At 45.4% G+C, this 63,388-nt stretch overlaps 5 protein-coding genes across 10 annotated transcripts; 2 read left to right on the top strand and 3 right to left on the bottom strand.

Moving 5' to 3' along the window:
* Positions 1–12,189: 12,189 nt before the first annotated feature.
* LOC136453212 (uncharacterized) lies at positions 12,190–16,577 on the top strand. 3 transcript variants are annotated; one of them, XM_066453794.1, is made up of 4 exons: positions 12,190–12,314; positions 14,393–14,563; positions 15,806–15,869; positions 15,968–16,577. In XM_066453794.1, the coding sequence occupies exons 1-4, from the start codon at positions 12,232–12,234 to the stop codon at positions 16,151–16,153; spliced, it is 504 nt and encodes a 167-aa protein (XP_066309891.1). In that variant the 5' UTR covers positions 12,190–12,231; the 3' UTR covers positions 16,154–16,577. The 3 variants fall into 3 exon arrangements, 2 of the variants coding, with proteins under 2 accessions (XP_066309891.1, XP_066309892.1); XR_010758972.1 differs by lacking the exons at positions 15,806–15,869; positions 15,968–16,577 and adding an exon at positions 14,222–14,293 and having other exon boundaries at positions 12,194–12,314; positions 14,393–15,097; XM_066453795.1 differs by lacking the exon at positions 14,393–14,563 and having other exon boundaries at positions 12,209–12,314.
* Positions 16,578–35,805: 19,228 nt separating this feature from the next.
* On the top strand, positions 35,806–42,491 carry LOC136450561 (hexokinase-6). Its single transcript, XM_066451052.1, has 9 exons — positions 35,806–36,298; positions 37,318–37,468; positions 38,734–38,916; positions 39,285–39,359; positions 39,572–39,727; positions 40,046–40,144; positions 40,489–40,619; positions 41,639–41,720; positions 41,816–42,491. Exons 1-9 carry the CDS (start codon positions 36,000–36,002, stop codon positions 42,158–42,160), a joined length of 1,521 nt encoding a protein of 506 aa, XP_066307149.1. The 5' UTR covers positions 35,806–35,999; the 3' UTR covers positions 42,161–42,491.
* Positions 42,492–42,656: 165 nt separating this feature from the next.
* LOC136450560 (receptor-like protein kinase HSL1) lies at positions 42,657–46,248 on the bottom strand. The gene is made up of 2 exons (XM_066451051.1): positions 43,334–46,248; positions 42,657–43,230 (listed from the first exon to the last, which is right to left on the bottom strand). Exons 1-2 carry the CDS (start codon positions 45,999–46,001, stop codon positions 42,773–42,775), a joined length of 3,126 nt encoding a protein of 1,041 aa, XP_066307148.1. The 5' UTR covers positions 46,002–46,248; the 3' UTR covers positions 42,657–42,772.
* Positions 46,249–53,091: 6,843 nt separating this feature from the next.
* LOC136453211 (receptor-like protein kinase HSL1) lies at positions 53,092–57,732 on the bottom strand. Of its 4 annotated transcripts, XR_010758971.1 has the most exons (4): positions 54,774–57,732; positions 54,135–54,624; positions 53,842–53,916; positions 53,092–53,409 (listed from the first exon to the last, which is right to left on the bottom strand). XR_010758971.1 is itself a non-coding variant. In XM_066453793.1 (3 exons), exons 1-2 carry the CDS (start codon positions 57,412–57,414, stop codon positions 54,167–54,169), a joined length of 3,099 nt encoding a protein of 1,032 aa, XP_066309890.1. In that variant the 5' UTR covers positions 57,415–57,732; the 3' UTR covers positions 53,092–53,409; positions 54,135–54,166. The 4 variants fall into 4 exon arrangements, 3 of the variants coding, with proteins under 3 accessions (XP_066309890.1, XP_066309889.1, XP_066309888.1); XM_066453793.1 differs by lacking the exon at positions 53,842–53,916; XM_066453792.1 differs by lacking the exon at positions 53,842–53,916 and having other exon boundaries at positions 54,139–54,624.
* A 2,233-nt stretch (positions 57,733–59,965) lies between these two features.
* On the bottom strand, positions 59,966–61,923 carry LOC136455192 (26S proteasome non-ATPase regulatory subunit 2 homolog A-like). Its single transcript, XM_066455325.1, has 5 exons — positions 61,793–61,923; positions 61,426–61,579; positions 61,124–61,191; positions 60,760–60,849; positions 59,966–60,017 (listed from the first exon to the last, which is right to left on the bottom strand). The coding sequence occupies exons 1-5, from the start codon at positions 61,849–61,851 to the stop codon at positions 59,966–59,968; spliced, it is 423 nt and encodes a 140-aa protein (XP_066311422.1). The 5' UTR covers positions 61,852–61,923.
* Positions 61,924–63,388: the final 1,465 nt, after the last annotated feature.

Raw genomic sequence — 63,388 nt, 5'->3', positions numbered from 1 at the left:
GCTTCTTCCAACATCTGGTCTAGCGTCCGGTTGCCTCTGCGAGCTCGTTTCTTCGTGATCTTACGTACGGCTTGGTTTCTATCTTCATGCTTGGACTTTGCTTGATATCTTGAGTCTTCTCTTGTGCTCCTAAGGTCTTGGTTATGATGTTGATCATTAGATCATCACGTCGCCTTCGTCCAAGTCACGTCTTGCACCCTATTGAACTACAAAACAAACACTTGCAAATTCATTAGTCTAATTTGGTTGTGTTGGTCATCAAACACCAAAATCCAAAGTAAATGGGCCTAGGGTCCATTTTCCTTACAATCTCCCCCTTTTTGGTGATTGATGACAACATGACCAAAGCAAACAAATAATAGAATTTTTGAAATTTAAAAACTACCTACTTGCTAGGATGCAATGCAAGGGGCAAGATTATATGATGCAAAAAGATACTACTTGTAAGACTATATAGAAACTTATCTTGCCCTTGCAAATGTCCCCATGTGGTAATATGGATTTAAGCCTTGCTTCCTACAAATTATCCCCATTACTTAGGCTAATCCATAATCCACTATCCTCCCTTTCTCGGACCATTACTATAAATTAATGCTTGATTTTGGTCCTCTAAATTCTCCCCCTTTGGAATCAAACACCGAAAAGGAAGACATTAGTAGCACAAAGGAGGGTCAAACTTTATGATCCTTTATGTGTAGAGTGGAATAGATCACAAAATTTGACTCTCACATTATATAGACAATGCTCCCCCTAAATATATGCATACATATGATAGAAGGCAAAGCATATGCATAATTGGTAAATTTTTGCTCACGGGAATTTAATCTATATAATGCATGGAGAAAGCATATAAATATCAAAATGAAATCAACATGATGATATTGGTTTAGAAATACCACATGTAGAAACCAATTTGATTTCTACCACTTGAAACCGGTGGTGGATCTTTAAAGTATGATGCTTAACTCCGGGGACTTCATTTTCCTTGCAATGAGACTACTACACACATGATAAGCTTGAAAAGGTGTTAGTCTCAAAGCATCCAACTTGTAGAGTAACCTCCCCCTAAATTTGTGCACACAAGTATGGAATACTTATTGGAAACATGCACATTGATTTTAGAATAAAAATACCACTTGAAAGATGACATCTCATGAATGTGAGAATCATTTTCGAAGATGATATTTGGGAGAAATTATCTATAATTTAGACTTTGGCACATATTAGATGAACAATTGAAAGACAAGCTATGTGCCGTGCTCCTAAACAATTTTAAACCATGTAGGATTGCTCCAAGGAATAAGAATGAAACCGAGCAAGCCTACCATATGAAATACCTAGTGTATGCATGACAAAAGATATAAGCATGCAAATGCAAATCTAGGCATCAATAGTAACTAGATGCTAAAAGATACCAATTGTAGGAAAATTTAAATCTAATGCTAATTGAAGCAAATAGAATCTTGTTACCTAACATGGGAAGGGGAATTTGGGTCCATAGTATTTACTAACCCACTTGGCAATGATTTTGTCCATCATGATGCACCCCATGAAATGCATCCATACTTTGCCAACTCTCCAAATTCCCCGAAGTCCATTGGACTTCACTTTCCTTTCGGGATCCAAACCTTCTTGGTGCTCTTCATGTTAGAGATGATTTCCTTTGGCACCCAAAAGCGTTTGACCCATTGTTGGCTTGCTTGTTCACCTTGATGGCCACCACCTTGTCATTTTTCTTCTTCTTCAAGAGATAAGGTGTGGAGGCCTTCTTGTCCACCTTGTTGGTGTAGGTGTTGGAGAGCTTGCTTGTTTGCTTTTTCTCCTTCTTCTTTCTCCTCCCCCATTCTTCACCTTGCACTCATAGGACTTGTGACCTTCCTTATGGCACACGTAGCAAACCATGGTTTGTCCTTCATCAAGCTTCTTCACTCCCTTAACGGTGTTATCTTGATGAAGTTGGGCTTGCTTCGCTTTGCCTTTCACTTGAGTCAAGTCCTTGGTGAGGCGAGCTACTTCTTGCTTGAGTTGCTCATTTTCCTTTGCAACCTCTTGTGTGCATGTATCTACAACAACTTTCTCAATAAAAACTTGGTTGCACAAAGGTGAGTCTAAACATAAATCATTACAAGAAGTAGAGGCATCCTTTTTAGGCATGTTAAAGATAGAACTTTTCTTTTTAGATGCCTTGGTGGGGGTTGTACTAACGGCTTCAAGATTAGCAACTTTATTAGTTAGCTCATCACAATGTTTGCACATGGTTTCCATTTTTGCAAGCAAACTTTTATAAGCATCTTTTGAGCTAGCTAACTTTTTCTTTAGTTTTTCATTTTTCTTTACAAGTTGCTCATCATTGATTGTGCATTCATTTGTTGTTGCACTAGCCTTAAGTTGCTCAATTTTAGTAGATAGTTCAACATTAAGATTAGCAAAGTTCTCATATTGTTCAAGCAAAGTTTTGTATGCTTCTTGTGAACTATCTAGCTTTTCTTTTAAACTTTTGAGCTTCTTTTGTTGACTAGTGCAAACTTTAGCATATTTAAGATTTTGTTGCACAATTTTATCATAAGAAGGCAAATCATCATCACTATCACTCTCACTAGAGGATGAGCTTTTGTTACCTCGTGCCATAAGGCACACACGTGAAGAGCTTGATGATGAGTGCTTGCGGCCTCACCTCTTGTGATGGTGTTCTTCTTCACTTGAAGAATCATCCCATGATTTATTGAGGTGAGGACTTGGTTCTTACATGCCTTCTTCTTTGTCTTGGGTGTGGGCTTGTTTGGACAAACTTCCACAAAGTGCCCCAACTCGCCGCATCCATATCATCCTCTCTTTCTTTGCTCATTTCTTTGATTGGTGAAAAGGAGATCTTGAATTTGGATGGGCACACCCTTGACATTGAGCCTTTGGATCATCTTCTCCACCTTGTTGATTAATTTGATTGATTCTTTATCAAGGTCGGAGGTGGAGGAGGAAGATTGATCATCATCACTTGAATCTTCATCATCATCATCATCCTCATCATCTTCTTCTTCTTCACTTAAGGAGCTTGAGCTTGAGCTTGTCTCAACTTGCTTCCCCTTCATCTTCTTTTTCTCGCTACATGCGAGAGCTTTGCCTTTGCTTGATGAAGAAGCTTCTTCTTGACCTATCTTACGTGATATTTCAAATGCCACTAACTTGCCAATAACTATGCCCGGGGTTATAGTGCTCAAGTCCTCCATGTTGTGAAGGATGGTGATAATGCTTGTATATTTCTTTTGTGGTAGCACAGAGATGATCTTCCTCACGATGTCCGCATCATCTAGCTTTATTAATCCTATTGAATCGAGCTCATTGATAATTAGATTCAAACAAGAATACATATCATGAACAAGCTCATCATCATTCATTGTAAAGGAATCATAATTTTGTTTAGCTAGACAATGTTTTTGCTCACGGACATTACTTGTGCCGTTATGGAGCTCTTGAAGTTTTAACCAAATTTCATATGCCGTATTTAAAGTGAATACTTGGTTAAACACATCCATGCTAAATGATTCAAACAAGCAATTCTTAGCTCTAGCATTGAAACTGCATTTCTTTTTCATCACTCTTTGTGGGTTTTTCGGGATTCTTGATGGGTTTCATCCCGTCACGAGTGACTCTCCATACACCCAAATCAACCGCCTCAAGGTGGCAAGCCATTCTAGCCTTATAATAAGGGAAGTTAGTGCCATCAAAGTGCGGAGGCCTAGAGGTATCCATCCCAACCACTCTAAATGGCGTCAGCTCAATGGCGGTTAAGCCAATGGTCCAAATTGAGCCAACCGGCTCTGATACCAATTGAAGGGGTACCGTGACGCCTAAGAGGGGGGGTGAATTATGCAACTTAAAATTCTAACTCTAAACTATGGCCTCTTTTACTAAACCTAGCAAAACCTATGCAAAAGATAAACTATCTAAATGTGCAACTACGGTTTTGCTAGTGTGTTGCTATCTCTACCATAAAAGGAGTAATACAATCAATATAAATGCGGAAGCTAAAGAGCAAGGTAGAGATATGCAAACTCCCATCGATGACTCCGGTATTTTTACCGAGGTATCGAGAAGCACGTAAGCTTCCCCCTAGTCCTCGTTGGAGCCCCTCGCAAGGAATCTCTCGCAAGGGCCAAGCTCCTGGTTAGGTAACTCCGTGGATAGCCTCGGACTTTCCCCACATGCAAGTGGGTCTCCGACGTGCCTTCTGGCAAGCCTCTCCCGGATGCTCCCCGCCTTCTTCACTATCAAGCTTCCGACCGAACCACCACGGGCTTTGTTCCCTCCGGTACATGGTGGCGGCCACACCACAAACGCGGTTGGTGTGATCTCGCAAGACTACAAGCCCCTTCGATGTACAACAATGGTGCACGCAAGCACCGAGTGGTAAGAGGTATGCAAACCTCACTAAACACTAGGCCTAAACCTAGAGCAAGCGGATGAGCGGTGGTCTAATCAACCTAAGCACTTCGCAAAGCACCTACGCTAATCACCTAATGAATCACTAAGCTCTATGCAAGTGGAGATCACTAAAATGGTGTATCAACACCCTTGGTATGTTTCCTCAGCTCCACTCTTCTCAAATGGCTGGTTGGGGTTGTATTTATAAGCCCCACTGAGAAAGTAGCCGCTGGGGACGAAATCCTGCTTTTTTGCTATTGATCGAACGCTGAACTCGTCCTGACCGTTGGAGCCACGAACACTTGATCGAACGCTGCCAGCGTCCGGTCACCTGCCACCGGACATGTTCGGTCGCAGTTTCGTCGCTCTGGAACCTCTCTGTACTCGATCGGACGTTGTTGCCCTACGTCTGGTCGGTTGTCGCCAGCGTCCGGTCGCTGCTGATGATGCCTGTCTGTCGAGCCTCCAGTCCAGCGTCCGGTCGCTTCTTCCAGCGTCCAGTCACCTCTGCGAGCTCGTTTCTTTATGATCTTGCGTATAGCTTGGTTCCTATCTTCATGCTTGGACTTTGCTTGATATCTTGAGTCTTCTCTTGTGCTCCTAAGGTCTTGGTTATGATGTTGATCATCGGATCATCACGTCGTCTCCTTCCAAGTCACATCTTGCGCCCTATTAAACTACAAAATAAACACTTGCAAATTCATTAGTCCAATTTGGTTGTGTTGGTCATCAAACACCAAAATCCAAAGTAAATGGGCCTAGGGTCCATTTTCCTTACACCCGACACCTTTGTTACTTCTTTAGGATCTTTATAAGGTGCTTGTGAACTTAGATAGAGGGGTGTAGTCTTGGCTAAACAGATAGTTTTGATTCCACATTTATTTTGGTTAGCCGACGTGATTAAGTTTTAGAAAGGACTATTCACCCTCCTCTAGTCCACCATCTCGACCCTATAGATACCCACCCTCTGTCGGCGCTCGGCTGGCATTAAGGGCGTGTTTGGTATGTTGGCCAGGCTACCGTGGTGCTTTTCCACCTTCTCAGCCTGTCTCTAGAGAAATGACTCCCTTCTCCGTTTTTCTAGGGCTCGGGCACGCGATAGTCCTCGCTGGCGATTTTGGGTGATTTGGGGGTGGCGGTGGGTGGCTCTCGTGGGCTCGCGTGTGAACGGTGAAGCCTCCCCATGCGTGTAACATCCTGGCCCAGGGCTTAACAGGATTAATAGGATACTCGTACCAATAAGTTGCAACTTCTTTTCCGGAAGCCCATCTGCAAATAACTCCGAGGTTAAGCGTGCTTGGCCTGGAGCAATGGGTGACCGACCGGGAAGTTCTTCCCGGGTGCGCACGAGTGAGGACAAAGTGCGTAGAAAAGACCTGTGTTGGTTTGTGAGGGCAGTCTATATCCTAGAGAAGCTGTCAGATGTAAGCGGGCCCGGCCTCGGAGAGGCGAGACGTTACAATGCGCTCCCGCCTCCGGTGAAATCCGCTGCCTTTATAAGTGGCCCCTCCGACGTAGCTCTCCCTTCCTTCTTCTCGCTTGCTTCTCCACCCACTCCCATGAGAGACCAGTGGTGGTGCTATGGTGTGGTGTCCAGCGAGGCTGCTCTTCTTCCCCGGTGGCTTCCTCTCCGTTCTCCCATACCAGATCTGCTTTGATGCGGCGCCTCACCATCCACTTTGCTGGGACTCAGGCAGGTGGGTGTCTTCTTCCTTTGTCTTCCTTGGGTCGGGTGGTGTGGACCAGATCTGCATCCCCTCCATCTAGATCTGCTTCCACTCCCTTGCCTCGGCTTCTTCTTCTTCTCCATTTTGCGCTCCTTGGTTCCTCTGACGACCACCTCTAGGTGAAATCGATCCCTGAAAGTGCATCTAGCCCTTTAGTGGGTTTTGGATGATTAAATGACAACATGATTAAAGGTCTAACCCATTTGCTATGTGTGGACAGGTAATAGGTTATCTCACCGGTACTTAATGAAAGCCAAAATGATGTGTTGTTGTATAAACAATCTAGTTCAAGCATAAGACAACAATGCAAATGGAATTCATACAAAGGATTATTTATTGTGGGATTTCCATGTACTATGTGAAAGCAAGCTCGTAAGAATTAATTAATGAGACATGAGGGACTGTATATAGAATAATCTCATATTTGAAGCTTGCTAAATTGAAATGAAAAAGATAACAATACAAATGAATGGATGATTCAACACAAGATGTGACTTGATGGCTTGAGATGGTGAAGATAGCAAGGAAAGGCTTCGAGGTACTAAGCAAGAGTGAAGGGCAAGCGATGGCTTGGTGGCCGAAGAACCTAGCTAGGGTGAAGAAGGAAGTACTTGCATTTAGTTGATGTACTAATCAAGCTATGATGGTCATGTTTATGTGGAAGATCAAATCACTATTAGAGTGTTTGATGGAAGTGACTTGATACATTTGGGATTATTCAAGTTTGATGAATGGAATCAAGTCACATGCTCAAGATGGCTATGCTCAAGTGAAAAGATCAATATCAACATGTTGGCACCCTCACTTGATGAAGATTGGAATACACGGCTTCAGTTGAAAGAGATCGACTCAAAAGGTTTAAATTCGTTATACTCTTTAAATTTGAGTTAATAGGAATGCCGTACTATTAAGAGGGATGCATCATGTTGATAGATAATTATTCATAAGTGCTCATGCCAACCCATATGAGATTTGAGTGTTTGAGAGACAAAAGAGCTAACCTATTTTTGCTGGTACCGGACGTGTCCGGTATTTGCTCAGCAATGGTAATATTGTTGATCTCGGGTTGGTTCATCGGAAGTTCCAACGGTCGGGAGTTCCGACGTCTCGCGCTTAACTAACTTGGGGAGTTCACTGTGGTGGTTATACCGTATGGACGACCATAGGCCAATGGCTAGTTTTCAAATGCCTTGAGGGTCGGGAGTTCCGACGTGAGTCAGGAGTTCCGACGGTCGAAAGTTCCAGTATGTGTCGGGAGTTCCGACACCTTACATACTTTAACTCAGTTACGATAGTTTTCAAATAGGCTGAGGGTCGAGAGTTCCGACGTGAGTCGGGGGTTCCGACGGTCGAAAGTTCCGGCATGCGTCGGGAGTTTCGACACCTCACAATGTTATTGTAACTCTATTACCGTTGGCGCAGGTATGTCCGATATGGCAACGACTATAAAACAGCTAGTTTTTCAAGGGGGCTATAAATACCCCAAGCCTCCACCTTAGGAGGCTACTGATTCTACTGATACACATACACGTGTTTGAGCCTTGCCAACTCTCCCAAACCCTCTCTTAGTGAGTGTGTGATCCAAATCGCAAAATCCATTTGTGGGTTAAGAGAGAATTTGAAAAAGAGAGCAAGCCATCACTTGAGGACTTGTGCATATTGTCAATCTTATGATGTGTATTTGTTACTCTTGGACTCTTCGGTCCTAGACGGCTAGGTGTCGCCGGAGAGCACCCGAGAGATTGTGGTGTGCCTCGGAAAGTTTGTAACGGTCGATTCCGCCGCTTTGGAATCAACTAGTGGAAGGAGGAAAAGGAGTTGAAAAAGACTTCGGCTAGAGTGACCTTCATGGTACCCTCTAGGGCTGACCTTCGCTGGGTCGCCCGCAGCCCCCTCAACAGAGAGTAGGACTCGAACGAGTCCGAACTTCGGTAAAACAAATATCGTGTCTCAATTTGCATTTCATTTGATATTTGTATTGCTCCAGCTCTTGTGCAGGTTCTCTGTGTATATTGTCATCTCTAGCAGGTACCTACAGTTTAGCTTGAAGATAGAAATCGATAGGAGCAAGTTTGGGGCTGCTCTGCAGAAATCATGTATACCGGACACGTCCAGTATTTCCTAACTTTGTGTTGAATATATTCATTCTCTGTTCTAACTTTGTGTTGCAGGATTGTAGCTTCTAGATATATTCTTTATACCTTATTTACTCTGTGGCTAACTTGTGAGGGATGGTATTACTCTTAATTTGGAGTTTCCATTTTGGAAACTCCCTTTACTAATCATTTCCATATTTAAAGGTGTTAATTTTCAGAAACGCCTATTCACCCCTCTCTAGGCGGCATCCTAGGTCCTTTCAATCCCTAATCCCTGTATTCTTTGATTTGGTTGATGCTAGGGTTAGGGTTTACTTGTTCATCTTGCTGGTTTATGGGAGTACTTGCTATTGTTCGATTTCGGGTTTCACTTGCTCGCTGCCTTTGTTGCTTTTGTCAGTACTAGTTCATGTCGGATTTTTTGTTTATATTGCTCTGTGGCTACGCTGTAAATGTTCCATGATGATGTCCAACGCGCTGGGAGGCATGTTCATGTCGGATTTTTTGTTTATATTGCTGTGTGGCTATGCTGTGAATGGTCGATGATGATGTCCAATGCACTAGGAGGCATGTTCAAGCATGTGGCCGTGCTTGCTATCTCTTTTTAATTGCTTACACATTCATGTTGAGGCTAGCCAGGGTCTTATGAATTGAGTTCTGTCTTGATTGTTCAACCATGTGTGTGAGGAGAAAAACCCCACTAAGGTTGGTGAGGGCAGCAAGGCCACAGAGCTGCTCTCATCTCAGCTGGGTGGCAAGAGGAAGACGGGCAACTTCACTGAGGATGAGATGCTCATGCTCACAAACATGTCAGATGCTGTTAACAATGTTGCCAATGCACTTGGGAAGACTGGACTAGCCCATGTTGATCCAGACCTCTACCTTGCTGTTATGGAGATGCCTAGATTTTCTGAGGAGGCCCAAGGGGCGTTGTTGGCATGAGTGACAACCACAGGACCCTTTGTCTTAGGACCTACCTAGCCAAGAACTACTACATGTAGTTCAACTACATGCTGGTCTGCATGGACAAAAAGGGGTTGATTGTTGAGATATATAGTTCCTCCACTTCTCTCCTTCACTCTCTCTTCTTTTGACTACAGTTGGATACACTTTACTGTAGGTTTTTGTGCAGGTAGAATGGCTAACTCACACTTGTTTTTTTGGGTTTGTTTATTGGGAGGGTGGCTAACTATTTGTGCCAGATGGCACCATGGACACCATTTAAGCCCTGACCTGTTGGGCTGAACTTATTATTGTAATGCACAATTTTGCAGCCTCTGTTGGCTGTTTTATTTGAGGTCTATGCCAAGTTCCTGTTCTGCCTTCGGCTCCTTCTTGCTTTGTTGTTTTATCTGATTTGTGTCTTAGTGGCAACTGTGGGAAACTTATATGGCCAGTGATGCAACAAGTAGAATGAGGTGGTTGTCTTTATTGTCAATTGTTGCTGCTGTTTTCTCATATCTGTCATCAAACCCATCTGAACCATCCATTCTCTAGCAATAATCGGGTTAAATCCAAGGTGATGGCAGAGAATGGATGGTCAATAGGGTTCCATGCCAGCCATGACTTTGGTTTTTACTTGCTTGCCTATTCTATTTGTTCTTTTCATTTGGATGGCAGCCACCAATGACTTGCTTAGATGAATGAAACCACCAAATTCATAAGTTGAGGCCACTCTTATTCTTCTTATTGCCTATGATGTCACATATGTTGTTTATAACTTGCTGAAGTTTGTCATTGGCGAGGAATTTGAGATCAACGATTTGGTTAAACCCAAACCGTAGATCTTCAAGTTCCGCACTCATGCCTATCTTCATTGCTTGCATTTGACTGAAGCTAAATCACTATTTCATTTAACAGAGATGGGCACTTGCTATGTTGTTTTCAATGGGGAGAAACCTAGGATTTACATGACATGGCATGAGTGCAGTCAACGTGTGCTTGGCTACAAGAATGCCATATACAAGAAGTACTCTAACTATGACCATGCTGTTAGAGATTTCAATGCCTCTCTTGTTCCACTGACAGCTCCCCCTATTGATCTCCATGATGGTTGTCAGCTGCTGCCTCCCCCTGTTGATGGTAAGTATGATTCTTGGAAGAATGTGGCCATTGTCGGCCTTATGGTGCTTGTATGTGGTCTTTGGTTGAGGCCGTTGGTGTGTAGCCAGTGCAAGTGCACTTCTTAGGCTGATGATGACAACAGAGATGAAGGATGAGCTAGTTAGGTGTTTTCCTATTTTCTGTGATGCATTTCTGTTTCCTCTATCTGCTGGTTGGCCTACTTCTGCTTCTGTTCTCATTTGCTTAAATCTGGGTTACCTCTGATTAGTACCTGCTATGATTCTATGATTAATTAGTGATAGTGTCTGAGGCTTGTAAGTTGAAACTGCAAAATTTGTATGCTGACAGCTCTATTTTATTGTAATGGAACTCCTTCAAACTCTATTGTATACCTCTGTGTTCCTTCGTTGCGATCTCTGTTTTATTGCTCTGTGTTCTTCTCTGATGCCGATTTAGGGTCTGGCCGCGTGCCAAACAGGATCTCAAAGTGGCGGTTGGAGTTAGTTGGCCTTCGACCACCAGATATGCTATCAAATACAATCTCATATGGATCTAGTCCATTTGGTACAAACAGCCAAACAAGGCCGCTTGCACCGTGTTGGACCGGCTATGACTGGCATTGGCATGGCCGCTAGGCCGGGTTGGCTTGAGCCCGCGTACCAAACACGCCCTAACGAGCTCCTACAGTACGATGCACGATACTGTAGACAGAAATCTCTGATCCACCTGGTCGCTGCTCGTTCTATCAAGGCTGACGAAGCAGAGCTGCAGAGGGAACGAAAACACAAAAATGGAAGCAGCAACAGTAACGCGACTGAAAGATGCAATTAATCAAGCCATCACGGTCACGGCCTCGAGACTTCGAGAGAGGCTCTCTCGCGTCCTTGTCTCTGCTAGTACGTAGGAGTATGCGACGTGCGCGCGTCATGTACGTAGGAGTACGTGCGTGCGCAGTGCGCTAGGACGCCGAAGCAGCAGCGGACAGGCACGCCGCAGGCGGCGCGACGCGCGACGTGCTCGGTGCTCCATGTGCCCACGCCCTGGCCGGGTGCCGCTTGGCGTCCCGCGGCTGCGCTTCATCGGTTAGCTCTGGCAGCGCGAGCTGCTTCTGATCGACGGGCGGTCGTACCATTAGAAAGGTACTTAAAAGGTTGGACGAGGTTATAAAAAAAAGGTTGGACGAGCGCAGGACGGGTCGTCGTCAGAAAGCGTAAGAACTTGTGTAAACTGCACGAAATTGAACCCTGGAACCGAAGCCAGCGCATGCATGATTCTTGCCTGTCAGTTCTCAGGGCGTACGTTAGATTGTCGAATGGATTATGGACTGATCAATGCTCTGGTTGAGCTGAAGCGATCAGCGATGCATCGTTACGATAAACAGGTTGGGGATCGGTACCAGAAAGGCGACCGTTCATCTGATTACGAAACGACAAAGGTGTAATGTGTACACCTGACAAGGCATTCAGGACATCGACAACTGTGCACGGTGCACAGAGAACGACGCCCCCCCCCCCCCCCCCCCCCCCCCCCCCCACCACCAAAGAGCAAAGATGTCGATACAACGTCGTACGCCAATAAGACGCTCATAATTTCGTGCTTCCCGGACATAATGGCACGGTGAGCACATGATTTTGGAAAATAAAGACTCCCTACGCATTCCCTGGTCAAATCCCACTCTCTGGAGTTGGAAATGCGACGAGCCCTCCGCTGCTTCCTTGAATTTGCTGGGCCAAAATGGCAAAATTCCGCAACAAACTGAAAACTTTAGGAAACTTTATGATGGGTTTATCCTGGGCTCGGAAAGGTCTCCCCTTTCAGCCCAATTGTACTACCAAGCACGGAAAAAGAACTGGGCTTAGCCCTGCGAGCACCCGGGGCCGGGAACCGAGGGAGGGAGGAGTCGTGTGTGTCTGTGCGGCTGTGCCATGGCGGCCGGGTCAGATCCTGCCTCCCCGGCGTCGGTGCCGCCGCCGCCACCGAAGCAGCGAAAGATCGACCCGCCTAGGAGGTACTAGTTTTGATCACCCTCCCAAGTTCTCGCGAGATTCCTAGCTATATTTGTTGCGACTGCTACGTGCTCCCAAGTCCCAACGCTCTGATTTAGTGGACGCCTATGCCTGATTTCGTCCGAACGAGCTGCGCTGCCCCTTCTAGTTTCGACGAGTGGACTGGAGAGGCTCCGTCCTAGCTAGTGGAGTGGGCAGATGGCTACAAGTGTAGGTTTCTTTTAGGCAAGAGATTCCGGACTAGGCATCCCGTGGGCATCCTCATACGTTAGGTTTTGGTGTTCTTCAAAAGGGGCTTTGGAGTGTGGCAATGTGCGTGTGATCTTCCGTATTTCGGCAAAAAGTCCCAATATTCGTGTGGAACCTTCCTTTTGCATTTCTGCCAATATGCCTGCACCTGCTAGGGCATCGGCCATAGCTGAGTAGCATAGGTGGTATTGGGTGATTTGTGGGCACAGGTATGAAGAAGAACAGTGCATTTCCCCCCGAGGGGTCCTAGTGATTTTCTTTTTCAGACTCGCATGATCCTGAACCTGAAGAGTCAAGCAGGCTGTGTATGTATTGTCTAATACTCTGCTTGATTACTTGTGCAACGCTATTTGTTGCCAGGAAAGGGAAAAGTAACTCTACCTTTTGTTTCGTCCATTCTTACGTTCCTCTGTTAACTCAACTCCAATTGTGGATTGTACTCTGTAGACTATAGTATAGCATATAAACTCAAAAACATAGAACATTCAATTTTGTCTCCTCTAGACATAGATCATTAAGAATTGCTGTGCAAGTCAAATATGTTTCTGCTTCTTCTAGTCATTATCCTCATTAATCCATTGAACCAGAACCATCTATCCTGTCAGTTAACTTTCCATTGTGTGTTGTAAATTTAAGTATCAGTATTAGGTTATCTGGAGGGCGTATCTTAATATAGCCTAAAATAACAAAAGGAAAAATTTCATGCTCTGTAGTTCCTTCTCAGGTAGCTATGCCAAGCCAAATAGGTTTGTGCTTCTCAGTCAAGACAAAACACGTTATTATGTTATTGAACATCACATGAAATGTCTTTTTTTATCATTGTTACTGTTAATACGTTAAGGCCTTGTTTAGTTCCTCCCCTAAAGTTTACTTCATATCCCATCGAATGTTTGGACACATGCATGTAGTATTAAATATAGACTAAGGCTCCGTTCGGTTACAGCGCTACGACACGAGGAACAGTTCCGGCCCTGAAAAGCTAATATAAATGAAACTACCGATCCGGCCTGGAATTGTTCCCGGAGGTCATTCCCCGGGAACTGAACAGGGCCTAAAGAATAACTAATTGCATAATTTATGACTAATTTGCGAGATGTATCGATTTGACAATGTGGTGCTACAGTAACACATGCGCTAATGACTTATTAATTAGGCTTAGTAAATTCATCTCGCGGATTACCGACGGATTCTGTAATTTATTTTTTTATTAGTATTCGAATACCCTATAAGACAATCAGGTGACATCCGATGTGACACCTAAAACTTTACACCCTGGATTTAAACAAGGTCTACCTACTCGAGTGGGCTACAAATGGCACTCATGATTTACGCCCTGTTCGCTCGACTTATAAACCGTATTTTTTCAGCCAACAAACAATATTTTTCTCTCACAATAAATCAGTCAACAGTACTTTCAGCCACGCTTTATCAGCCAAGCGAACAGGGCATTAGTTGATGATTTGACGCCGTGATAGTACCAGTCAAATCTATTCTATCTTCTATCATTTTTTAACAGTTACCAATTCACAAGCCGCAAAACTATACTGAACTATAATTGTTGTGAGAGAAAAACACGGTTCCGGTTGAAAAAAGAAGCCGAGATATGGGGTAAGCCGAACGGGGCCTGTGTTGCCTGTTGCATAATTTATCTTGTTCTCAGGAACACAGGGCCAGGCCTTCTCAAGTTACCCTAGGTAAGGGCAAGTCGGTAGCATCTTCCAACTCATCGTCGGTATGCCCTGACACGTCCATTGGCAATGGCCGCTTTCTCTCCTGTTTCTTGATATTCCCTCCTAACATCCTTTCTTGATGTGAACAACAACTTTTGCAGATTCCGGGTTCGCTGCCAGCGAGAGTTGATCTCAACAAACTTAGAGACGCAAAGCGATTTGCTGTCCTTCAAGCGCAGCATGAGGGGTGCCTTGGAAGCTATGAAAGCTTCGATTCCCTCTTTGGGAATTACCTTGTTCCTGTCATCCCAACGAACGACTTCTTTGATCAGGTCGGGACCAAACCATGAACAAGAATGGCAATTTTGTAGAGCTAGCTGTGAATACCCAACAGGATGACCCTCCTAATTTTTGCAACAACTTCCTTTAAAAGTGCGACCTGATGCCGCATACTAATAGGATCCAAACAGGAGGCTAAAAGTGAGCAAATGGCTAAAAATTGAGCTAAAATCTTTTGCTCCCAATGAGGCCTAAAACTGGGTTAAACTCTCTCGGGGCGAGCGCTGGACGCCTAATACCCCATGCCGCTCGCATGCATGGCGAACCATCTATCCTGTCAGTTAACTTTCCATTGTGTGTTGTAAATTTAAGTATCAGTATTAGGTTATCTGGAGGGCGTATCTTAATATAGCCTAAAATAACAAAAGGAAAAATTTCATGCTCTGTAGTTCCTTCTCAGGTAGCTATGCCAAGCCAAATAGGTTTGTGCTTCTCAGTTAAGACAAGACAAAACACGTTATTATGTTATTGAACATCACATGAAATGTCTTTTTTGATCATTGTTACTGTTAATACGTTAAGGCCTTGTTTAGTTCCTCCCTTAAAATTTACTTCATATCCCATTGAATGTTTGGACGCATGCATGAAGTATTAAATATAGACTAAAAAATAACTAATTGCATAATTTACAACTAATTTGCGAGACTATCTTTTAATCCTAATTAGTTCATGATTTGACAATGTGGTGCTACACTAACACATGCGTTAATGGCTTATTAATTAGACTTAATAAATTCATCTCGCGGATTAACGACGGATTCTGTAATTTCTTTTTTTATTAGTATTCGAATACCCTATGTGACAACCAAGTGACTTCTGATGTGACATCCTAAAACTTTACATCCTGGATTTAAACAAGGTCTACCTACTTGAGTGGGCTACAAATGGCACTCATGATTTACGCCCTGTTCGCTCGGCTTATAAACCGTATTTTTCGGCCAACGAACAGTATTTTTCTCTCACAATAAATCGGTCAACAGTACTTTCAGCCACGCCTTATCAGCCAAACAAACAGGGCATTAGTTGATGATTTGACGCCGTGATAGTACCAGTCAAATCTATTCTATCTTTTGTCATTTTTTTTAACAGTTACCAATTCACAAGAAGCAAAATTGTACTGAACTAGAATTGTTGTGAGAGAAAAACACGGTTCTGATTGAAAAAAGAAGCCGAAGGGTAAGCCGAATGGACCTGTGTTGTCTGTTGCATAATTTATCTTGTTCTCGGGAACACAGGGCCAGGCCTTCTCAAGTTACCCTAGATAAGGACAAGTCGGTAGCATCTTCCAACTCATCGTCGGTATGCCCTGACACGTCCATTGGCAATGGCCGCTTTCTCTCCTGTTTCTTGATATTCCCTCCTAACATCCTTTCTTGATGTGAACAACACTTTTGCAGATTCCGGGTTCCCTGCCAGCGAGAGTTGATCTCAACAAACTTAGAGAGGCAAAGCGATTTGCTGTCCTTCAAGCGCAGCATGAGGGGTGCCGAAGCTATGAAAGCTTCGATTCCCTCTTTGGGAATTACCTTGTTCCTGTCATCCCAACGAACGACTTCTTTGATCAGGTCGGGACCAAACCATGAACAAGAATGGCAATTTTGTAGGGCTAGCTGTGAATACCCAACAGGATGACCCTCCTAATTTTTGCAACAACTTCCTTTAAGAGCACGACCTGACGCCGCATACTAATAGGATCCAATCAGGGAGGCTAAAAGTGAGCAAATGGTTAAAAATTGAGCTAAAATCTTTTACTCCTAAGGCCCTGTTTGGTTGAGCTGTGGCTGTGGAAAAAAGCTGCTGTGGGCTGTGAGTTGTGGAAAAGCTGCTGTGGGCTGTGAGCTGTAGAAAAGCTGAAAGCTGTTTGGTTAAACAAGTATAAAATATACCTTTTATCTTTATCTCTCTTGAAACAACTATGGAAGAGCTTTTTATTCCACCAATTTCGAAAAGCAGAAAGCCAAAAGCCAAAAGCAGGGTCAAACCAGCTTTCAAAAATGAACTACGGAAAAGCAGCTGCTTCTAAAAAAGCACCCTCCAAAAGCAGCCACTTTGGTTGGGCTTTTGACTTTTGGGGCGAAAAGCCAAAGCCAAAAGCCCAACCAAACAGGGCCTAAAGAGGCCTAAAACTGGGCTAAACTTCCTCGGAGCGAGCGCTGGACGCCCAATACCCCATGCCACTCGTATGCATAACTGGTGCATGAATAATTAAATAAGGACAAATCAGTTATCGTAAATTAGAAGACTAAAGTTTAGTCTATGGATTCAAAGAGCCCGAAAGGACTAAAGTTTATGGACATCACATTTCATCGATAGATAACACGAAGTTACTGTCAGCTCAGAGTTAAGTAATACCAAGCTGCATGTGACGTTGTACGTATGCCCCCAACTTGCAAGATCTCGACAGCGACAAAAGGTAAAGATTTTCCTGCACAGCTGAGCTGCAGATCTAAGCGGTGAAAAAGGTTTGCATTGTGGCGAGCATATGTTAGTGTGTTAGCTTTCTTTTTTCTAGTGGGAATTTGTATCCGGTCCTTGCTATCACCCCACCCGGGCTCTGAGGAATGCACATCTGGATTCAATCATTTTATTCTTGTATTCCTCTCTCGTCACTAAAACCTCCTCTTCAATTATTGATGTTTTTTTCCCCAGCCCTTTTGTCTTATACACACCACTAGTTAGCATGCTCGTGCGTTGCTATGAGTCAACTAAATCTTTTGTACTAAAAATACACGGATTACACGATAAGATAACAATACTATTAAATTAAATACCGACGTCAAAGTGACATTTAATTCAAAAGGCAAAGTTCGTGAAATTAACATAGTCACGGAGAGCGCGACATCGTAGGCTCATAAACTCTACTGTATAGACTTTTTTCGTGATACGGCTAAGATAATATTTTATATCGGCAGAAAGAATTCTACGATATCCATTTCTTTCATACGTCAATAAATCTATGAATAAATTCCACTGCATCTCCATATAATCATGTACACACAGGTTCAAGTATATATGTAAATAGGTTCATGCCCGTGCGTTTCTACGGGACAGCTAAACTTTTGTACTAAAAACACACGGATCGCATGATAAGATAACAATACTGTAAAAGTATATGGCCTGAAAGGATCAAGATGCCCAAGAGGGGGTGAATTGGGCTAATTCTAAATTTTCTTGCAATAATTAAATCCTACGGTTAGCTCAATTAACCTCTTGTGCCTAGAAAAGTGTTTCTAATAATCTAACGCACAAAGGACTTACAATCTATGTTCCAAACTTACTCTAGCATGGCAATTCTATGAATGTAAGAACAAGTATTGAATTGCTCAAAGTAAATGCTCAAAGTAAATTGAGAGAGAGGAAAGCGGCGATGTTTTGCCGAGGTATCGGAGAGTCGCCACTCCGCACTAGTCCTTGTTGGAGCACCCGCGCAAGGGTGTAGCCCTCCCCTTGATCCGCGCAAGGATCAAGTGCTCTCTACGGGTTGATTCTTCGACACTCCGTCACGGTGAATCACCCACAACAGCTCACAACTTGAGTTGGGTCACCCACAAGCTCCGCCGAGTGATCACCAAGCTCTCAATCACCACCAAGCCGTCTAGGTGATGCGATCACCAAGAGTAACAAACACAAACTCTCACATGACCACGCGAAGCCTAATAAGAACGGTGGATGCACACTTTGCTACTCTTGATTCACTAATGAGGCTACTCTCTTAGATTCTCAAATCTCAATCACCTCACTAGGACCTTGCTCTTCTTGGCACTCACAAACGTGTTTCTCAGCTGTTGGAATGAGCAAAAGTAACTCCACACACGAGTGGAGCTTCTATTTATAAGACAGCCTGAAAAATGAACCGTTATGTGCCTCTACGGGGTGACCGGACACTCCGGTCATGTTGACCGGACGCTCCGATCAGTTCAACCCATACACCAGTGTTTAAGTGTTGACCGGACGCTGGCAGAGTCCGATCACCACTGTCCGGACGCGTCCGGTCGCATTAAACCCTCACTGGAACCTTACTGTACTCGACCGAACGCTGAACCCTCAGGGTCCGGTCAGTACTGACCGGACACGTCCGGTCGCAGATTTTCTCCTCTGGAACCTTACTGGAGTCGACCGGATGCTGGTCCTCAGCGTCCGGTCACTCGACCACTCAGCGTCCGGTCGCACCGAACGCAATCTCCTTGATCAAATGAACTGACCGGACCCTACGGCCAGCGTCCGGTCGCACCGGAGCCAGCGTCCGGTCAGTACTTAACCCTCCATTCACTTCCAACTCTCGATCATATGTGAATAAAGTTTGCTCCATTGGATCTTAGGCATATGTAGGAGCTACCTAGTGCTAGTTTTAACAAGTGTGCACCACACCTAACTCACTAGACTCATCTAGGTCAAGCTAACCGTCCATACCCCCTTAATAGTACGGCCAAAGGAAAAACAAAGTCCTAAACTACTCTAAGTGTCTCTCCAACTCTAATCGATACTTAGAACTAGTCATCCTTAACCTTGTCGTCCAACCTTTGAAAACCGAAACAATTTCCATCGTAGGGGCATGACCACCTCGATTGCCCAATTGATCAACATTACCATGACCTAACTTAATTGTCTCTGCAAAACACACGTTAGTCATAGTAATCTTGTATTGTCATTAATCACCGAAACCTAACTAGGGGCCTAGATGCTTTTAATCTCCTCCTTTTTGGTGATTGATGACAATACCACCTCGAGTATGTGAAAGAGTGAGGTTTTTGAAATGCTTGGCTCATATAAGCTTTTGTCAATAAGAACAAAATAGTTAGTCAAGCTTATATGACCCAAGCCAACATAATGTACTCAAAGGATATGAAATAAGCATGAGTACAAGTAATAAAGCTCATTTGCATCGGAGTATAAACGTGGAAGCAAGGCAAATGAGCATAACACAAGTGATATGACATATAAAGGAATTCAAAGTAGAGAGCAAAGTAGAGAGCACATATGTCATATATCACAATCACGTAGATATCACTATCACATAGATATAATAGTATGCATGAAAGTAAACACACGAATGCATAATAGTAATAGTGTATCACACAAATAAAACTCCAAATGTATATAATAGACTAATAGCAAACTAGGCTCCCCATAAAAGTCGCTCCCCTGAGTCTACATACTCGAACCCTCTCCCCCTTTGGCGTCAAACACCAAAACCTAAGGGTCGGTCGGCGGGGCTGCAGCGGACGAGCCGAGCGCTGAGGTACGAGGAGCAAGCTAAAACTAGGTGCCATCATCATCTGACCCTGAGCTCTGCATTGACTGACCCTCTGTGGCTGGAAGCGTCGCTGAAGTGGTCTGGGTCTGAGCTAGGGCAGGTGCTGCCTGTGATGCTGCTAGTATGTCTGTCGTAGGATCTAAAGATGCGACAGAAGAAGAGAGCCTCTAAGTAGTCACGACGATGGGAGCTGCTGTAGAAGGACCTGGGGCATGCATATGTGGCAGTGTAGGCATCCCTGTCAACTCGCTAAAGGATGCTCTAAGACTCCTAGAGACTGACGTGTCAGGCACAAATAACGAGGGTGACTGGTCCGGTGTGAAGCCCGTCTGAAGTGGTGTGAACTGCGGGGCTACCACTGGCAAGGATAACCACTAGGACACCTATACTATGGGAGAAGCAAACGGAGCTGGAGGCTATCCCTGACTCTGAAGCCCACTGGGCTGTACTGCTGGAGTCATCATAGTGGTAGTAGGCTGACTAATCTGGGGCAAAGGCTATGGTTGTGGGGCCCCAATGGCTGTCACTACATGCTGCATGAATCCCAAAAGCTACTGCTAGAGGGCCTGCTGTTGTCACTAGAACTCGCCCTGATGAGCCTAAAACTGTGCAAAGTTGGCAGCGGTCTCCTAAGCCTATCTAGCCTGATCCTTCTACATCCGCTCAAGGATAGCAATCAAAGCGGGGTCCGTCTGCGGTGCAGGTGGAGCTGAGCTAGAACTGCCGGCCTCTGCATCATGTCTGCATGGAGGCATCTGAGGAATAGGAAGGTAGTCGTCATCCGAACTATCACTAGACTCGCTCCTCTCCTCCTAAGCCTCAAGCTGCTCCTCCTCAGTAGCGGCTATGCCTCTGATAATCTTGTCCTGCTGAGCTGTGGACTCTGGTACATTTGGACGACGGCGAGGCTGAGTGGGTGCCTGTGGTGTGTTATGCCCGATCCTCTGTGCCATGTTATAAGCTGGAAACTCTATGGTGGCACCTCTATACTCTGCAACCATCTCTGGTGTCCTAACTTGCACAGCCTTAAGAATAAGGAATGTGATCCAATGTGCATATGGAAGTTGTCTGTGACCCTTGAAGCCCTCAGCTATAGTATCCTCCATCTCTGATAGAAGGAGGTCCTAAATATCAAACACAGTCTGCTGCATCAGGACGTTGAGGAGCCAAAGCTGGAGGCGAGTCAAACCCTCTCTGTATCCTATCCTGGGAAGTAGTGTCCTCCTTATGATAGCCTCTAGCACTCTAGCTATAGGAGTAAGATCACTGGGGTTCCTCCTCGACCCCTCACCAAAGGGCTTCTTGAAGCAATGGCGCACAAGATCTGTAGGGGGCACCAAACCACCATGAGGACGCCTGGGAGGCTCTTGCTGTCCATAACATACCTCATATAACTTGATAGGCTGCTCCATAGCCGTAGTATCTCCCTGGCCCTATGACTCATCATCATGTAGTCTCTGCCTCTGAATACAAAGTGTATAAAGTTATGATGCGGGTTAATGTAGAGCGAAGCATAGAACTGCTGAACCCAAGATGGTACATACAATCATGTCCAGCCAATCAGATCTGTCAGCCCCGGTAGATATGCAAGGTAGGGGCGAATGTGCTCTTTAGCTGCTGCGACTATAGCCTCTATGCTGCAGACTCTCTGAGATTTGAAGACTGCTCCACTGTTCAGATAGGCATTATAGAAATCCTCCTGCAGTGGCGTGTAGAAACCCTCTGCTGCTCTCTCATCCCTCCTAGGTGGAAACCACACATCAAACTCCATAAAGCGAAGCTGCTGAACCTGCTTGGCCGTGGCGGCCCTCAAGTCAAGGTGGGTCACTGGAGGCGAACCCTGTGGTCGAGGCGGTGGACGAGATCCCCTCCGCTGTGTCGGTGGCCTCGGTGAGACTGGAACACAAGTACGACCAGAGCGGCGTAGCTGGGGCTATGGTGCCTGCTCGGTCTCCTCTGCCTGCTCTCCCTCCTGAGGCTACTCTGTCGGCTCTGCTGGTGGGGGTTGCTGTTGTGGCTCCTGCTGGGACTCCCCCTGAGGCTGAGGCTCCTCAATAGCCATACGTCGTCCTGCCATCATGACAGTCCTAGGTGGACCACCATAAAGATGCTCAATATGCTCCAGTCGGCCCTGCGCCTCTGGTGACAGATGATCTGTTATAACAACTCCACTGCGGGCACCTCCTCTCTCGGCACGCTCTACGGCCTCTACAACAGCTACTGCTCTGGTTGTCTCTACATCAGGGTACTTGTGCTTCTTGGATGCAATATTCTTCATCGCCTTGCCTTTAGGATCTGTAGGCAGGCGAGGCGGAGGCCTCCGATCATCATCTCCTAGACCACCACCAACATTCTTGGTGTGAGCCATCTGATCTGACTAGAACCACTACCGCTGACAAGATCAACTTTCCACTAACACTTTCGAGGCTTGGCCTCGATCCGTACTCACGAGCTTGGCTCTGAGTTGACTGACAACTGCCACACGATCTCAATGGCACCGACTCGCTGCACGATGGAATAGATAGATATACAATAAATACAATATACCTCATAGATGCGAAATCTTATGAGAGCAAGCAATTTAGGTACGAAATTGAGATGACTGGCTTGCTACCTGACAAAACGATGATCCGATAAAAAGAGAAGTGACACGCGGGGAACCACCAAATCTAGTGTTAGGGTTGGCGGTGAGCAGTGAATTGATGGCCCAGCGTTGGACGGCAGAGGGTCGGCTTTGGACCACGGCGACGCAGGCCATGGCTTGGGAGAAGCACAGCGCAGGTTAGGGCGAGACCTCGATGGTGCTGGAACGGAGGCGCGTGGGTGGAGCTTGCACTGGCATGGAGAGGAGCTATGTAGGCGCGGCGAGCACCGGCGGCGGCGGCGAGGGCAGAGGCGAGCGCAGGTGAGCGGTGAATGCGGTGGTGAATCCGGCGGCTCGGCGATGCTGCGGCGCTGCGTGAAGGCGAGATGCGGTTTAGGTCAAAATGCAATTGATTTTATGGTGGCCCCCAACGCGACGGGAAAGGAAAGGAGAAAAAAATTGAAAGCCACACGAGATCTAATGACCGGACGCTACCACCCAGCGTCCAGTCGATTCCAGAGAGGTCCAATTCCTCTGGAATCGTGACCGGATGCGTCCGGTGGACATCGACCGGACGCAACTAGAGTTCGGTCACCTAGCCTTGATGTCTTCATGATTGACCGAACGCTGAGACGACTTCTGATCAGACGCAGAAAGGCAGAGTCCGGTCACTCCTTCACAGCAAGTTCACCTCCTGTGAACTGACCGGACGCTGGACATCAGAGTCCGGTGCAGCGTTCGGTCACTCTTTTTTCAGCAAATCTTCAAAGATCCTTCACACTGCATGTTCCCAATCAAGTCCCAACTTGAATAAGATCCAAATAAACATCAATTGGGACTAATGTGAGTGATCTCTCTCAAACCCTCAAGTTTTTCAAAATATTTTGCCTTAGGCTATAATTCTTTTTATGAAAATAGGCAATAAAAGGGCAAATGGAATAAAATGACAAAACAACATTCATGCATATGCAATACTTGTAAGTAAATCTAGTTGCTTATCAAGTTTGATCCAAGGTTAAGCTTCTTCACACGCTTTATGGCGGTTATCTTAACCATGTTAGACAAGCCCTAAATGCATTGCCATACAGTAAACATGTAATATATTACAATATAATGCAAGGGACAACACAAGCTCATCTTTTAGTGAAGTTACCAAAATCAAGAACATTGAGCTCATTCCGCAATCTACAAAATGTTGCCTCATCTAGCGGCTTAGTGAAGATATCCGCTAACTGATCTTCGGTTCTTACACCTTCTAGTGATATATCATTTTTAGCAACATGATCTCTTAGAAAGTGATGGCGGATATCTATGTGCTTGGTGTGAGAGTGTTGAACCGAATTATTTGTAAGTTTTACCGCACTTTCATTGTCGTACAAAAGAGGTACCTTTTCTAGAACTACACCATAGTCTAGCAAAGTTTGTTTCATGTATAATATTTGTGCACAACAAGCACCCGCGGCAATGTATTCCGCTTCGGCAGTGGACAAAGCCACACTATTTTGTTTCTTAGAGGACCAAGACACAAGTGATCTACCAAGCAAATGGCACCCTCCAGATGTGCTTTTTCTATCAACTTTGCAACCGGCATAATCCAAATCGAAATAGCCAACTAATTTAAATATAGCTCCTTTGGGATAACATAGGCCAATGCTTGGTGTGTGCTTAAGATACATAAGGATTCTTTTTACAGCAATTAAATGTGTTACTTTAGGATTAGCTTGAAATCTAGCACACATACACACACTTAATATGATGTCGGGCCTAGATGCGGTCAAATATAACAAGCTACCAATCATAGAACGATAGAGAGTTTGATCAACCATGTTACCTCCCTCATCTAGGTCGAGATGTCCAATGGTAGGCATTGGTGTCTTGATTGGCTTACATTTATCCATCTTGAATCTCTTGAGAAGATCTTTTGTGTATTTCTCTTGAGAGATGAAGATGCCTTCTTTCATTTGCTTGACTTGAAAACCAAGAAAGAATGTAAGCTCACCAATCATTGACATCTCAAACTCCTTTAACATCAATTCACCAAATTCTTTGCAAGAGTCTTCATTTGATGATCCAAAGATGATATCATCAATATATACTTGACAAATGAAGATATGCCCATCAAGCTTCTTGGTGAATAGTATAGTGTCGACCTTTCCAATGGTGAAGCCCTTCTCAATGAGGAAGTCCCGAAGGCACTCATACCAAGCTCTTAGGGCTTGCTTAAGCCCATATAATGCCTTGGACAACCTATAAACATGATTAGGATATCTAGGGTCTTCAAACCCGGGAGGTTGATCAACATAGACTAGTTGATTAATAAAGCCAATTAAAAATACACTTTTCACATCAATTTAATATAATTTTATTTCATGATGCGATGCATATGCAAGAATGATACGAATGTCTTCTAGCCTTACAACCGGTGCAAAGGTCTCTCTAAAATCCAAACCTTTAACTTGAGAGAACCCCTTTGCAACTAGTCTTACCTTGTTCCTCACAACAATACCTTGATCATCTTGCTTATTTTGGAACACCCACTTTGTTCCAATGACTCTTGCACTTTTTGGCCGCTCTTCAAGAGTTCAAACTTCATTGCGAGTGAAGTTCAACTCTTCATGCATGGCATTGATCCAATCCGGATCTTTAATAGCTTCTTCTATCTTGGTAGGCTCATAGTAAGAGACAAAAGAGTGATGAGCAATAAATGAAGCAAGTTTTTGAGATCGAGTCATTACACCTTTTGATGGACTCCCTACGATGAGATCTTGTGGATGATCTTGTTCGAGAGGTGTATTTCTTCTATTGACCACTTGAGGAGAAGGTTATGAAGCATCAACATCTTGTGCTTGTACCACCATTTGCCCATGGGAGACATGAGTATCTTCATTTTCTATTCTCCCATCTTTTTCACCATCTTGTGGCACACTTGATGAAGAAGGTTGATCAATGGCTTGTATATCATCTTCATCATCCTTTGGCTTGATGTCTCCCACCAGAATATTCTTCATAGCCTCCCTCAATGGTTCATCACCTACATCATCAAGATTCTCATGTGCTCTTTGGGAGCCGTTAGATTCATCAAATTCCATATCATATGTTTCTTCATGTTTGATTCCAACTTCATCACAATAAGCTTATATGTTTGTGTTGTCAAATTCTTTCCCATTGTCACTTCTTATCTTCTTGAGCTTCACTTCAAATTCATTTTGTGCTCTCTTGGCAAATTTCTTGAAGCAAGATGCAACTTTGGATTTGTCATGAAGAAAGAATACCCATGTATACCTTGAATAATTATCAACAATCACAAGATAATAAAGATTTCCTCCCAAACTCTTGTATGTTGTTGGTCCAAATAAATCCATGTGAAGGAGTTCTAGCACTCTTGTGGTTGACATGAAAGCTTTGGTTGGATGAGTATTTATAACTTGCTTGCCAGCTTGACATGCACTACAAAGCTTGTCCTTCTCAAACTTCATATCCTTCAACCCTCTCACCAACTCATTCTTCATTAGCTTCTTGAGTGAGCTCATCCCAACATGAGCAAGTCTTCTATGCCATAGCCACCCAAGTATTGTTTTGGTGAATAGGCAAGTCTTCAAATTTACATCTTCAGAGGTGAAGTCCACTAGATATAAGTTGTTGTATCTAAATCCATTGAATATCACTTGATTATCATCTACCTTGGATACAACAACCTCCTTCTCGATGAACAAGCATTGGAAGCCAAGATCACACAATTGTCCAACGGATAGCAAGTTAAAGCTCAATGAAGCAATATAAAGTACATTGGAGATGGAATGATCATTTGATATTGTCACTTTGTCCAATCCTTTAACCTTGCCCTTTGAGTTATCTCCAAATATTATTCTCTCTTGTCCATCTACCTCTTCATCTAGTGAGGTGAACATACGAGGATCACCGGTCATATGTTGAGTGCAACCACTATCAATAACCCAATGACTTCCACCGGTCTTGTAGTTCACCTACACACAAGAGATTCAAGCTTTAGGAACCCAAACTTGTTGAGGGCCCTTCACCTTCTCAATAAGTGACTTAGCCACCTAAATCTTCTTAGGCCTATTCTTGTTAGGGGGTCTTAAGAACATGATTTTCATCTTTCCACTAGAATCCTTTCTAAGTATGTAGTGAGCATTGAAGGCAAAGGGTCTAGCATGCTTGGGCAAGGGTTGTGGCGGTGGAGTTTGGCACTCATGAGCAAAGTGGCCTTCTTGTCTACACTCAAAACATCTTTTTGGCTTTGGCTTTGGCTGTGATTGTTGTTGTTGAACTTGAGCCTTCTTCTTCTCTACACTTGCCACATATCTAATGCCACTTCTATCCATCTTCATGACGGTGTTCATGAGTAGCTCACTTTAGAGGTGCTTGCCTTTAGCAAACTTGCTCAACCCAATCTTGAGATGCTCTTTCTCTAACTTGAGCTTCTTATTTTCTTCCTTTAGAGCATCATCTTTATTCTCTTCCTTGAGCTTCTTGTTTTCTTCTTTGAGCTTCTCATTCTCAAGGATCAACTCTTCATCATGATCAAGAGTTTCTAGCACAATGGCATTGCGGCTTTTGATCTCTTCAAGATCTTTCTTGAGCTTCTCATTATCACTCTTGAGCTTGACATACTCATTATAGTTATTGCACTCAACCACTTGCTTGCCTTTGCCACTAGATCTTTGCTCAATGCTCTCATCAATTAAATCATCATATGATGTAGCTATATCAATTTTAACAACATGGTTAGTAGCATCATGTGGCTCATTTGGTAAAAATTCTTGAGCAATAACAAGAGTATCATGATTAATCTTAAGAGTAGTGTATTCATCTTTTAGCTTGTTGTGGCTAGTGATGAGCTCATTGTGTATCCTCTCAAGTTTATCATGTTTATCTTTAAGCTCTTTCTTAGAAGATTTGAGCTCTTTGAGTTTGGATGATATAGTATCATTTGTTTCTTTGAGCTCAATATTAGCCTTTTCTAATGTATCACATTTTGCTAAAAGTGAATCATTTTTAGCATCTAGCTTTTCATTTTTAGCTCTACTCTTTCTAATGATCTTAGTATATTGTCTTAGTATTTTGACAAGATCATCATATGAAGGTGAATCATCATCATCATCGCTATCGCTATCATCATCACTAGCTTGCTCATCATCACTATTATCATCATTATTAGTCACCTTGCGTTCATCCTTAGCCATAAGGCATAGATGTGTAGAGGATGATGGCGGTGAAGATGAAAGATCAATAGCAATGACGGCCACCTTCTCATTGTCACTATCATCATCGGATGATCCACTAGATGAATCAATGTCCGTGAGCCAATCACCGACAATGTAGGCCTTTCCACTCTTCTTCTTCTTGTGGAAGTCTCTCTTCTTGCCACCTCTCTTCTTGTATGGCTTGTTCTTCTTCTTTTCATCTTCTTCTTCATTGCTTGAGTCATCTTTCTTGTCCTTGAACTTGTTCTTGAACTTGTCTTTTTTGGGCCTGGTGCATTGGTGTGCTAGATGACCAAGTTCATCACAATTGAAGCAATCCATTTTGGAGATTGGCTTTCTCCTAGAGCTTGTGAAGAACTTTTTCTTCTTGCCATCGAACTTGATGCCACTCTTGTTTAGCTTCTTTAGCATCTTGGCGGTTTTCTTCACCATGAGAGCAAGGCTTTCATCATCAACTTCATCATCACTTGAGCTCTCATATTCAAGCCTTGCTTTGCCCTTCTCTTGGCTAGCTTTGAATGCTAAGTCTTTCTCTTTCTTCTTGGTAGAGGATGAGCCTTCTTGTGGCATGATGTGCATGTACATCTCATGAGCATTGATCTTTCCCAAGATTTGTGTCGGTGTAGCGGTGGAAAGATCACCTTGGTGTAGCACGGTCACAATATGCCCATATTTGTTAATGGGGGAGGACACTCAAGATCTTTCTCACAACATCGGATGGTGACATTTGAGTAAGTCCAAGCCCATTGATTTCCTCTACAAGAATATTCAAACGTGAATACATCTCATTAGTACATTCTTTGGGAAACATCTCAAATGAATTTAGCTTTTTAATTATAAGATGATAGTGTTCCTCATGCTCACTCTTGGTTCTCTCATGGAGCGTACAAACGTCCGACTATAGTGCATGGGCGTCTTTATGGTTCCTTACGCAGTGGAACATATCTCTGTAAAGCCCTCTAAAGATGGTGTTTCGAGCCTTTGCATTCCACTTTTCATAATTAACCTCATCGCCTTGTAAGTGTGTAGCATCCCAAGGTTTTGGGAAGCCTTGTGAGGTGGCTCTAAGTATACCAATGTCTAGAGCTTCTAAGTAGGCCTCCATGTGGATTTTCCAATATGGAAAGTCATCTCCCTCAAAGATAGGAGGAGGTCCATCCTCGTGAGACATTTTGCTCTAAGCGATTAAGCTTAAAAACATAAGCACGAGGCTCCAATACCAATTGAAAAAATCAAGATGTCCAAGAGGGGGGTGAATTGGGCTAATTCTAAATTTTCTTGCTATAATTAAATCCTACGGTTAGCCCAATTAACCCCTTGTGCCTAGAAAAGTGTTTCTAATAATCTAACGCACAAAGGAATTGCAACATATGTTCCAAACTTACTCTAGCATGACAATTCTATGAATATAAGAACAAGTATTGAATTGCTCAAAGTAAATGCTCAAAGTAAATTGAGAGAGAGGAAAGCGGTGATGTTTTGCCGAGGTATTGGAGAGTCGCCACTCCCCACTAGTCCTCGTTGGAGCACCCGCGCAAGGGTGTAGCTCCCCCTTGATCCACACAAGGATCAAGTGCTCTCTACGGGTTGATTCTTTGACATTCCGTCACGGTGAATCATCCACAACCGCTCATAACTTGAGTTGGGTCACCCACAAGCTCCGCCGGGTGATCACCAAGCTCCCAATCACCACCAAGCCATTTAGGTAATGGCGATCACCAAGAGTAACAAGCATAAACTCTCACTTGACCACGCGAAGCCTAATGAGAACGGTGGATGCACACTTTGCTACTCTTGATTCACTAATGAGGCTACTCTCTTGGATTCTCAAATCTCAATCACCTCACTAGGACCTTGCTCTTCTTGGCACTCACAAACGTGTTTCTCAGCTATTGGAATGAGCAAAAGTAACTCCACACATGAGTGGAGCTTCTATTTATAAGGCAGCCTAAAAAACGAACCGTTATGTGCCTCTACGGGGTGACCGGACGCTCCGGTCATGTTGATCGGACGCTCTGGTCAGTTCAACCCGCACACCAGTGTTTAAGTGTTGATCGGACGTTGGCACGGTCCGATCACCACTGACCGGAAGCGTCCGGTCGCATTAAACCCTCACTGGAACCTTACTGTACTCGACCGGACGCTGAACCCTCAGGGTCCGGTCAGTACTGATCGGACGCGTCCAGTTGAAAGGTCCTAATATGGCTAGAGGGGGGGGGTGAATAGCCTATTTAAAAATCTATAAATCAACTAGAGCAATTTGATTAGTATGACAAATAGCGTAATGCAAACTTGCTCTAGCTCTACAAGGGTTGCAAGCCACCTATCCAAAAATTCTAGTTGCAATGATTACTTAGGCACACAACTTCCAAAGTAATTACTCACTAAGAGCTCTCAATCTTGCTACTCTAAAGAGCTCAACTAGATGAATATAAATAAAAAGCAAGCTCTCAATTCTAATTACACTAAAGAGCTTGTATCAACTAGTTTGCAAGAATGTAAATAAGTGAGTAGAGTGATTATACCAATGTGTAGGGGATGAACTAATCACAAGAAGAATATATAGCTAATCACCGGGAGAATGCCAAAGACAAGAGACAATCGATTTTCTCCCGAGGTTCACGTGCTTGCCAACACGCTACGTCCCTGTTGTGTCGACCAACACTTGGTGGTTCGGCAGCTAAGAGGTGTTTCACAAACCTCGTCCACATGATAGGACACCGCAAGAACCGACCCACAAGTGAGGTAACTCAATGACACAAGCAATTTACTAGAGTTACCTTTCGGTGCTTCGCCGGGGAAGGTACAACTCCCCTCACACTCACCAGAGACAGCCACGAACAATCACCAACTCGTGCCAATCCTCCACCGCTGCACCGAGCTGTCTAGGTGGTAGCAACCACCAAGAGTAACAAGCGAAATCCGCAGCGCAACACAAATACCAAGTGTCTCTAGATGCAATCACTCAAGCAATGCACTTAGATTATCTCCCAATCTCACAAAGATGATGAATCAATGATGGAGATGAGTAGGAGGACTTTGGCTAAGCTCACAAGGTCGCTATGTCAATGAAAATGTGCAAGAGTTATCCCTTGAGCCAGCTATGGGGCTATAAATAGAGCCTCCATCAAATAGAGCCGTTATACCCCTTTACTGGGCAAAATGTGCTCTGATCGGACACTCCGGTCATACTGACCGGACCCTGGACACAGCGTCCGGTCCACAGATGTAAGCCACGTGTCATTCTGAGTTAAACTTGAGCTGCCAGATCACAACGGCTATTAACTGACGAGACGCTCTGGCAAAAACTGACCGGACGATGAACCACCAGCGTCCAATCGTTTACAGTAAGGGTCCAAATCCGGTTTTCTTTGATCGGACGCGTTCGGTCCACCTTGACCAGACACAGACTAGTGTCTGGTGCTAAACCCTAGTCACTGTGTCGCCATGCCAGTTTGACCGGACGCAGAAACCAGCGTCCGGTGCATCTCAGGTCCAGCGTCCGGTCAGTTGACCGATGCCAGCGTCTTCGCGATCAACTTGTTTTCACTTCTAACTTCTTCACCCTTGCTCCAATGAGCCAACCATAAGAATTTGCATCCGGCGCAATAGAAAATAGGCATTCCATTTTCCCAAAAGCGCCGAGTAGATGTGCCAACACCACGAAGTGTATCACCTTGTGCACAAGTGTTAGCATATTTTCACAAACATTTTCAAGGGTGTTAGTACTCCACTAGATCCTAAATGCATATGCAATGAGTTAGAGCATCTAGTGGCACTTTGATAACCGCATTCCGATACGAGTTTCACTCCTCTTAATAGTACGGCTATCTATCCTAAATGTGATCACACTCACTAAGTGTCTTGATCACTAAAATAAAATAGCTCCTACATTTTATACCTTTACCATGAGCCTTTTGTTTTTCTCTTTCTTCTTTTCTAAGTTTAAGCATTTGACCATCACCATTGTCATGATCTTCGCCATTGCTTCATCACTTGGAGTAGTGCTACCTATTTCATAATTATCTTGATAAACTAGGTTAGCACTTAGGGTTTCATCAATTAACCAAAACTAAACTAGAGCTTTCACCGGTCACAGATTTTCTCCTCTGGAACCTTACTGGAGTCGGTCGGACGCTGGTCCTCAGCGTCCAGTCACTCGACCACTCAGCGTTCGGTCGCACCAAACGCAATCTCCTTGGTCAAATGAACTGACCGGACCATACGGCCAGCGTCCGGTCGCACCGAAGCCAGCGTCCGGTCAGTACATGACCCTCCATTCACTTCCAACTCTCGATCATATGTGAATGAAGTTTGCTCCATTGGATCTTAGGCATATGTATGAGCTACCTAGTGCTAGTTTTAACAAGTGTGCACCACACCTAACTCACTAGACTCATCTAGGTCAAGCTACCCGTCCATACCCCCCTTAATAGTACGGCCAAAGAAAAAACAAAGTCCTAAACTACTCTAAGTGTCTCTCCAACTCCAATCGACACTTAGAACTAGTCATCCTTAACCTTGTCGTCCATCCTTTGAAAACCGAAATGATTTCCATCATAGGGGCATGACCACCTCGATTGCCCAATTGATCTCTATTACCATGACCTAACTTAATTGTCTTTGCAAAACACACGTTAGTCATAGTAATCTTGTATTGTCATTAATCACCGAAACCCAACTAGGGGCCTAGATGCTTTCATGGCCGACGTTAAAGTGACATTTAATCCAAAAGGCTAAGTTCGTGAAATTTACACAGTCACAGAGAGCATGGCGTCGCAGGCTCACAAACTCTACTGTGTAGATCTTTTCGTGATGCGGCTAAGATAATTTTTTATACCGACAGGAAGAGATTTTCGATATCCATTTTTTTCGTGCGCCAACAAATCCACGAATAAGTTCCACCACATCTCCATACCATCCTGTACACGGCGCTGGCAAGCGAATTAGCCATAACTTATGTAATTAATTTTATAATTAGCTCATGTTTAATCTTCCTAATTGATATCTAAAAATTCAATATGACAGGGACTAAAGTTTAGTCCTGGGATCCAAACACCCCTAACTCTTGACTCCTACTGGCTATTCACTTGCATCACCATGCCTATGTGTCTGCACGTATATACTCTAATGCCAGAACGTCTAAGATGATATTTATTGTCCACCCTTTGAAAATATCATAACTTTAAGGTTGTTATTTGTGTATGCTGTAGGATTGGGATGCTTTGCACTGATCCATAAGGGTGTCCATGAGAGTCAAAATTTTTGATGTCATTATGATGTCTAAGCTTACCAATCAGACAGAGACAAACTTGATTGTTAAAATATTTTCAACACTGCTTTCATATACTCCCTCTGTCCCAAAATAGAATTTATTCTCGCTTTCCGAGAAGTCAATTTTTTTTAACTTCGACCAATTATATATAAAAGAATATTAATATTTATAATACATAATTAGTATCATTACATATACCATTGAATATATTTTCATAATAAACTTATTTCCTTCCATGCATGATTATTGCTTTCTTCCATACATGATTATTGTTTTCTTTCATGCATGTGGCCTCAGGTGATCGATTTGTTTTCTTCAAAACATACTGGGATCGTAGGGATGTCAGTTTCTTTTTCTATCGCGCGTGGTATCGCATGGTCGGAAGGGAGGAGTCTTGCTTAATCTTTGCCAATTGTTTCCTTCCATGCATGATTATTGTTTCCTTTTATGCATGTGGCCTTAGGTGATCGATTTGTTTCCTTCAAAGCAGGCGGGGATCGCAGGGATGACAATTTCTTTTTCTATCTCACGGGGTATCGCATGGCCGGAAGGGAGGAGCGACCCCAAAAAGAGTCGCACAAAAATAGTCTTACTTTTAGTCTTTTTAGTTGTAGGAGATCTGCACGTATAAACTCTAATGCTAGAACGTCTAAGATGGTCTTTATTGTTCACATTTTGAAAATATAATAACTTTAAGATTGTCATTTGTGTATGCTGTAGGATTGAGATGCTCTGCACTGATCCATGAGGATGTCCATGAGAGTTGAATTTTTTATGCCATTATGATGTCTAAGCTTACCAATCAGACAGAGACGAACTTGACTGTTAAAATATTTTCAACACTGCTTTCATATACTCCCTCTGTCTCAAAATAGAATTCATTCTCGTTTTCCAAGAAGTCAACTTTTTTTAACTTCGACCAATTATATATAAAAGAATATTAATATTTATAATACATAATTAGTATCATTACATAGACCATTGAATATATTTTTATAATAAACTTATTTTCTTCCATGCATGATTATTGTTTCCTTTCATGCATGATTGTTGTTTCCTTCCATGCCTCAGGTGATCGATTTGTTTCCTTCAAAGCAGGCGGGGATCACAGGGATGGCAGTTTCTTTTTCTATCGCGCGGGGTATTGCATGGCCAGAAGGGAGGAGTCTTGCTTAATCTTTGCCAATTGTTTCCTTCCATGCACAATTATTGTTTCCTTCCATGTACGTGGCCTCAGGTGATCAATTTGTTTCCTCTAAAGCAGGCGGGGATCGTAGGGATGACAGTTTCTTTTTCTATCGCACGGGGTATCGCATGGCTGAAAGGGAGAAGCGACCCTTAAAAAAAAGTCGCACAAAAAAATAGTCTTACTTTTAGTCTTTTTAGTTGCAGGAGAAATGAAACAAATAACACAAATCTTCAAGTGTCACTCGTGCAACGTGTCTGATCTATAGACTACTATCTTACATGATTTGTCGGTCTGCCACCATTTGCCATCTGAGGGAACCAAACAAAGCAGCCAATGAGGCCAAGCTGTTCCAGCGTGTTTGGTATCGTGGCCTGACTTTTAAGCCATTCGTTCTGCAATTACAGTCTTTCTATTGTTTTACTGAATATCACTTGGATCACTTGCTTTGCAAGGACAGTCTTCGTTGTTTATAAGAACAGGTGCTTTGTCTTTCAGAGGAGCCAAGGCACAGCGACATAGAGAGCATCTTCCCCGAGTGTATGACTGTAGTAAACTGTTCCCGAAAGCTGCGTGACATCGTGGATGGTGGAACCGTGGAAGCACGTAGCCGCTGCAATACCAGCCCCCAAGCAGCGGGAAACCGTGATGGCCGTGAGCCCGTGAACATTTCTCGGTGAGTCTCAGTTCTTTGGCTGGCGGCGGCCTGCGGGGGACGCCGGACGCGTCACGCATCCGTCCATCCTTGCACCCACCCGTCGGTCGGCCGCACCTCCTTAAGGACTTGGGAGCGGGACTCACCTGTCGGTGATGCCGGGCGCGACTGCGGAGGCGCTGTGTTTTGTCGTTTTGCGAGCGGCCACGGACCACGCTTGGCGCGCCGTCGCGACGGTCGTTGACCCCACGCCGCGCGAGATGGTGGGCTCCGCTCCTCGCCGTGGCCACCGCGCGCGCAAGGCTAGTGTGTCGACACGTCCGCGTCAGCGCTCGTGTCGTTACGTCAGCTTCCCCTTCCGTGGGCCCTCCCGCACGTGACCCCATTCTTCTGTCTCGTTCGGACACGGTTAACTAATCGCTCCGTCACACTGACATGTGGGCCTGGGTATTGGTTCCTGACAGGGATTTAGTTGCAACTGATTATTTTTAGCGCTTAGTAGCTGGTAACTTTACGGACACACCCCTGGCTCTTTGCCGGAAATATCACTCGCTTGTCGCTACTGCTCCTGCGCTCGACCGTTAACCTCTCTCGCGAGTTTTTTTACGCATAAAACCTCCGGAAACACCACTTAGAGCAAGGCAAATAATACAGTCGGCTTGCTGGCAGTAAGGTTTCTTGCAGCCTTCTCTCAGCTCACTTATATAGCAGTTAGCTCTTTATAGTTAATATATAGCCCACTTGTCTCTCTCACAGACTTTCTTGGTTCTTGTGCCCAAACCAACTGTAAGCTTACAGTCCGCTTCTCCTCTCTCTCCTCCCCTCTTTTCTCTATTTCAACATTTAGTCGCCTTACAACCTGCTATTATACTTCTTATTGTAACCCGAACCCAGGGCATGCCATGCACGATGCACCATCCCTTATCCCACGAACGGGGATCCAGACCGTCGGCGCTCAGGACAACCAAATCGCAAACGCAAGGGTACATCCGTAAATGCTCCAAAGGGCGAGGGGGATTTATTCCCTGGGAAAACGCCCAACTCGTGGCTCTCGTCCCACTCCCCACTCCCACGCTTCCGCGGGCGGAGAAAGAGCCGGAGACGACAGAAGCGAGGAGAGAGAGAGAGAGAGAGGCGGTGGGCTTGCAGTGGCGTAGCTCGCGATCCGGGCGCCGAGCAGGTCCGTACTTTACTTGGGTTGGTCGCGCGGCTCGGTCGGGAGGCTAGCTAGGCCTCGGCGGTCGGTCGCGATGGGGAAGGGCGCGGTCGTGGGGGCGGCTGTGGTGGTGGGCGCCGCGGCTGCCGCGGCGGTGGGAGTGGCGGTGGTGTCGTTGTCGCGCAGGAGGCGTCGGCGGCGGGAGGCGGAGGACGAGAGGAAGAGGAAGGCGGCAGCGGTTATCGAGGAGGTGGAGCAGCGGTTCTCGACGCCCACCGCGCTGCTCCGCGGCATCGCGGACGCCATGGTGGAGGAGATGGAGCGCGGCCTTCGCGCCGAGCCCCACGCGCCGCTCAAGATGCTCATCAGCTACGTCGACAACCTCCCAACCGGGTAAGGGATCCTCCGCGTCCGCGTGGACGTGGCCACAGCCCGCCCACAATGTTCGTTTCTTGTTCTTATGTTGCGCAGTCTTTCGATCGATCCGCTGGGTTATTCAGGTTTCGATTAGGTGGAAATGTCGGTCTGTCCCAGATTGGATACGGTGCTTTGACGTGGTTTCGACTTTTGAGCGGAACCAGGGGGGCGGGGGAGTGTGTCTGCTCTTGATACGGTTTTGTTGATTCTGGTAGGAGGGCGAGAGCGAGACCTTGTTTCTCATCTGTAGAGCTCTGGTTCATGGGCACCTTCGCAATACGTGTGCAGTCTTTAACGCCACGCCGTTGTCGGGATGCTGGCGTGATTCATATTTCGTTTTTGCTTCGCATATATGTTGTTGAATGCGTTCGTCCTCCAATCTTCAGTTTGAGTGTAAATCCGTTTACATGTTATTTGGGTTGGCGAGGTAACTAAGGTAGTAATAAGGTGAACAGTTATGGGTTTGATGTTTAATTTGTCCCAGCCTCACAGATCATTCCAAAACTACAATGTCTTCTTTTGATAAATATAAATGAAGCTTTCGTGTTTCTGGCTGTACCTACATGTTGGACTCACCTCCACGGAGGACCATGATATCGTCCTTTCTACGTCATGGCTAATGTCTAAAGTCTCATTTAATATTAGCACCACCTTTCCGGTACTGCCTCTGTCACCAAATGTTTGGCACTACTATATTGAAACATGTAACATGTAGTGTCAACCTTTGTAATCGTGGAAACAAGATTTTTTTCTATGTAGTTACTGAATCACACACACACAAAAAAAAACTGTATTGTTGGATCTGTCGCAAATATAATATGGTGATGATACTTCCTAAGAGATACTGTATGTTGCAATAAAAAATTACAGTCAGTTACATTACATTTATAGAGCATGATTTGCTGATGAAACATGTGGTTCTTACTTCGTGAAGTCTTCCTTTATGGTCTCAACTGCTGTTACTATCTTGTTTAATGATTTGTGTCATCCTGCAGGGATGAACAGGGACTGTTTTATGCACTGGACCTTGGCGGGACCAACTTTCGTGTCATACGGGTTCAACTTGGAGGAAGGGATAAACGTGTCGTGAAGCAACAATATGAAGAGGTCTCCATTCCGCCTCATCTTATGGTTGGAACTTCTACGGTAAGTTGTTGTACTATCTTAGAATTTAGCTAACAAAAGAAGTATCCATGTTTCCTCTCAAAGCTATGCCAATTAATAAGAAAAAAAAAGGAAAACACATTGCCACCATTCCCATTATGAAAGTTACCTCAACATACCCCCCGACCTATTTATAAGTTACCCATCATTACCATCATCAAAAGATCAACACAAAATACCCTTTTAAATATTTATAAATTACCCACTATTGGCATCAAAAAATTAATCAAGAATTCCCCCATGCATACTTCTCTATTATCCCACTTCCTCCATTATTAAAAAAATGAAACGAAACAAAAAAAAAGAAGAAATAATAAAGTTAGGTAATGCATAAGTTTGTCGTACACGGTAATGCATTTAAGAGATCAATGTTGCAATTCACCTGGGAGCGTTTCTCATTAGCAGTCACTCACTAGTAACGGAAGTAGTGGTCAATGTGACGAAGCATCACCCTTGCCTTTTTTAGCTAAACGTCACTAGTAACGGAAGTAGTGGTCAATCTGACGAAGCATCACCCTTGCCTTTTTTAGCTAAACGTCACTTTGATGGTCTACTTGCTCGGTTGCTTTCCTTACATGGTTTGTCGTACACGGTAATGCATTTAAGAGATCAATGTTGCAATTCACCTGGGAGCGTTTCTCATTAGCAGTCGCTCACTAGTAACGGAAGTAGTGGTCAATCTGACGAAGCATCACCCTTGCCTTTTTTAGCTAAACCTCACTAGTAATGGAAGTAGTGGTCAATCTGACGAAGCATCACCCTTGCCCTTTTTAGCTAAATGTCGCTTTGATGGTCTACTTGCTCAGTTGCTTTCCTTACATGGTTTAGCTAAACGTCCCCATAAGTGATGCTTTCCCTTTTTGGCTATTTTCGTCACAAACATGGTTTCATCAGCAACCCACGCACAAGCTGCCTTTTCGGGCGTTTGATTTTCCTGGTCACGTATTTCTCCTCAATCTTTACTTACAAACCATTGTTGCTATATAAACAAATCTATATATAAACAAAGATTATGTGAACAAATTCATATTTACAAAAGTTACGTACAACAAAATGTATAAAACAAAAATCCATAACTTATATACAAAACTATGTAGAAAAGTTAAATCCATAAATTTTGTTTTGTAACATATAAGGTACACACTTAGATTCCTGATACTATCCGTGCAATTGCAGGGGCCACCCCACTAGTTTCATGTCTCCTGTATCAGCATGCTTTACTGACACTTCTCAAAGGATGATTACAGGAACTGTTTGATTTCATTGCTGCTGAGCTGGAAAAATTCGTGCGGACTGAAGGAGAAGATTTCCACCTACCAAATGGCAAGCAGAGAGAACTGGGTTTCACCTTTTCTTTCCCAGTGCACCAAACATCTATATCATCGGGGACTCTAATTAAGTGGACCAAAGGCTTTTCCATCAATGGCATGGTAAAAGCAAGAATTCTTTTTGTTTACACTTTGTTGACTACATTGCTTATTTATATTACCAGTGCCTTGACCAGAAGCTGACTATGACACCAAGATATAGATTTCTTTCTAATTACTACACATTTTTATTGACCGTACAATGTGTCAATTTAGCTTGTGCATTTCATTTTGACACATCTTATTAAATTGACAATGGAGTAGTCTTTACCTATTCATGCTGCTTTTTTTTTGTGGAACTTCTGGCACAAATAACCCTACTTTTTCATTGAGAAAAATGGATCTATGTCTTAAGATTCATGATGTTTGTGCCAACTGTTAAGTGTCCTACATTAAAACACAGTATTGATTTTGTTGATTCCTATGAGCAGGTTGGAGAAGATGTTGTGGCTGAATTGAGTAGGGCCATGGAAAGGCAGGGTCTTGATATGAAAGTTGCAGCTCTGGTAGTTAAATTAATTTGTTCACTATTTACATCTCAAGTACTCGCATGCCCTATGTTTTACACCTATGCTATAGAATTTGCCATTTCCTTATGCCTTCCGATGTTGCTTTCAGTTTCTTGTGATGCTTTATCTTGATGTCTAGCAAAGGTCCATTGGACACATTAGAAGTAAAGACAACATCATGTAAACTGACAGGTAACATTTTTGTACAGGTTAATGATACCGTAGGCACATTGGCTGGCGGGAGATATGCTGATAATGATGTTGTTACTGCTGTAATATTGGGCACTGGCACAAATGCAGCTTATGTGGAACATGCAAATGCGATTCCTAAATGGACCGGACTACTGCCTAGATCAGGGAATATGGTAAGTGTTTAACTTCCATCAAGTGAGTGGAATTTTATTAGTCTTTGGAGGAATTGAGCTAGTTCAGTTGGTGCGAGGTGTGGTTGTGCGCCCCACCACTCAATGCAACTCCTCTTCAACTCGAATTTGGGTCCATATTTATTCTTATTTACAATGCCACTAGTTCCTAATAGGTTGGTCGAGTTTTTATTTTAAATGATCCTTTGGGTCTTGTTAAATTGTATTCATCCAACATAAGTTTGGCATTCTGTATTTTACTATTTTATTATTTGCTCACCAGTTAATGATGTAACATTTGGTTCTTTTGGAATGCTACAGGTAATCAACATGGAATGGGGAAACTTCAGGTCAGATAAACTTCCAAGGTCGGAGTATGATAAATCCTTGGACTTCGAAAGTTTGAACCCTGGTGAGCAGGTAAGCCTATTTAATCTATGCAGCTGTTTATTTTAGAATTCAATTTTTTTCATAAGTTTAAGTCGCACGTTTTATGCACTGGATCAAATCCAATCAGATTGTACACCTATCTGCATACAGATCCAATTGTCCCAAAGGTTGACTCAGATTTTAGGGGGCAAAGGTAACTGATGAATAGCAAAACCATTCGTCTATTGTTCTAATAGCTATATTTGGTGGTGGAGTCGTGTGTACATGACTCTACCCAGCAGGGTTCAAATCCTGAGTGTGCACCTATTTAGATGTTTGTGGAGTAAAACATTTGGGTGTTGAACATGATCATAACCTATGTACTCTTTTGTCAGATATATGAAAAGATGATTTCTGGAATGTATCTTGGAGAAATTGTGCGGAGGGTCCTGCTGAAACTGGCTCATGATGCTTCATTGTTTGGGGATGTTGTTCCTCCGAAATTGGAACAGCTATTTATACTGAGGTTTACTTTCACGTTCCATCGACTCAAGATATTGATTTTCTTATATTTGTAGGATACACAAAAAAAAGATCCAAAATCAACTTATATAAAGGTGCACACATATTTGCACAACCTAGAGTCCAAACATTTTGATAGATTGTGGATATACTTGGGCAGTTTATACCATGAGTTCTACCGTGCATCTGAAGTTCAAAATTAGAAAGTTCACCCACATAGATGTTCCAGATTGGAAACTGAAGTCGTAAGACTTAAGGCTTTGATAATGTTCCTCTCACTTTCTTTAAAAAGTTTATTTACATGGCCAATCATTAAATTAAACTGAGAGGTAATTTGGTGCAATCTCCCTACTTATTCAATCTTTTTTTTAAGCACGTGAACTACCAAATTTAATTCCCTGACCTTTTATATCTTGGAAATTGGAATTACCACTTTCAGTTTAAGTTATGAATGAAGCTGAGGCCCCATTTGGTAGGGCTCCTCCTTTTTTCTCACAATGTGGCTCCTCCGGAGGAGCCCTACTAAACAGCTCTCTCTCTCCACCCTGTCTAATCAGCAATTTTGCAAATCCACCTCTTTGTGATGATGTTAAAATCTTTGTAGTCCCAAACATATAAAATTCTAAACTTACTCAGTAATGAAAAAAGGGGGCAGACCCAGTGCCCGAGGCTCCCACATGAGTGGGGTCTGGTGAAGGGAAAAACCGAGGCAAGCCTCCCCCCCGCAAAATCTGTGGAGAGGCTGCTTTGAACCCGCGACCTGGTGACTCAGTGAGACAGCTCTCACCACTGCACCAGGCCTGAAAAAAAAATCAAAATTTTCCTTGGACTGCCCATCTAAACCTTTAAAATCACACTCATAGGCTAATCTAAACCTTTAAAATCACACTCACATGCTCCAAGTTGTTTACCGTGTATCGTAGATTACTTAAAAAGGTTATCCAACAAACTTGTGAAGCAGAATTGTATGTCTTGTGTAAAATAAAAGCTTTTCTGATTGAAATTGCGATTGTGATATGGCAGGACGCCAGATATGTCAGCCATGCATCATGACACCTCACATGATCTCAAACACCTGGGAGCTAAGCTGAAGGATATTCTGGGGGTAATGATGATACAAATGTTAAAAAAAAGGGTATTGTTAGATACAATCTTCAATGACAATTGGTTCCTTATGTGTTATGTTTCTACTTATTTTAGGTTCCTGATACTTCTCTCGAAGCAAGATACATTACTCTTCATGTGTGCGACCTCGTCGCAGAGAGAGGTGCACGCTTGGCTGCTGCTGGTATATATGGTATTCTGAAGAAGCTGGGCAAAGACAAATTGCTTAGTGACTTCAGTCAACAAAGGACTGTAGTTGCTATTGATGGTGGCTTATACGAGCATTACAAGAAGTTCAGTGCCTGCCTAGAAGCGACTCTCACAGACCTGCTCGGTGAGGAGGTTGCCTCATCGGTTGTTGTCAAGTTGGCCAACGACGGCTCAGGAATCGGAGCTGCACTTCTTGCAGCCTCACACTCCCAGTATGCTAAAGTTGCATAGATCTAGGAGCTCGGCTCCTAGTGTAGCCTTTTTCTGTTTTCCTCCCTTTTCCCCTTCAATCGCGAGACCCCCTCGTGCAAATGTGCGATTCGCATCTTTTTTTCTTTTTCTTTTTTTTTTTTGCCTCAGCAGCGGGGTATAGCTAGGATGGTGCCATTGAGCTTGGAGTACATTATCACTAGCAACAAGCATTAACAACGGCAGAAAAAAGTGGAAGCGGAGGTCTGATGTCTGAATAAGCCGTTCCATTCCTGCCGATTCTTTTTTGATGCGATATCACAAAACAACCAGTTCTTATCTGTGTGATCTTGTCCTCCAAAATAAAGAGAGAGGTGGGGGACTCATTTTTTTATTGAATGTGCAGAGCTCCTGCCTTTATTTCAGAAACAACTACAATAGTAATATTTGCTTGTTATGTTTGATTGGTCTAATGTATGTGTGATTTAATAGAAATTTACTGTGTGAAACCCCACAAAGGCCATGGTGACAAGTTATGATGCATGACTCTAAGCTATAGTGTGCTAAAATGTACTAACAGAAGTATCTCTGTATCTGTTGATTGACGCTGTCCAGACTTACTGTACTGACATGTGCAATGTTCGGTTCTTAGTCTTAGACCGTGCTGTCGAAGTCACTATTTTCGTCCATGTCAATCCCTGTTCCATTCGACGGCTGTTTCCGGCGACTGCGTCGCTGCGGCAGCAGGAGAGGAGCCGCTTCGTACTCCTGGCCATTCTCCATTTTGCTCTTCTGGCGCGTCTGCTCGCTGCAATTGAGCAAGATTTGCAGCACGTCCTTCATGATTGGCCGCGACGACGGCATATCTGTGGTGCACAGCACGCCTAGCCTGAATACGACCTGGATCTCCTCAGAGTACCCTGCGTATCTGATGCTCTTGTCTGTGGCATCAGGGATGCTCCCCCCTGATTGGTAGTGGTGCCGCGCCCATTCCGCCAGGCAGCCGTGCTCGCCGCCGGCGCTGGCCTCCTTTCCGGTGGTGAGCTCCAGAAGAACGACGCCGAAGCTGTAGACGTCAACCTTATCGTTCACCTTGTTCGTGTAAGCACGCTCTGCAGGTAAGCACATGCAGCGTTTGATTTGATACAGCAAATACTGCCCCCAAATTCTGTACAGAACAGAACCCAGCAAAATGGACAGGGCCGAAATCCATACCGGGAGCCATGTAGCCGAAAGACCCAGCGACGGCGGACATCGTTTTGGGTGCCCCGACCTCTACCAGCATCCTGGCGAGCCCGAAGTCAGCGACCTTGGCCCTGAACTCCGAGTCCAGCAGGATGTTGCTCGTCTTGACGTCGCGGTGAATGATGGGTGGCGAGCACTCGTGGTGCAAGTAGCATAGCCCCTGCGCGACGCCGACGGCCACCCTGAGCCTCGTCAGCCAGTCCAGCGGCGCCCTGGCCGTAAGGAGCCCATCAGCGCTGGCGTTGTGGCCGTGGAGCCATTGGTCCAGGCTGCCGTTGTCCATGTAGTCGTACACAAGGAGCTTGGCCTCAGTGCCGGAGATGCAGCACAGCAGCTTGACAATGTTGTTATGCCGGACGTTCCCGAGGATGCCCGCCTCCGACTCGAACTCGCGCTCCAGCTTCTCGTCCAGCGTCCCGGCGATCCATATCTGCTTCACGGCCACCGTGCCCGCGCTCCCGTTGAGACGGTTGGTGTAGGTGACCCGGTACACGTGGCCGGAACCGCCGCGGCCGATGAGGTTCTCCTCTGTCAGCTCCCGGAGTATGGATGCCTCCCCGAAGCCCAGATCCTGGACGAAAGGCGTGATCTTCCACTCGTCCCGGACCGCGACGCGCGGCCGTTTCTTGATGTCGCGGACGAGTAGCAGGGCGAAGGCCGCGGCGGCGAGGAGCGCGCCGCCAGCGACGAGGAGGCCCGTGCGGAGTGCATGTGAGACGCCTCGGGAAGAACCCCTGTCTTGTGATCCCGCCGCAGCGCAGGAGCGCACGCCGGCGGGTACCGGAGCCTCGGTGCAAAGGCCGGGGTTGTCGCGGAAGCTGTTGTCGTAGGCCCCCGTGGCGAACCCGATCGGGACCTGGCCACTGAGGTGGTTGGAGGACAGGTTGAGGGCGTTGAGGTTTGGTTTCACAAGCTCCGGAGGTATCGCGCCGGAGAGCTCGTTCGACGAAAGGTCAAGGACGCTGAGCACCGGCATGGCGCCCAATTCGGCCGGTATCGCGCCGCTGAGCTGGTTCCTGCTCATGTCCATAAACGTCAGCTGCCTCAGGCTAGCAACGCTCTTGGGGATCGCGCCAGAGAGTTGGTTGCCTGACAGGTTCAGTGTCTGCAGCAGCGGCATGCCGTCGCCAAGACTCGCCGGTATCGCGCCAGAAAACTGGTTGTTCTCGGCGGTGAACACCTGGAGCGTAACTGCTGAAGCCGGAATGTTGCCACCGAATTGGTTGTTCCCTATGTGTAGCGTCGTAAGGTCGGCAGACATCGAGGCCGGAAGACTCCCGGTGAGATAGTTACTCTGTAGTGCTAGGAACTCAAGCTGCGTGGCTGTCCATAGAGCCTCTGGCACGTCGCCGGTGAGCTGGTTATTGTCTAGATCCAGGGTTACCAGAGTTGCGCAGTTGGCAAGGCCCGCTGGGATGGAGCCGTTCAGGTGGTTGTGCTCAGCGGTGAGGTAATGGAACTGGCCTCCGGCGCATAACCCTTCTGGAATGGCGCCGGTGAGCTCATTGTCATCAACCTCTACATAACCCAAGCTCGAGTGCTTCCCGAGTTCCAGTGGGAGCGTGCCAGTAATCCTGTTACTGTACAATCTCAATGTCCATAGAGATGGCAACCGGCCGATGCTCGCTGGTATCTCGCCTGAAAAGTTATTGCTGAAGAGGTGTAATTGTCTGAGGTTTTGTAAATGCCCGAAGACTTCCGGAATGACTCCACTAAGGTTGTTCTCGGAGACGTCAATTATGGTCAAGCTCTTTGCAGCAAAGCCATCGTCGACGACCATGTCGCCGGTGAGCTTGTTCCTGAACACTGTCATCTTTTGCAATTTCTTCAGGCTCCAAACCCCCGGAGGTATGCTTCCTATCAACGAGTTCTCCGAGAGGTCCAGCACCTCCAACTCCTGCATATCCGCTAAATAGCTCGGGAGGTCGCCGACGAGGTTGCTTTGCGCCGCCGAGAGGCTGACTAGACTGGTCAGGTTCTTGAATGACGCCGGCAGCTCGCCAGGGACGAACGGGTTGGACGCCAGCCACAGCGTCTGAAGCCTCGTCAGCGCACCGAGCCCAGCCGGGACGGTGCCAACGAGTCGATTGTTGTCGAGCTCGAGATGCCGGAGGTTGAGGAGGTTGGAGAGCGACCTCGGGATGGTGCCGTTGAACTCGTTGCCGCTGAGGACCAGCGTGGTCAGGCTCGCCGCCAGGCGGTGGCCGATGTTCGCGGGGAGATCGCCGCGGAAGTAGTTCTCGGAGAGATCGATGTACCGCAGCGAAGCGCAGCGGTACAGCGTGGTCGGGAACACGTCGGTGATGCTGTTGTTGGAGACGTCGAGGTGCGTGAGGCGTGTAAGGCCGCCGACGGCGTCTGGGAACGGGCCTGAGACGTTGGCGTCCGCGAGGGTGAGGTTGGTGACGCGGCCCGCCGTGTCGCAGCCCACGTATGGCCACGCGCAGTGTGCGCCCGCGGCCGAGGCGTTCCATCCGGCGAGCACGGGCGGGTCGCCCCACGCGCGCTTGATATGGAGCAGCAGCTGCGCCTCGTCCGCCGCCGGCTGGGAGGACTGCGGGGCCGCGCGGGGCAGCAGGCAGCAGCAGGGAAGCAGCGCGAGCAGCAGGCCGGGGAGGCACGGGCGTGGTGCCTCCATGCCTCGGCGGGCTTGTTTTCGTGCCGTGGCGTCGGTGGTGCACGGGCACGGCCGCCGCGGTGAACGCGGGAAGTGGAGGTGGTTCGGTAAAGTGCAGAGGGAAGTGGACTCCCCTGTTTAACACAACTCTACCGTTGACGGCACAAAAGTCCGGTTTTTTTTAAAGCTTTCAAAATGACTTCCATTTAGTTTACGTGGCTTTTTGGTCCGTCCGGAGTGATTCATACGGTGGAGGGTTGAAACTTGAAAGACCGACCTCAGATGGGAAGTGCTCCGGATTCCGGAAGTCTTTGCGGTAGTATCCGCAAGTACAGCACGTGGTTTGATACAAGTTTAGAGGAATCACCTGTTCCTCACTGCACCATTTATTATAAACAACGAAGTTTGGGGGTCGCGTGGCCCCTTTCCAAATCTCCATTCTGACGGTCCCCGGAGACTGGTCAGCCCAGCGTAATAGTGCTCCGTCAAACACGCAGTTAGTGTGGTCCGTGGGCCTGAGCGACGGAGACTCAGGGTCTGTTTTCATATAAACAGAAAAAAAATCTCAAAAAAAGAAAAATAAAAAGAAAAAATCCACTAAAAAAATTAACAGAAAAAGTCGATTTAACCTAATTCGACTTTACCCGTTCGATTTACGTCGTCCAACCAAAAAACAGGTTCCTTTTTTTTTTATCTCATCCAACCTTTAAAACCGCCCGAAGTTGTTCCTAAGATGAAAGTAATTTTAGCTGACATGACACGTCAGGAGTCTATTACTTTATTATAAAAAAATATAGATTTTTTCAAGAAAATTGTCCAAATATTTTTTCTATAAAATAAGAAAATTAAAATCCCAACATCCAAACTAATCTTAGAAAAATTGTTTTAGCTTAGAAAAATATGAAACCAGTTTCAAATTTTTTTCAAATATCATGCTCTATATTATTGTACCTAGCTTAGAATTATTTGAATCTTTTATATGTCCTTTGATGTTTATTCAATAATGCTGCTATGCGGGCGTCCGTTCAGCCGGACGCCGACTTCGGAAACAAAAAGAAATAACTCCCACTCCGCCTCTCACGCTCACCCAAGCCCCTCTCCCCGCCCGCCCGCCGCCGCCGCCAGCGACGACCACCTCTGCTTCCTCCGGTCAGAGGCCCTCGCTCGCCTCTCCGCCGCCAGGCTCCGCCACTAGAGTCGTGCCTCCCGCCCGCCCCCGCGCTCATCTCGTGCCCGCCGCGGCCGCCTAGGCTCATCTTGACCAGGGCGAAGGCTGCCCAGCTCACCGCAGCCATGGCGGAGCTCGCCCCGCGTGCAGCTCACCGTAGCCTGGGCAGAGCCCGCCCGTCCACGTCTCGCGCTTCGTTTGCCCAGCTCGTCGTGGCTGGGGCGGAACTCGTGTGCCGCCTGCACCCAGCTCATGACGCCCTGCCGCAGCCTTCCCCAGCGAAACGACGAGTTCTACACCGGTGAACTCCACACCCGACGAGTTTTTATTCTCCCAAGCAGCAAGAAGATGTTGCGCTCTCCGACCCTGACGGCTGGAATCGACCGGTCCCGGCCTCCCCCATGTTGCAAATGTATGTCTGAAGTGTTTCAGATGCTTCATAGGTATGCTGCAAGTGTTTTTTATGGATGTTGTAAAATTAGATCGGGATGTTGCAATGGTTGTACACGTATGTTGCAAACTCCTGTTCTCAATGTTTCATCTGTTTTTTCGACGTATGTTGCAAGTGTGTTTATCTGGACGTTGCATATATTTTCACACATATGATACAAGTGTTTTATCTGGATGTTGCGTATGTTTATAATGGTTTCAAGTGTTTTAGGTGTTTTTGCAATTATTTTATATACATGTTTCAAATGATTCATTTGTTTTCAGACGTATGTTGCAATTGTTGCATCTGGATATTTCAAAACTAGATCAGGTGTTGCGTCTCCCTCCTCGCCTTTCTTTTTTTCGAGAGAGTTACACAGGTACATACGTAGACGCTCATAACACGCACGTATATTCACCCCTATGAACACATGCACACAAACCCTACCCCTATGAGCACCTTCGAAAGACTATGCCGGCATATCTCGAGATTGACGAAGTCACCGCAGGCGCCTCGCTGTCGACGGGAATGCCGCATACTATTGAAAGCATAATGTCAGGCTCGGGAAGTGAGCGCTGACAGAGGTAGTCCCCACTAGCGCAGGGTGGGCCCCACGTGCTTGCGGACGGGCGCATCAGGCGAGACGTGAGTGGGTAGGCGTGGGCGTCCGAACGAGGGGCTAGCGTCCGGGTGCTAGCCATGCCCATGTTTATTTGCCAGTAGATGGTCTAGTTATATATGTTATAATTAGTACGTGTTGACTCAAACATGCCTCATCATCTAAATACCACCATAATGCAAAGAAACATCCTTTTATTTTTCTGTTTCTTGTTTATAAACATGCAAATGAATTATAGTTGATGAGATTTGAATTATTAGCACAAAATTAACACAAACACATGAGAGAATGTTGTTGAATCAAGTTAACAAAATATTACAAAATTTCAATGAAATGTCTGTAATGACTTTGTGAATTAATCTCAAGATCTATCCTCAAATGAGAAGGGTATGAATGTGTATGTTCATATTTTAAGTGTGGATGCATGTTGTGAGCATGTGTTAGCACCAAAGTCAATTGAATTTCTATGTGCTCTGTATCATCAGCATAGACTAATTATAACACATAAAAAGAGCATCTACTAAAACAATAACAACAGAGATCATATAAGATTCAAACAATTCTATGCTAGGTGCTATAATATAGAGAATGATTTTTGAAAGAATGAAACTAGTGTCATATTTTTTTAGCTGAAACAATTTTCTAAGATCAAATCTGATTTTAGGATTTCATTTAATTGTATATTAGTCCTAGAAAAAAGTATTTGGACAAATTTTTAATTTTATTTCTATATTTTTTTGGTAAAGTCTAATTGATCATGGACTATCAACATAGTCTTTATACATTTTAGCTGGCATAACACCATGTAGGATACCACATCAACCAAAACCACTTCCAAAACTACCTGTAAAGTAAACTTGGATGGTTTTAAAACTGAGAGGTGGTGAAAGGTAAATCGGATTACGGTGAAAGTTAAAAGAGGAGCCGCCGCCTAGGGTATACCGAAAAATGACGTCGCCCTTGCTCCCAGGGCCTCGCCATCGCCACGCCTCCATCTAGGGCCCCTCTTAAAAGCTCTAGTTTAGTTTTGGTGAATTGATGAAACCCTAAGTGCTAACATAGTTTATCAAAGTGATTATGAGATAGGTAGCACTACTCCAAGTGATTAAGCATATGAAGATCATGACATGATGATGGTGATGGCATGGTGATGATCAAATGCTTGGACTTGCTCACTTGTAAAAGAAGAAAGAAAAATAAAAAACTCAAGGCAAAGGTGAAATTGATAGGAGCTTTTTGGTTTAGTGATCAAGACACTTAGAGAGTGTGATCACATTTAGGATCGATAGCCATACTATTAAGAGGGGTGAAACTCGTATCGAAATGCGGTTATCAAAGTGCCACTAGATGCTCTAACTCATTGTATATGCATTTAGGATCTAGTGGAAAGCTAACACCCTTGAAAATATTTGTGAAAAATTGCTAACACACGTGCACAAGGTAGTACACTTAGTGGTTGGTACATTTGAGCAAGGGTGGAGAAGTTGGCGAATCGAAGGAGGTGTTTTTCACTGTCAAACGGTGACCGGACGTTGGTCACGTGCTGACCGGACTCTAGGGAGCAACGTCCGATCAATTATAAAATAAGATGGTACTCTCAGCCTGAGACCGGACGCAGGCGACCGGACTCTGGCTGAACATTGTTCAGCGTCTGGTCATGCTATTGTGGCAGCGCACAGAGAAGAGGGAGAGTGATCGGACGCTGGACGAGTCTGGTCAGGCATGACTGGACGTGTCCGGTCGCGACTAGAACCTTACTGGAAGTGACTGGACGCTAGGCAATTGTGCGTCTGGTCCTACACTTTAGTACGTCCAGTCACAACTTAAGTGTACTGATGACCGTTGAGATCGGATGATCAGCATTTGAAGCAGGGGACACATGGCAAAAATCTGAGGACCGGACGCTGGGGTCCTACGTCCGGTCAATTCGATCGACGCGTCCGGTCGTCCTGATTTCTCAGTGAACAAAGAGCCAACGACTCTATTCATGAGGGCTCTCTATTTAAGCCCCATGGCTGACTCAAGCTCACTCTCTTGGCCATTTGCATTGATATAGCAACCTTGTGAGCTTAGCCAAAGCCCTCCCACTCATCTCCATTATCGATTCATCATCTTTGTGAGATTGCGAGAGAATCCAAGTGCATTGCTTGAGTGATTGCATCTATAGGCACTTGGTGTTCGTGTTTCGCTGTCAGATTCGCTTGTTGCTCTTGGTGGTTGCCACCACCTAGATGGCTTGGAGCAGCGGAGGAGGATTGGCACAAGTTGGAGAGTGTTCGTGGCCACCTCCCGGTGATTGTAAGGGGTATTGTGCCTTCCCCAGCGAAGCACCAAAAGGTAACTCTAGTGGATTGCTCGTGTCATTAGGTTACCTCACTTGTGGGTAGGTTCTTGCGGTGTCCAATTATGTGGACGAGGTTCGTGCAACACCTCTTAGCCGCTGATCCACCAAGTGTTGGTCGACACAACGGGAACGTAGCGTGTTGGCAAGCACGTGAACCTTGGAAGAAAATTGGTTGTCTCTTGCCCTTTGGTATTGTCTCGGTGATTGAGTTAGTATTCATCTTGTGATTGGTTCGCTCCTCTACGCGGCGGTATAATCACCTTACTTACTCATTTATATACTCGCAAACTAGTTGTAGTAAGCTATTTAGTGTAGCTAGAATTGAGAGCTTGCTTTGTAGCTTAAGTTCATCTAGTGGAGCTCTTTAGTGTAACAAGTGTGAGAGCTCTTAGTGAGTAGTGACTTAGTAAATTGTGTGTCTAGTGATCATAGTAACTAGAATTATTGGATAGATGGCTTGCAACCCTTGTAGAGCTAGAGCAAGTTTGTTTTCGCTATTTGTCATACTAATCAAATTGCTCTAGTTGGTTTGTAGATTTTTATATAGGCTATTCACCCCCTCTAGCCATGCTAGGACCTTTCACCTCTCTTTCTTCCTCTCCGGTGCGCCTGTCGGAGGTAAGAAGAAGAGGGGGTCCATCTCTCTTTTTCGCAGTTTTTAGTTTCAGTTTGTTTAGGGTTCAGTCCAAATGAATCTTCCAACGAAATCAGATGATTTTTGGTCAGGATCGTGTTTCCTGCGATGACTTCGATGATTGCCACGACAAGATCGTCGTTGTAGGCGTCGATTTCATTGGTAGGCGGCCAATTTATGGCCTTTATCTGCAAGGGGATGCTTCTGGGTGCCCCCTACGAGGACAGCGACTCCGGGTCATTGATCTTATCGTCGCGGTAATCGATCTCATCGTCGATGGTCGCGGAGAGGATTTCAAGGTCTCAAGGTGATGTATCTGCAGCCTATGTCGTACCCGACGATGCAACTGTCGATATTCTTTCAACGATTCAGATGCTTTTGGACTGGTTCCGAAGCGTTGGATCTTGCGACGTGTCCAATGTTTTAGAGTTGGTCGTTGGATTCGGCATATGGACTGCACCTTAGCTCCCACGTTCGATGGATTCCATTAGGGAAGAAGATGAAAAAGTCTGAATAGAATATTATATTTTTTTGTTTTAGATTTCTTTCATGTGTAATTTGAGGATTTACTATAGCAAAATTTAATATGAGTCCCACTTGCCTTCGGGAAAAAAAGTTAAGAGGGGTCAAATAGATTTTTTCTGCCTAGAAATTGGCCATGGTCCATGACGTCAATCTTTGTACTCCCTCCGTCCTAGAAAGAAGGTCATTATGGAATACGTGCAGGTCAAACTTTCTTAACTTTAATTAGGTTTGTAGAAAATACGTGCAACATTTATATCTCTAAATAAATTTATTATAAAAATATATTTAACGATCTATCTAATTATACTAATTATATATTATAAATATTTATATTTTTTTATATATAGTTGGTCAAAGTTAAAAAATATTGATTTTTCGGAAACGATAACGACTTGACAAAGGGAGTATATGACAAGGCCCACCACCCAACTAGTTAATTGGCTTCATGTTCGGCCTATAGAAGCTTTCTCTTCCAGTTAGCCATTTCACAGCATGGTACGTCCATAATGAATGAAGGAATATACCATGATGCACAAGTTTAGGCCCGTCGGACTCTTTTTCTTTTTCTTTTCTCCCATTGCACCACCTTCTATTTTTTTCATCTTATATTCTTCATGGCGTCATCACTGTTTTATTTTTTTCTTTTCCTTTTCCTATAATACGGGATTTGTTCATATTTATTTTTTCTTTTCTTTTCCTTTATTATCCATGAGATGTCCTACAATATTTTTTGATTGTTCACATATTAATCGTACCATGAAATGTTCCATGTTATGTTTTGGATTGTTTGCATATTACTCATGAAATGTTTTATGGTGTGCTCTGAGTTATTCTCATTGTTTTGTGATATACTCCCTTCATTCAAAATTTTTGAGTAAATATTTTAGTTTAATTTTAATAACGATAGAGGTAGGTAATGTATATTCGGGTTCCATAGATTATTAAAATAGCAAATATAGTTAATTCATATACAGATCTAAGGGTTTACTTTACTTTTTCTATCATAATGGTGAATTGTGTAATTTAAATTCAGATTTAGATGTTATTTACTTTTTTAATAACGACAGCAGTAATTGATTTAGGATACCAGATCAATGGTTAGGTGCTTTTGATTTTTGAGAAAATTTCTTGGATTTATTTTTAGCACATCTTGTTCATATGCATCATGAAATGAGAGTGATATGTCCTGTTCGCTTGGCTTATAAGTCATACTTTTTTAACCAATGAACAATATTTTTCTCTCACAATAAATCAGCCAACAGTACTTTCAGCCATGGCTTATCAGTCAAGCGAATATGTCATAGTTATTATATTATACATAACATATATAGCATGTTCGCTCGTTGGTTTCAGTCAGGGCTTATTAGTCATGGTACAATATTTTTCTCTCACAATAAACCAGCACCAACTAATTTTATCAGCTCAGAAACCAACCCACTGAACAGGCCGATAGTTTATAGAGACGGGAGAAGAACAAGAACCGGCTTTGACGCGACACCGAAGTTGTTAAAAATTAGATACGGCATACATGTTATGTATTATATATTTACGATAAAAACAACACATACGACAAGTAATTGGCTAGATGGGAGGACAACATGATTGGCAGCACTGCGGTGAAATGCTAGCGTCGGGCACCCGCTCGTCCGATTATGTGCCATGCATGTGGCCCTTCTATCTTTTTTTACTGTTAGGCTCCGATCGCTTCGCTGAAAAAACGAATCGAAACACTGTTTCAGTTGATTTGTTGTGAGAGAAAAACATTGGTCTAGTTAAAAAAATAAACTAAAAAAACAAATTATAAGAGAAACCAACGGGGCCTAGAAAACATGTAATGACTTGTGGCTGAAGATTTATTATATATAAGGGTCGTGCTGGACGCATAAACACCTAAGCACGCGTGTTTCAACCCTTCACTTTATTCAGCCTGTTTGTTGATTGGTTTCTGGACTGATAAGCCCGGCTGGTGCTGATTTGTTGTGAGAGAAAAATACTGTACCATGACTGATAAGCTCTGGCTGAAATCAACAAACGAACAGGCTGATTGTTTTTTTTAATTCTATGAATTAATTAATTGACTCAGGAAAAGTAAAAAAAAATCACATTCGAATCCTTAGCTCTCGGGATCACGTGTCACTCACCAGATGGAAGGGACACGTCATGTCTCTATCTTCTTCTATTAATCGTACTAATTTCTGAATGCATGTGCAGAACACCTGCATTTGTTTCAGAAAGAAATTGTAATCGTAACCTTTGCTATTTGTTCTGTAGTGATCTAATGTGTGCGTCACTTGCAACAAATTTACAGTGTCAAAACACAAATTTAGAGTCAACATCTGGTGACAAGTTTGAAAGCATGATTTCCCTGCTGTACTCTACTGAAATGTAGTATGAAGCATCACTATAACTGTTCATTAACGCTGTCCTAACTTACTCACTGGTATGTGCGGTGGTCGGTTCCTTTCTTCAGACAATGCTGTCGAAGTCGCTCTTCGATTCGATGTCAATCCCCGTGCCGTTGGAGAGCTGTTTTCGGCGACTACCGCGCTGTGGCAGCAGGAGTGGATCCTCCTCGTACTCAGGGACACGCTCCGTTTTGCTCTTCTCGTGCGTCTGCTCGCTGCACTTGAGTAAGATCTGCAGCACGTCGTCCATGGTTGGCCGCGACGACGGCATCTCTCCGGTGCAGAGCACGCCTAGCCTGAAAACAACCTCGATCTCGTCGGAGTACCCGGCGTATCTTATGCTCTTGTCTGTGGCATCGGGGATGCTCCCTCCAGACAGGTAGTGGCGCCGTGCCCATCCCGCCAGGCTGCCGTGCTCGCCGCCGTCGTTGGGCTCCTTGCCGGTGGTGAGCTCCAGGAGCACGACGCCGAAGCTGTAGACGTCTACCTTCTCATTCACCTTCTTTGTGTAAGCACACTCTGCAGATAAGCATTCCAATCTAAGGTCCGGCAGTACAAGAACATGGGACATGTGCTACAGTGGTTATTCCGCAGTTATGCAGCAGAATCTAGAAAAAAATCTGACAGAGATCCACCGTTAAGAAACAAGCACGGATGAGGATCCTTACCGGGAGCCATGTAACCGAACGAGCCGGCCACGGCGGACATCGTTTCTGGCGCCCCGGCCTGCACCAGCATCCTGGCCAGCCCGAAGTCGGCGACCTTGGCCCGGAACTCCGAGTCCAGCAGGATGTTGCTCGTCTTGACGTCGCGGTGAACGATGGGCGGCACGCATTCGTGGTGCATGTAACACAGCCCCTGCGCGGCGCCGACGGCCACCTTGAGCCTGGTCAGCCAGTCCAGCGGTGCACGCCGTGCGGACCGCGCCCTCGCCATTGGGTGCCCGCCGGCGTCGAGAGCGTCTCCGTGGAGCCACTTGTCCAGGCTCCCGTTCTCCATGTAGTCGTACACGAGGAGCTTGGACTCGGCGCCGGAGAGGCAACACAGCAGCCTGACGATGTTGTTGTGCCGCAAGTTGCCGAGGATGATAGCCTCCGACTCGAACTCGCGCTCCAGCTTCCCGTCCAGTTTCCCGGCGGTCCGTAACTGCTTCACGGCCACCGCGCCAGCGCTCCCGTTGAGCCGGTTGGTGTAGATGACACGGTACACGCGGCCGGACCCGCCGCGGCCGATGATGTTCCCCTCCGTCAGCCCCCGGAGTATGGACTCCTCCCCGAAACCAAGATCCACGACGAAAGGCGTCATCTTCCAGTCGCCCCGCTCCGCGACGCGGCGCCGTTTCCTGATGTCGCGGACCACGAAGAAGGCGAAGGCCGCGGCGATGAGGAGGAGAGCGGCGCCAGCGACGAGGAGGCCCGTGCGGAGCGCATGCGAGACGCCTCCGGAAGAACCTCCGTCTTGTGACCCCGCGGCGCAGGAGCGCACGCCGGCGAGGTACCCGGGTCCCGCAACGGCGGTGCAGAGGCCGGGGTTGTCGAGGAAGCTGCTGTCGTAGGCCGCGATGGCAAGGGCGGCCGGCACCTGGCCACTAAGCTGGTTGGAGGACAGGTTGAGGGAGGTGAGCTGCAGCTTCCCAAGCGCCGGCGGTATGGCACCGGAGAGCTCGTTGGACGACAGGTCAAGGACGCTGAGCACCGGCATGGCGCCCAGCTCTGCCGGTATCTCCCCGGTGAGCTGGTTCCTGCTCATGTTCATCTGCGTCAGCTGGCTGAGCTTAGTAACGCTCCTCGGGATATCGCCGGAGAGCTTGTTACTGGACAGGTCCAGTGTCTGGAGCTGCGGCATCCCGTCACCAATACTGGCCGGTATTGGACCGGAGAACTGGTTGTTCTCGGCCGTGAATTTCTTGAGCGCAACTGCAGTAGCCGGAATGCTGCCACTGAATTTGTTGTTCTCCATGGCTAACGTTGTAAGGTTGCTGGGCATGGTGACCGGAAGACTCCCAGAGAGCTGGTTACTCCGTAGTGTGACGAAATTAAGCTTTGGCGCCGTCCACAGAGCCTCTGGCACGTCGCCGGAGAGCTGGTTATTGTCTAGAGCCAGCGTTTTCAGAGCTGTACAATTTGCGAGGCCTGCAGGGATGGAGCTGTTCAACTGGTTGTTCATGGCGGTGAGGTACCGGAACTGGCCTCCGGCGCACAGCCCTTCAGGGATAGCACCGGTGAGCTCATTGTAATCAACCTCAACAATGGTCAAGCCTGAGTACTTTCCAAGGTCCGGCGGGAGCATGCCAGTAAACCTGTTATTGGCAAGCTTGAATATTGACAGTGACGGCAACTGGCCGATGCTTGCTGGTATCTCGCCAGAGAAGTTGTTGCTGAAGAGGTACAGCTGGTTAAGGTTCTTCAAGGTCCCAAAGACTTCAGGGATGGCTCCAGTAAGCTTATAATTCTCTGAAAGGTCGATGAAACTTAAGTTCGTCGCGGCCAAGTCATTAACAACCACGTCGCCGGTGAGGTTGTTGCCGTACAAAAACAATTGCTGCAAGTTCTTCAGGCTCCAAACACCCGCAGGTATGCTTCCGGTCAACATGTTATTGGACAGGCTCAGCAACTTCAACTCCTTCATCTCAAGCACAGAGCTCGGGAAGTCGCCGATGAGGTTGCACTGCTGTGCCCAGAGGCTGACTAGGTTGGTGAGGTTCTTGAACGACGCCGGCAGCACGCCCGGAAGGAACGGGTTGTAGGCCAGCCACAAGGTCTGAAGCCTCGTCAGCGCGCCGAGACCCGCCGGGATGGAGCCGTTGAACCCGTTGCTGTATAGGAGCAGCGTGGTCAGACTCTTCCCCAGGCTGCCGATGTCCGCGGGCAGCTCACCGGTGAGGTTGTTCTGGGACAGGTCGAGGTACTGGAGCGAAGCGCAGCGGTAGAGCGCGGTCGGGAACGCGCCGGAGATGCTGTTGTTGGAGACGTCGAGGTGGGTCAGCGCCGAGAGGCCGCCGACGGCGTCCGCCGGGAAGGGCCCCGCGACGCCGGCGCTGGCGATCGTGAGGTTCGTGACGCGCCCGGCCGTACCGTCGCACCCGACGAATGGCCAGTCGCAGGGCGCGCGCGGGGACGAGGTGTTCCATCCCGCGAGCGCGGGCGGGTCGCCCCACGCGCTCTTGATCTGGAGCAGCAGCTGCGTGTCGTCCGCCGGCTGCGACTGCGCCGCCGCTCGGCGCACGAGGTAGCTGGCGAGCAGCGCGAGCAGCAGCAGGAGGAAGTAGCTGCGCGCGCATGGTGGGTACGCGCGGCACGGTGGTGCCATTGTCTCCGCCGGCTTCGGTGGCGTGGGCGTTTGGTTGTGCTGACTGGTGCGCGCGGCCGCCGCGTTTGGCAGCCGGTGGGGTCTGGGGTGGGGTGGGGATAGGGAGGCCGATTTGCTCCGGTAAGCAAATTCGGCGTCGGGAACGGAGTCCACCAGTTTTTTTTGTATCCCGAGCTACCTTTGACTGGTAGGCGCCCGTTATGCTTTGCTGGCAGGTGATTGCTGCGAAGCTTCTAATTTTCTGGATTAGTGCGTGGTTTTTTCCGTCGGCAAACCAGTGATCTGGACGGAGCGTCCTTGCTCAGTGTCGGTCGGGGAAAATTCCATTTCCATGCCTGCTCAGTGGAAGTCAGGGCTCCAGCTGGGGTCTTCGCTCTAGAAGTCTAGAGTGCTCTATAAAGTTTGAGCAATAAGCACATACTAGAGGTTAACGCCACTTAGAATAATGATTTCGTTATTGACTGCACGCGTTGAACTCGAATAGTGATGTTTAGGTCGGGCCGTCACCGTGGCGGATCACTTTCCGCTCGTGGTAAACTGGGAACTGGTAACCTTTCTTCCGACGGTCAACAAAAACTGTACACACCAGGACAGGGCTCCGGTCAAACACGGCCACTAGTTTTTGGCTGGCCTGGGCTTGAGCGGCTGAAGGATGAAGCCCGATCCTGGACTTCAACGGTTCAACCACTACTTTCATTTTCTTTTATTTATTATGTATGGTGGTAGTATATAAACCAACAAAGACCCACGCCCCGAAGATACTATATCCGTTCCAAAATAAATACCATTATCACATTCTGATAAATCAGCTTTTAATTTTGACCAAATACATATAAACAATTATTAGTATTTATGATGTATAATAAGTATCATTAGATAAGTTGTTAAATATATTTTTATAATAAATTTATTTAGAGATCCAAATGTTACATATTTTTTATAAATCTAGTCAAACTTAAAAGAGCTTGACCTCCACGGAACCCTAAATAACACTTATTCTGAAACAGAGGAAGTAGATAAATTCATTGGTTGCATGTCATCCTATATCATCATTTTTTAAATCACCAAAGAAACAAGGATTTCCTTGCTCCATGAGGCGAGCCAAATTGGCTCTCCCATCTAGGCAAAGCTCAAATTGAACCCACTGTTAGCACTATACAAGCAAGCAAACCAAACATTGGACCAAACACTGACCTTGCTTTGCCGAGCTAGTTTAGCCTATGTCTGCCAGGCAAGGTGAGCCAGCAAAGTTCCAAGCAGGCCCCATATTGCCCCTATCTTCTTTTTTCCATACTCCACTCTCTCTTGTTGATCTGAGCCACGAAGCTCCAGGCTTCACACAATAGGTGTGCTTGCTTTGTTCTTAGATAGCTTTTGTTTCGCATTGTGAACGTCCTTATCTTTGCTTGATGCACCCTATGAGCGTACATTCTATGGCACTCCTGATCTGTTCTCCCAACCACATGCTTGGCCTTGGTGTTAGGTTTCCACACCCTCATCATCTATATCTTTCACCTCTAGACATTAGTCGTCCACCATGAGGGTCTAGTACACCATCACTGCACATCGATATGGTGGGCCCACTCGGCGGGAAGATACCGGCTACCTCACGTCTTCACCAAGGTATGCAAATAGTGATGGCATATCTTAAAACTAGAAAAAACTGTAATAGCATCTTATTATTACTAATCGGAGAATCCATGTTGATCCTCATTGAACGCGTTAAAGAAAAAGATCTTTAAAAAATGCTAAAAACTGGAAATAACAGCCATGAAATCAGTACTCTAGTATAAATACCCATTAGATCTATTAAGTTTCTTGTTTATTATATATTGTGGAAATAGCTTAAGTTAAGCTTCATTATCTTTCGTGACCGTGCCATGACACATATTTCATTACTAGAATTGAAATTTTGAAATAAAGAAGATTAGTAAGCACATGTTCACTAAAACACACTGTGGCAATAAATTAGATGTACATGTTTCTCAAAAAAGATGTATATTACTTGATTATCTCGTGGCCTAATATCTATTCGTAAATTAACCACCTCTTCTGCACAATAAAAAATTGTCTAATCCTACGTGCACGGACGAATCAAGTGGACTTATCACTTATATTATTAATAAAAATCCGGCTAATTATAATAACTAATATATTGCCCATGCTAACGCTACGACATCTAGAGTAAGTGGGTAACACACATTATACAGGCATTCATCAAACTTGGTAAATCTAAAGCAATCTATTATACTTGATCAATGGTTATTACATCGCTACAGCTCCGGTAATCCCCAAACTGTTTTAAGATAAGAAGGGCCGCCTCCGCCTGGCCATCCTGCTGCTTCCTCCTCCTCCTCTTCCTCCTCCTCCCCTCCCAGGCCCCATCCCGGACCTCAAGCGAGCGCTCCCGAACCTCAAGCTGCCCTACCTGGCGGACAACCGCCTAGACGGCCGCGTCCCGCCTAGCCTGGGCCTACTACATTGCGCCACCGTCCTCGTCCTCTCCAGCAACCACTTGACGAGCAGATCCCCGGGTCCCTGCTGCCCCGCCTCACATCGCTACCACCTTGACAACAATTCTGCGTACAAGCCGGTCGCTGCATCTGCAAGGGATTAGCAATGAATGAGGTGTAAGTTGGCCCAAAAGTTGAGTACACCTTGCCCTTCTATTTGTAGAACTTCTAGTTCCTCAAGAAGCAATGGGAAACAATGTACCTGACATAATTCACCATCCCACAATAACTTGCGCTTATCATGCAGAACAGTCTTTGAGTGGATCAGACATTGAAGCTTCATATTGAACATTGGTTTAGCTAAGGATATATCAAAGTCTACTTGTGCTATGTGATCTTGCATGTCTAAACGATGTCAGAAGTCAAAGATCAATATTTGGTTTAGGTAAAGGATATGTCAAAGTTTGTATGTTTAAAATAAAAATAATCCTATGTTCCAGAAATCCCAAATTGACAAGACAACACAGAGAATCATAAACCATTTCAAAAACACATCCAGATCCAAAGATTCAAAATAAGCAAAAAAATGAGCCTCTTTATCATTCGCAGGTTCACCAAAAGCATTGGTTAGTACTACTTCCAAAATGAAGTTTCTCCGGCAAGATGCCTGCTCAATAAATTTCCATAATTAGGGTAGCCCTTGGTTATTTTGATTTAATCCATGATATGATACAAGTTATTATTTGCTACTAATTATTTTCTCCAACTCAAGTGCAATTTCTCATGTTGCTTTTTACATGCCATATTTTACTGAAATTATCCTCTCAAAAAAAACTAAAACATAGAATTCTACCATCACGTATGAGTTATGACATGACGGCATCTTGTTTACCTTCCCACCAACGATGCTCCAAAGGCCGTCATCACCCTCTTCGGTTCCATCAGAGCATGAATAGTCAATAGACAACTAAAATGGTGGGTTCTGCAATTCAATGAGAATATCACAAAGTCTGCACTTACACAGGCACAAAATCCGCCATGACATTAGCTTAGATGAATCACCTTTGCGTATTGTTCTTTTATAGTTCCTACTTCCTAGTCTACTTGAACATTACCAGCGCATTTGTATTCCTTAGATACTGAAAAATTTATTCCTAGTCTACTTGAATATTACCAGCGCATTTTTATTCCTTAGAAAAATTTAGACTTCGTTGATTGAAGGAGCCAGTAAACATATCATTCCAGTTCAGTCATACCTCACATATTCATGTTCCCATGAACCCATATCACCTTCAGAGCCCAACAAACGGTATTTCAGGCTCTCCTAAAACAAGAAGATGCCTCAGTTCCATATTCACAGGAACAGCTGAAGATGTCCTTTTTTGTCAAACAAAAAATCTTGTAAATGACAGTAGGAAGAGAACTATTGTGAAAACACATTCTCTTTCTCCTTCAATGGACATTGTCAAAGCTAACACCGACAGTATGTCAGCCATGTACTTCTGCAAAACAATAAAATGGTGTCATCAGCACTGCACCAAACCAATCTACAACATACCGAAGCTGGGTGATCCAAAGTGTACACACATTTCTTGAGGTCATACTCTGGTATTGTTTCAAAATAGGACTTGAGAGTTCCAAAGTACGAGAAGAGGAATTTCAGCGGCTTTAGGACTGAAGTCATTGAGCTCGTGGCAGAGCGAATCTCCTGCCTGAAACAGATCAGTTTTAGTGGCAGCGAAAGGGTTAAGAAACAAGCCGTTGGTTGCACAAAACTACAGGACTGCAGCTGGAGCACTCAATTATCCTTGTCAGACACAAGAAAAATCATCTTAATTTTACACATTATATAGGCAATAAGAAGCATACAGCACCACGACATAGACCTGAACCGGGCTCGGGCAGATTTGCGAAGCGAGCAGTACCTCATGCGAAGCGAGCACGGACAGGTACACTTCAGGAATTTCCATCTCGGCAAGCACATCACTGTTAATCGCTATGGCCAACTTCAGTATCTAGTCTGCACAATCCCTGCTTTGCTACAGCTTCCTCCTCGCATCCACGGATAGACCCTTGGGTGGCATCCGTGGGCAGGGCAATGACCACTTCGTTGGTGGACGAAGGCCCGATGTGCGGCGTCGACGGAGGGGTCAGGGTTGGCGGCAGTGTCGAACTCCCAGACTTGGCGGCTGGAGTTGGCGTTCTTCGTGTTGAGGCAGGGGTCTACGCCCTCCTTCGCGATCCGCAGGCGCCACATCCTCCGATCTTGAAATGCACACAGCGGGCTCCGGGGCGGGCAAGGGAGATCCTAATCCGCGGCGGACGACCCTCCCTCCCTCCGTCGCCTCTCCTCTCTTTCCTCTCGCTCCCGCTGCCTACGGCGTGGGGTGGGGCGCACGACAGGGTGGGCTACGCACGGTGTGGGCTAGGGCTACGCTGGCTCGAGCAGATCCCACGGAGAAGGCCTCGACGTGGAGGGAGCTCACGCCGGCCATGGAGGAGAGGAGGTCGCACGAGCACAGCGGCGTGGCCCCTGGCCTCTTGCGGGCTCACATGCTGGGACTGGCGATGCGTGCGGCCCTAGTAGGCGCTCGCAGAGGCGGCGGCGCGTGCGGGAGGAGAGAGGAGAGGACGATGTTTCAATTTTTTTCGGGGGAAAAAATGCCAACCGCGGAATCAAACCGTGGCCGATAAGCGTGGGCATGGGGGCTGGAGGCGGAGGGAGGAAACGCAGGAGGTTGACACACGCGATGGAGGACAGACACGCTAACATTAGGCGTCGGATTTAGACGAATAACGAGAGAGAATAGCTCAGAGATAATTTAGTGTATCTATTTTGATGATGTTATATTTTTTAGGTACATTTATAAGTGTGTATGTAGTATATGTCATGACTACGGAGAAGACATTTGTTGTTGAAAGGTCCTAATATGGCTAGGGGGATGAATAGCCTATTTAAAAATCTACAAATCGACTAGAGCAATTTGATTAGTATGACAAAAGGCTAAATGCAAACTTGCTCTAGCTCTACAAGGGTTGCAAGCCACCTATCCCATAATTCTAGTTGCAATGATAGCTAGACACACAACTTGCTATGATACTACTCACTAAGAGCTCTTAATCTTTCTACTCTAAAGAGCTCCACTAAGCGAACTTAAATAGCAAAGCAAGCTCTCAAATCTAATTACACTACAGAGCTTGCTACAACTAGTTTGCAAGAATATAAACGAGTGAGTAGGATGGTTATACCATCGTGTAGAGGAATGAACCAATCACAAGATGAATATGAAACCAATCACCGGGAGAATATCAAATGGCAAGAGACAACCGATTTTTCTCCCGAGGTTCACGTGCTTGCCAACACGCTAGTTCCCGTTGTGTCGACCAACACTTGGTGGATCGACGGCTAAGAGGTGTTTCACAAACCTCGTCCACACGATTGGACACCGCAAGAACCTACCCACAAGTGAGGTAACTCAATGACACGAGCAATTTACTAGAGTTACATTTCGGCACTCCGT

This window comes from Miscanthus floridulus, chromosome 5 (genome assembly GCF_019320115.1).
Source record: "Miscanthus floridulus cultivar M001 chromosome 5, ASM1932011v1, whole genome shotgun sequence".
In the NCBI taxonomy this organism is placed as follows: domain Eukaryota; kingdom Viridiplantae; phylum Streptophyta; class Magnoliopsida; order Poales; family Poaceae; genus Miscanthus; species Miscanthus floridulus.
The sequence above is the reverse complement of the archived record's forward strand: the minus strand, read 5'-3'. Positions and strand labels throughout refer to the sequence as shown.

What these genes read in the sequence shown, in the direction of transcription:
- LOC136453212 (XM_066453794.1), top strand. Translation starts at nt 12,232, where the DNA reads ATGGCGGCCGGGTCAGATCCTGCCTCCCCGGCGTCGGTGCCGCCGCCG. An exon ending in AAGATCGACCCGCCTAGGAG is followed by an intron (nt 12,315 to 14,392) that starts GTACTAGTTTTG and finishes CAACTTTTGCAG; the next exon opens with ATTCCGGGTTCGCTGCCAGC. An exon ending in CATCTTCCAACTCATCGTCG is followed by an intron (nt 15,870 to 15,967) that starts GTATGCCCTGAC and finishes ACACTTTTGCAG; the next exon opens with ATTCCGGGTTCCCTGCCAGC.
- LOC136450561 (XM_066451052.1), top strand. Translation starts at nt 36,000, where the DNA reads ATGGGGAAGGGCGCGGTCGTGGGGGCGGCTGTGGTGGTGGGCGCCGCG. An exon ending in TTATGGTTGGAACTTCTACG is followed by an intron (nt 37,469 to 38,733) that starts GTAAGTTGTTGT and finishes GGATGATTACAG; the next exon opens with GAACTGTTTGATTTCATTGC. An exon ending in GAACAGCTATTTATACTGAG is followed by an intron (nt 40,620 to 41,638) that starts GTTTACTTTCAC and finishes GTGATATGGCAG; the next exon opens with GACGCCAGATATGTCAGCCA.
- LOC136453211 (XM_066453793.1), bottom strand. Translation starts at nt 57,414, where the DNA reads ATGGCACCACCGTGCCGCGCGTACCCACCATGCGCGCGCAGCTACTTC. An exon ending in GTTCGGTTACATGGCTCCCG is followed by an intron (nt 54,625 to 54,773) that starts GTAAGGATCCTC and finishes GCTTATCTGCAG; the next exon opens with AGTGTGCTTACACAAAGAAG.
- LOC136455192 (XM_066455325.1), bottom strand. Translation starts at nt 61,851, where the DNA reads ATGTGCTTGCCGAGATGGAAATTCCTGAAGTGTACCTGTCCGTGCTCG. An exon ending in CTTTGGATCACCCAGCTTCG is followed by an intron (nt 61,192 to 61,425) that starts GTATGTTGTAGA and finishes TTCTTGTTTTAG; the next exon opens with GAGAGCCTGAAATACCGTTT. An exon ending in TGGGAACATGAATATGTGAG is followed by an intron (nt 60,850 to 61,123) that starts GTATGACTGAAC and finishes ATTGAATTGCAG; the next exon opens with AACCCACCATTTTAGTTGTC.
- LOC136450560 (XM_066451051.1), bottom strand. Translation starts at nt 46,001, where the DNA reads ATGGAGGCACCACGCCCGTGCCTCCCCGGCCTGCTGCTCGCGCTGCTT. An exon ending in TTTCGGCTACATGGCTCCCG is followed by an intron (nt 43,231 to 43,333) that starts GTATGGATTTCG and finishes GCTTACCTGCAG; the next exon opens with AGCGTGCTTACACGAACAAG.